The following is a 72,089-nucleotide window of genomic DNA, read 5'->3' as shown; positions in this document are numbered from 1 at the left end:
CACTATGAAGCCAACAAAGGCAGCCGTGACCCTGTGTACATTGTATATATAGTGACTGTGAGCTGTGATGTCATAATGCCCGACCATGACCTGTGATGTCATCATGGAATCTTGTGATGGAATCTTCAAGGAGTGGCTCTACACACATACATGCTGCCGAGCAATATGCTTTTTTGGCCGTCCTCTTTTATTTCCAAATACAACACAACCAGGATAAGGGAATGTTCACACGTTGCGTTTTTGCAGCATTTTTTTCCACACCAAAAACCAGGTTGTACTCAGGAAAAACACTGCATACAATCCACACTTATTTGCTGTGTTTTTGCAGTGTTTATACTTGTGTTTTTGTTTTTTTCATTCATTTGAATGGGTGAAAAATGTTGCAAAACCCCTGAAAGAATTAACATCCTGCAAATTTAAAATAAAAAAAGGAAAAAAACGCAGCATGTGAATGAGACTTTAGAAATCTCATTCACTAAGCTGGTACTGTAAAACGCAGTGTTTTAGCAGCAGAAAAATAACCCTGAAAAAACTGCCACTTGTGAACATTACTCAAAGATATAATAGTCATATTATGGGAAATATTGTGTATATTTATTCCTCGCGTGTCTTTTTTTACCCAATAACATTTACCTCATTGGTTGCAGAGTTTACTATTAACAACTGTGACAAATATTGAAGAATTAATGATGTGACCCAAGTGATCAATCATTTACGTCATTAATGGTGATGGGCGAGCACTAAAATGCTCGGGTGCTCGATGCTCGGGTCGAGCACATTGGAACACTCGGCTGCTCGACCCGAGCAATGAGCCCAATGTAAGTCTATGGGAAACTCGAGCATTTTTCAGGCGGCTCCCCCCGGCGGTCTGCAGAGGGCCTAAAAATTGCCCAAATCGATGGGAACAGTGCTCAAATGACATGGGAACAGCATGGGGAAGACCCCTGGAAGCATTTCTGACTCCCAGGTCACTGCTGTCAACAACGTTGTCAGAAGTATTTACGCCACTTTTACGGACTCACAATAAAACATACAAAAACGAAACCAAAATGGATTTTCCTGGGAAGTATGTTAAGGAACATCCTTTCCAGGGTTATAACTTGTATATAAGGGAAAATAAATAACCAAAAACAAAAATACTCTTCCACACCTTGGGCTATGTTCACACGTAGCGTTTTTGATGCGTTTTTGCACTTTTGCATTGCTTTCAACCAACACAAATGCATTCACCAGGAAATGTCATTTTAACATTTTACAACCTTATCTGGCCATGTGTTGTGTGACACGTCATCAGACACATGCATACAGTGCTGAAAAGACATGGGAACAGCATGGAAGCATCTCTGACTCCCAGGTCACTGCCTAAAAGTGTGCCCATCATAAGAGATGCTTGGCGCATGCGAAGATGCCTCCCGCCATGGACCTGTCGTTACAGACTTGCAACAATCACCATCCACGTCCTTGTCCCTCCTCAGCGTTCAGTTCCTTGGAATGCAAGTGCAAGTATGCAGGCAGCCACCCACCTACCCACCGGCTGCAATACTATACTGACAAATTTTTGACAGCTTCTTGCACTTGAAATGTAGCCTTTTAGGCTCGTGGAGGCAGAAGCTTTTCATAACCTCATGTCGGCGGCGGCCGGGTGTCCATACTCTTTCCCCAGCCACCACTATATTTCCCGGTATCGCCCCTGCCTTCCACAAGCACGGGTCCCACAACATTACCCGTGCCCTCCCCAGTGCACTTACTGGGAAGGACCGCCTAACCACAAACACATGGACAGGTGAACGTGGCCAGGGACGGTACATAGCCAGTCCACAACTTTTTTTTGCTGACAGTTGTATTTAGCTCGGTGAAAGGACTGGCATAGAGGGAAACCGTATCTAACCTGGGTGTCATTTCTCCCAGGAAGTCCTGTAATTCAGCTTGTTGCAGAAGCAATGGCAGTCCGTCCAACATCAACTCGCACTTGTCGGTGGTGCTTTGACACACACACATCTTTCTTTTCGCATTTTATTTCTTGAATACAGAGTTGGACAATGGCCTGATCTGTAATGCTTTTTGAGAAATAACATGCATAAGCATGGCCGATCCACATTAAAAAAGCAGCCACAGAGTGTCCGGAAACCTTCCCCCACAATTTTATTAGCCAGGGCAGCTTTTCGGCAGGGTTGGACGGGCCCACCAGAGAACCGGAGACTACTCCGGCGGGCCCTGGCTTCTCCTTCTGGAGAGTTCATAGTGCCGAGGTGAGGCCATGATGATGATAGAGGCCACCATCTGCTTAGTTTTCTGTTACTTGGAATGCAAGTGCAAGTATGCAGCCATCCACCCACCCACAGGCCGCAACACTAAACTGCCACATTTCTGGGCAGCTGCTTGCACTTGAAATATGGCTTTTTAAGCTCGTGGAGGCGGAAGCTGTCCACAATCTTATGGCGGCGGCGACTGGGTATCTATACTCGGTCCCCAGCCGCCATTATTTTTTCCGGTATTGTCTCCTCCTTCCACAAGCATGGGTCCCACAACATTACCCGTGCCCTCCCCAGTGGAAGGACTGCCTAACCACAAACACGTGGACAGGTGAATGTGGCCAGACACGGTACGGAGCCAGTCCACAACTTTTTTTGCTGAGAGTTGTATTTAGCTCGGTGAAAAGACTGGCATAGAGGGGAACATCATACTGTGTGTGGGGGAATGTACTGTGGGGGCATCATACTGTGTGGGGGGAATGTACTGTGGGGACATCATACTGTGTGTGTGGGGGAATGTACTGTGGGGACTCCATACTGTGTGTTGGGGGGAAATGTACTGTGGGGACATCATACTGTGTGGGGGGAATGTACTGTGGGGGCATCATACTGTGTGTGAAGGAATGTACTGTGGGGGCATCATACTGTGTGTGGGGGAATTATACAGTGTGTTGGAGGAATGTACTGTGGGGGCATCATATTGTGTATGTGTGGGAATGTACTGTGGGGGCATCATACTGTGTGTGGGGAGGAATGTACTGTGGGGAATCATACTGTCTGTGTGGGGAATGTACTGTGGGGACATCATACTGTGTGTGGGTGAATGTACTGTGGGGACATCATATTGTGTGTGGGGGGAATGTACTGTGGGGGTATCATACTGTGTGTGGGGGAATGTACTGTGGGGACATCATACTGTGTGTGGGGGAAATGTACTGTGGGAGCATCATACTGTGTGTGTGGGGGAATGTACTGTGGGGACATCATACTTTGTGTGGGGGGGATGTACTGTTTGGACATCATACTGAGTGTGGGGGAATTTACTGTGGGGGCATCATACTGTGTGTGAGAATTTACTGTGGGGGCATCATACTGTGTGTGAGAATTTACTGTGGGGACATCATGCTGTGTAGGGGCATTATATTGTGTGTGAGGGGGAATATACTGTGGGGGCATCATACTGTGTGTGTGGGAATGTACTGTGGGGGCATCATACTGTGTGTGGGGAGGAATGTACTGTGGGGGCATCATACTGTGTGTGTGGGGGGAATGTACTGTGAGGGCATCATACTGTGTGTGTGTGGGGGGAATGTACTGTGGGGGCATCATACTGTGTGTGGAGGAATCTATTGTGGGGACATCATACTTTATGGGGAGGAATGTACTGTGGGGACATCATACTGTGTGTGTGAGGGAATGTACTGTGGGGGCATCATACTGTGTGTGGGGAGGAATGTACTGTGGGGCCATCATACTGTGTGTGGGGGGATGTACTGTGAGGACATCATACTGTGTGTGGAGGAATGTACTGTGGGGGCATCATACTGTGTGTGTGAGGGAATGTACTGTGGGGGCATCATACTGTGTGTGGGGAAGAATGTACTGTGGGGCCATCATACTGTGTGTGGGGGGATGTACTGTGAGGACATCATACTGTGTGTGGAGGAATGTACTGTGGGGGCATCATACTGTGTGTGTGAGGGAATGTACTGTGGGGGCATCATACTGTGTGTGGGGAGGAATGTACTGTGGGGCCATCATACTGTGTGTGGGGGGGGAAGTACTGTGAGGACATCATACTGTGTGTGGGGGGAATGTACTGTGGGGATATCATACTGTGTGTGGGGGGAATGTACTGTGGGGGCATCATACTGTGTGTGGGGGGAATGTGCTGTGGGGACATCATACTGTGTGTGGTGGAATGTACTGTGGGGACATCATACTTTGTCGGGGGAATGTACTGTGGGGGCATCATAATGTGTGTGTGAAGAGCTGTTTATCATCGTACAATGATTGAATAACGGGAGCAGATGATTTATAAAAAGCACTGAATTATATGGTGTGGATTTGCTGCTACTGTGTCACCCCAGGCCTGGATGCCACAAACTTGTAAGGCTGTGTCTGAGAGTCGGAGGGAGGTTCTCTGGTCATGGACCATTAGCATGCAGCACCTCCTGTCCCAGGCCAGTAGGGGGAGCAGGCTGCCCCTATAAAAGCTGGTACTGAGGGCAGGGTTAGGGAGACCAGGACCCACTTCTGAAGCATCCAGAAGGGTTCCCAGAAGAGAGGGACAGGTCAACGGCAGCTGAGGAGTCCAGGAGGCTAAGGAGGAACAGCAAGCCAGGGACAGAGGCGACGAGAGCTGGTCCTGGCTGAGAGAGAACAACATACCGGACACTGGGATCCGAGGCTGTCAGAATTGCAAGTCCTGCAGCAGATCATCTACTTGCGAGGGATTTTAGGTCCCTTGGCCTAAGAAACCTGGAAGGTCCGCCACACAGAGGGACCAGTACAGCACAGACAAGCTATAGGTACCTAGGGCCCGAGTCGCAAGCCATACAGGCGTAGTACACGGCCAGCTCAGGGACGTGGGCTATCATACCACTAAAGGGGGAGATAGTCAGCAAGGGCAGAGAGAGAACGGTAGGCCTACCCACTCACCCTGACCAGTGGAGCTCGCCCGAATGCCCTCAGACACCCAGGTCCATTCCTCCCTGTACTCCTGGTGGGTCTGTGATAAGATCTGCAGTAAAAGACCCTGGACTGCATTATTGGACTCTGTGTGATTACTGCTGCGCCTGCACCATCACCCCCAGCATCCTATTACACTGCCCTGAGGCTACACTCCTCCCGTGGGGAGTTGTACTATTCCCTGCTGCACCCCCAACACCAGCCTCAGCGGTCTGCCCCGCAGCGGCGGTCCTCCCTGACCGCAATCCACAGGTGGCGTAGTCGGACTTTCAAAACCTACAAATACACTGCCACAGCATTTGGTCTGACCACCCTGAGCCACGGGACCGGGTCGCCACTACTACTCCCAGCATTGCCCTGTTGTCTGGTTCCGAGAGCCCCACGGCCCAGGGGGCGAGTCACTACAAGTAAGGATAGACGATACAATAAGCTCTATCGTAATATGTAGCAGCGAGTCAGCGGAATGTATCAATTCTAATATTGAGCAGAATTGATTTCAGCCTGTTGATTTTTCCCTCCAGAACAGTGGAGGGCTCCTCGGGAAAATAAATTGGCCATCCCTGGTATAACGTAATACTAAAATCTCACAATTTATGAGAGAAAACTGTATTTTATAACGATGCTTCCGTACATAAATCAAGAGAACTTCTTTTCATCAGACGACCCCTTTATCACCTATCCAAGGTGATCGGTGGTGTCCAACAGCTTAGAGCGGCACTGATGGGCAGAATGCGCCACTTTTATCACTTTTGGAATTGGGCAGCGGTGCACATGCTCAGTCTGACCTCCATTCTTGCCCTTTGGGGCTGCAGAGCGCTCTGCTTTTTCCAACAGCTCCATTGAGAATGAATGGATCAGTGGTCGGGCATCCAACCAGACGCTCCATTTTGTAACAGGGATAGAAATACCGTAGATGAGGAGATGCACTTAACTGTTTGGCCGCAGCAAGAGTGCATCGAGTGCCTGTGCTTGGTTTGAACAGTCATTCTGTGCTGACAGAGTCCCTTTAAGGCCTCAAACCTATTAGATAATTGTCAGCCCTACATTGTTTCTGGGCAGACAGTTACACAAGATTATGTCCCATTTCATGAAGATTGGCCTTTTACACGCCTGTTTTAGTGAAGGATTAGCTGGAAAAACCTGCGGCGCTGTTAAGCCTCTCCCCAAGAAGCTCCGCAAGGCTTCAAAATTTTGCCGGTGCTGGTCAAGACTGGTGGACACATGGGAAAAGTCAAATTTTGGCAAAATTGAACAATCTGCATTGTGTGTAATATTTTATGATACAATAAATGATTAGAAAAATGCAAGTTTTATTAATGAGAAAAAAACTGAACTTTGCAGAATTTGTTGGCGACATAGAAATATGTAAAAAATATAAAAGTGTAAAAAAATTTTTAAAATTTTTAATGCTTACAATAAAAACTTGAGCAATTCCCCCAAAAATCATTAGAGCCATGAAATCAATACATATACAGATGAAACCAGAAGTTTCCATCCACTATATAAAGAGACACATCTGCATGTTTTTATCAATATCTGACATGAAATCAGAATAAATCTTTCCCCTTTTAGGTCAATTAGGATTACCATCATTTTTGATATTTTCCGAATGCCAGAATAATGAGAGAGAGAGAATGTTTTAAGGCATTTTTATTACTTACTGCAAAGTCTTAACATTATTCTAATCACTAATCAGTGTGTATATTTGTTCACGACACAATAGAATCCCATAATTTCTGCCTATTCACATCTTAGTATTATGTATGATCAGGTTAGAGTGTATGGCTGCTGAGCCCTAGCATTTATGGGCGCCTCCCCCTGACCTTGGCTGTTTCTGGCTCTTAGACCCTGCTGGCACGCACTGCCGTCATGTCCGTGACTGCACTGCCGGCTTGCGGGTCAAATGCCAGAAGCCGCAGAGTCACATGTATTGTGGCGGGCACAGAATGTCTCACGCCGTATACCAGCCAGAACACATACCGGAAAGTCAGGTGACACACTTTTTCTCTCCGGCTCGGTTCATGATTGGATTAGGCTCCCTATATAACATCTGGCGTTCCCCTCCCTGGCACGACCCCTGAGGAAGTGTTGATGAAACGCGCGTCGGGGTGGAGGGACGCGTGATTACCCTGCCTAGAAGCTGCCATTCTAACCAGGTATTTCTTTCTCATGATGTGTTGAGCTGTTTTGTCTATTTGTGGACAGTGCCACTATTACACTATAGTTATTCTATGGGACCGTACCCAGCCTCTTTTATGTACCCAGTCTCCCCTGATAGATATACTAACATTATTAACCGCTATATGCATTAGTTTCTTTGAGGCTGGAAACAATACGTTATCTTTATCTAAGCACTTTGCACTTTTTTGCTGGACAGTCGACTCTATATCATCATATGCACTACCGCTTTACATTTTATAGGCGTATCTCAAACTCATCAGTGATAGTCTAGTGACCGTTATAATAGCATATGCATTTCTTTCTTTCTATTTTTGCCACATGAGCGGTTATTCAGATTGAAATCTTTTGTAGTGCATTTGTATAGTCACATTATTTCAGTAATGGGGTAATATATGGTTATTACTCTTGCTGCGCAGATATAGGGTACAGCATTTGTTTGTCCCTCACATTTGAGGCCCCTGGTATTTTAATTATTGTTATTTTATGTTCTAATAAAATTATATTGTTAATATTATTTGAAGTGTTCATGTTTTTGTTTATCCTACCAGGGTTCTGGTTATAGCAGAATCAATTTTTGATATATATAAAGTCAAAAGTTTACATACATTTCATTAGTATTTGGTACCATCACCCTTAAACTGAATGACTTGGGTCAAACTTTTGGGATATCCTTCCACAAACTTCTCACAATAGTTGGTCGGAATTTGGACCCATTCCTCCTGGCAAAACTGGGGTGACAGATCCAGGTTTGTAGGTCGCCTTGCTCGCAGCAAGAGTGCCCATAAATTTTCAATAGGATTGCAATCAGAGCTTTGTGATAGCCACGCCAAAACATTGACTTTGTTATTCTTAAGCCACTTTGTTCCCATTTTGTCAATATGCTTCGGGTCATTGTCCATTTGGAATACCCATTTCCGCCCAAGCTTTAACTTCCTGGCTGATGTCTTGAGATGTTGCTTCAGTATTGCCACATAATCTTCTTTTCTCATGGTGTCATCTATTTTGTGAAGTGAACCAGTCCCTCCTACAGCAAATCAACCCCAGATCATGATGCTGCCACCCCCATGTTTCACAGTTGGGATGGTGTTCTTAGGCTTCCAAGCTTCTCCCTTTTTCCTCCAAACGTAGCGATGGTCATTATGCCAAAAAAGTTCAATTTTAGTTTCATCAGACCACAGACATGTCTCCAAAAATTAAGGTCTTTGTTCCTGTGTGCATTTGCAAACATTAATTTGGCTTTTTTATGTTTCTTTTGGAGTAATGGCTTCTTCCTGGCAGAGTGGCCTTTCAGCCCATGTTGATACAGTACTCGTTTCACTGTGGTTATTGACACAATCTTACCATCTTCCGCCATCATCTTCACAAGGTCTCTTGCTTTTGTCCTTGGGTTGATATGCACGTGTCGGACCAAAGCACGTTCATCTCTGGGACACCGAACCCGTCTCCTTCCTGAGCGATAAGATGGCAGTACATTCCCATCTTGTTTATACTTGCGTATAATTGTTTGTACAGATGAACGAGGCACCGTCAGGTATCTTGAAATTGTATCTAAGGATGAGCCAGACTTGTGCAAGTCCACAATTCTCTTCCTGATATCTTCGCTAATTTCTTTAGAGTTTCCCATGATACTACAGAAAAAAAAACTATTAGAAGCTTCCAAACACATTACATCATCATATGGGCAGTCCAGAATTGTTTAAAGGCATAGTAATCTTAGTGTGTGTAAACTTTTGACTTTGCAGTAAGTAATAAAAATGACTTAAACATTCTCTCTCTCTCATTATTCTGGCATTTGGCAAATTTTAAAAATTATGGTAATCCTAATTGACCTGAAACGGGAAAGGTTTATTCTGATTTCATGTCAGATATTGAGAAAAACATGCAGATGTGTCTTTTTATATAGTGTATGGAAACTTCTGGTTTCAACTGTATGTGTGTGTGTGTATGTATATATGTATATATTACACATACAGTTATGGCTGAAAGTGTTCACTCCCTTGAAATTGTTTCAGAAAATGAAGTATTTCTCCCAATTATTGCTGTTACACATGTTTTGCTATACACACTTTATTTTCTTTGTGTGTATTGCAACAACACAAAAAAGCAGAAAAAAAGGCAAATTGGACATAATTTCACACACAGCCCCAAAAATGGTCTGAACAAAATTGTTGGCACCCTCAACTTTAATATTTGGTTGCTCACCCTTTGGAATAAAATAACTGCAATCAATCGCTTCCTATAACCATCAACAAGCTTCTTACACCTCTCAGCTGGAATTTTGACCACTCTTCTTTTGTAAACTGCTCCATGTCTCTCATAGTTGCTGCTACTTCATACCTCTCCAGCGCTATGTTTCCATCCATTTCTGCGGGCTTCTTGAAGTATGTTTGGGGTCATTCTCCTGGAAGAACCATGACCTAGGACGCAAACCCAGCTTTCTGACACTGGGCACTACATTGCGACCCAAAATCCGTTGGTAATATTTTTCAACAATTTTGGTTCTCAAGTACTCAGACAGTTCTCTTCTCTTTCTGTACTCCATGCTTAGTGTGGCACACACAGACACAATGCAAAGATTGAGTCAACTTCTCCACTTTTTATCTGGTTTCAGGTGTGATTTTCATATTGCCCACACCTGTTACTTGCCACAGGTTAGTTTGAATGAGCATCACATGCTTGAAACAAAGTTGTTCACCCACAATTTTGGAAAGGTGCTATCAATTTTGTCCGGCCCATTTTTGGGGTTTTGTATGAAATGATGTCCAATTTGCCTTTTTTCCTTTTGTTTGTTTTTTTCTTTTGTTCCAATACACACAAAGAATATTAAACATGTGTATAACAAAACATGTGTAATTGCAATAATTTTCTGGGAGAAATACTTCATTTTCTGGAACAATTTTAAGATTGCCAACACTTTCGGCCGTGGCCATATATAGTAGCTGAGTACAGGTGGCTGCTGGGGCCCCTGATACCATTACTATGTGGCCCTTACACCTGATATACAGTGGTGGCCAAAAGTATTGGCACCCCTGCAATTCTGTCAGATAATACTCAGTTTCTTCCTGAAAATGATTGCAATCACAAATTCTTTGGTATTATTATCTTCATTTAATTTTCTTGCAAAGAAAAAACACAAAAGAGAATGAAACAAAAATCAAATCAATGATCATTTCACACAAAACTCCAAAAATGGGCCAGACAAAAGTATTGGCACCTTCAGCCTAATACTTGGCTGCACAACCTTTAGCCAAAATAACTGCGAACAACCGCTTCCGGTAACCATCAATGAGTTTCTTACAATGCTCTGCTGGAATTGTAGACCATTCTTCTTTGGCAAACTGCTCCAGGTCCCTGATATTTGAAGGGTGCCTTCTCCAAACTGCAATTTTGAGATCTCTGCACAGATGTTCCATGGGATTCAGGTCTGGACTCATTGCTGGCCACCTTAGAAGTCTCCAGTGCTTTCTCTCAAACCATTTTATAGTGCTTTTGGAAGTGTGTTTTGGGTCATTGTCCTGCTGGAAGACCCATGACCTATGAGGGAGACCCAGGTTTCTCACACTGGGCCCTACATTATGCTGCAAACTTTGTTGGTAGTCTTCAGACTTCATAATGCCATGCATACGGTCAAGCAGTCCAGTGCCAGAGGCAGCAAAGCAACCCCAAAACATCAGGGAACTTCCGCCATGTTTGACTGTAGGGACCATGTTCTTTTCTTTGAATGCCTCTTTTTTTTCCTGTACACTCTATGTTGATGCTTTTTCCCAAAAACCTCTACTTTTGTCTCATCTGACCAGAGAACATTCTTCCAAAACGTTTTAGGCTTTCTCAGGTAAGTTTTGGCAAACTCCAGCCTGGCTTTTTTATGTCTCGGGGTAAGAAGTGGGGTCTTCCTGGGTATCCTACCATACAGTCCCTTTTCATTCAGACGCCGACGGATAGTACGGGTTGACACTGTTGTACCCTCGGACTGCAGGGCAGCTTGAACTTGTTTGGATGTTAGTCGAGGTTCTTTATCCACCATCCGCACAATCTTGCGTTGAAATCTCTTGTCAATTTTTCTTTTCCGTCCACATCTAGATAGGTTAGCCACAGTGCCATGGGCTTTAAACTTCTTGATGACACTGCGCACGGAAGACACAGGAACATTCAGGTCTTTGGGGATGGACTTGTAGCCTTGAGATTGCTCATGCTTCCTCACAATTTGGTTTCTCAAGTCCTCAGACAGCTCTTTTGTCTTCTTTCTTTTCTCCATGCTCAATGTGGTACACACAAGGACACAGGACAGAGGCTGAGTCAACTTTACTCTGTTAGAACCCTCCTGTTAGTTTTTGCTATCTTGTGTTTTGCGGTCACGTGACTAGCTGCCTATATATTCCAGCTCCGCCCTTCTGGCTTTGCTGGACTTCAGTGTTTTTTGCCTGTCTCTCTAGCCAGGTGCTTCGGTGCCTATCTCTGTCTAGTTTGCTTGGTCCTCTGGACCTCTAGTACTTTTTGTTCAGTTTGTATTTTTGCTCTGCAACAACTTCTGTTAGGAGGTGTCCATTTTTTGTCCCAGTCCTTAGTTCTTTTAGGGACCCCTCCCTTTATTCTATAGGTCTCTGTTCAGACTAGCCGAGGACGAAGGCGGGTCTGTTCACAAGGAACAGGCTGCCCGCTACATCGTAGGGATTCAGCTTAGTCTTACTGTAGGGACAGCTTTTCCCTTTCTTTCCTTAGTTTATGTTGCAGATCATAACATAATCCATGTTAACTGGCTGCAAGTGTGATTTAGTTATTGCCAATTGTATCCAATTTGGCTTTAGGACAATTCTTTTTGTGTTTTTTCATTGAAGACAAATTAAATGAAGATAATAAGACCAAAGAATTTGTGATTGCAATCATTTTCAGGAAGAAACTGAGTATTATCTGACAGAATTGCAGGGGTGCCAATACTTTTGGCCACCACTGTATAGGAGCTGAGTACAGGCAGCTGCCGGGGCCCCTGATACCATTACTATGTGGCCCTTACACCTGATATATAGGAGCTGAGTACAGGCGGCTGCTGGGGCCCCTGATACCATTACTATGTGGCCCTTACACCTGATATATAGGAGCTGAGTACAGGCGGCTGCTGGGCCCTTGATACCATTACTATGTGGCCCTTACCCCTGATATATAGGAGCTGAGTACAGACGGCTGCTGGGGCCCCTGATACCATTACTATGTGGCCCTTACCCCTGATATATAGGGGCTGAGTACAGGCGGCTGCTGGGGCCCCTGATTCCATTACTATGTGGCCCTTATGACGCGCCCCTGGGCCTACTTGGTGTAGCGTTGCGCACGCGGGGACTACCCGGAGCCGGGCCTGTTGGGGGTAGTAGTCTCGTGGCGGTGACCCGGTCCGTGCCCAGGGAGTCAAACTGTGTGGCAGAGTTTAGCAGTAGATGGTACGGTGTTCGACTACGCCACCCGTTGAATGCGGCTATGAGGCCGCCGCTGCAGGGCAGACCGCTGAGGCCGGTGGTACGATTGTGCAGCGTAGATGGTATAACCCCCAACGGGAGGGGTATGGCCTCAGGGCAGCCGACGTGGATGATGGGGGTAGCAGGAACCACTCAGAGACGATGCGGTGTAGTTCAGGGTCTTTACTGGTGATAAAGATAGACCCTCCCGGAGTACTGGCTAGCGATCGGGGCCTGGTCAGTCTTTGAGCAGATGGGATTTCCCCTGGCTAGGCGGAGTTGTAGGCCTCCCCAACTAATTGTACTCTTCTGGCTACCTTGCTAGAGGCGGGTAAAAGTAGCCCACGTCCCTGAGTGTACCGTGTGGTGCTCACCCGTATGGCCGGTGACTCGGGGCCTTCTAGTGGCTTCCGCTCCACGACGGCGGTGCTGGTCCCACGCGTGTGACCGTGCCTTCGGGTTTCTTGGCCAGAGGACCTGAAATCCCCTGCCGGTCGGTTTCTGCTGCTGGGTAAGGATTAGTCCCCACAGCCTCGGACTCCGGGTCCGGTGGTAACTCTTCAATCATGGCGAGCTCTTCAGCTGCCAGCCCCTGATTCCTTGTAGCACTGCTCCCACTGAGCTCCTGATCTTTCTTTCCTATAGCTGCTCCTCTTCTTAACTAACTAACCCTGCCTCAGCCCCAGTTTTATATAGGGGAAGTTCTTCCCCTCCCAGGACTGGGCAGGAGGTGTGGCATGCACAGGATTCCTGACCAAGAGACCTCCCACCTGCTCTCAGACATAATATTGCTATTACTGTGGAAATCAGACCCCTGGGGTGCCACACTTACACCTGATATATAAGGGCTGAGTACAGGCGGCTGCTGGGCCCTTGATACTGACGCGCCCCCTGGGCCAGTGTTGTTGGGGATACCCGGAGCCGGATCAGATGGGGGTTGTAGTCTCCGAGTGGCTGTGACCCGGTCCGTGCCCAGGGTGTCAAGCTCAGTGTGTGGCAGTCCTTATGATGTTACTAAAGTTCTTTATGTCGACTACGCCACCCGTTGAATTGCGGTCACTACGGCCGCCGCTGCAGCAGGGTCCGCTGAGGCTGATGGTGTTTGTGCAGCCCAGGTAGAATAACCCCCAACGGGAGGGGTATAGCCTCAGGGGGTCAGGTGCAGAGGATGGTGGTTGTGGAGGTGCAGTGAGGATGGAAATGAGAGTCAGAGTCGGGCTGTGCAGTTCAGGGTTTGTTTACTTACTGCTGTTCTTGAACCGGTCACTCCGGCCTTGAGTGACCACCCGAGCCGTGCTGCGTCCACCAGGTCCTGGACTCGGCCAACCCCCAAGTAGTTCTGGAGCGTGGTTCTGAGCTCCCTTTCTGTCCTGTCCTCGTCTCTGGCCTTCCCCACCAGGGATCCACCTATGTCCGGCTCCCTCGGGCCTCTTGGTGGTAAACCCTTGTCTCTGGGTTCCCTGACCCTATGCGTGGTCTGCCTTCCGGGTGGATATAGTGGGTGGCCGTGGCAGATTCTGCCCACGGCCTCCGGTTCCTGGCTAAGGTGTGCTGTAGCCTCTGCCAGCTTGGGATCCGGTACCCTGTTGCCAACTCTTCACCCTTTGATTTAGTTTGGGCTCTCAGAGTTCCTTCTTTCTCCCCCTCTGGGTCTTTCTTTCTCCTCTCTCACTCTTGGCCTTGGGGCTGCTCTGCTCCTCTGCTTTCCTCCACTGCTCTGCAAAAGACTGACAGACTGACCAGCCTTCTGCAAAAGACTCCTCTGCAAAGACCCTGATCTAAGATGGTGCCCACCTTATATACTCCCTCTATGTGTGAGCTCAGGTGACCAGCACCCAATGAGCTCCTAGCTCTACCCAGACTGCTCCCCCTATCTGCCCCTACACTACTGGGATGTTCCACCCCCCTCCCACTCCAGCCAGGAACGGACACTGTCGTACCTGCACATAAACTGGTGGGAGTACCGTCGGTCTGTTCCTCGGAAATGGGATGTGTGTAGTGCATGCAGCTAACCGAGCTCAGTTCCACACTCCATCCTTACCCGGGAGTGGAATATCACACCTCTGGCTGAGGTGCAATACCCCTGTAGCAGCCGAATCCTCAGGGTGCTACAATACCATTACTATGTGGCCCTTACACCTGATATATAGGAGCTGAGTACAGGCGGCTGCTGGGGCCCCTGATACCATTACTATGTGGCCCTTACCCCTGATATATAAGGGCTGAGTACAGGCGGCTGCTGGGGCCCCTGACACCATTACTATGTGGCCCTTACACCTGATATAAAAGGGCTGAGCACAGGCGGCTGCTGGGGGCCCTGATACCAGTACTATGTGGCCCTTACACCTGATATATAAGGGCTGAGTACAGGCGGCTGCTGGGGCACCTGATACCATTGCTATGTGGCCCTTACACCTGATATATAAGGGCTGAGTACAGGCGGCTGCTGGGGCCCCTGATACCATTGCTATGTGGCCCTTACACCTGATATATAAGGGCTGAGTACAGGCGGCTGCTGGGGCCCCTGATACCATTGCTATGTGGCCCTTACACCTGATATATAAGGGCTGAGTACAGGCGGCTGCTGGGGCCCCTGATACCATTACTGTGTGGCCCTTACACCTGATATATAAGGGCTGAGTACAGGCGGCTGCTGGGGCCCCTGATACCATTACTATGTGGCCCTTACACCTGATATATAGGAGCTGAGTACAGGCGGCTGCTGGGGCCCCTGATACCATTACTATGTGGCCCTTACACCTGATATATAGGAGCTGAGTACAGGCGGCTGCCGGGGCCCCTGATACCATTACACTGGTGCCTTGTTATTAGGTCAATTCCATTATAAAACATTGTATCCGTCATTGTTGAGCTCTGTTGGGACTGTGTATCCCGCCTGCATTGCATAATGGGGCCCCTGAATACTCTGCACATAAGGGCCCATAGCTCTAATTATGTTGTTTGCAATAGTCGCCCTCCTGCCACCCTGTAATATCGGGTCCCTGCCTGGTGTGGCCCCTATGACTTAATGTCCCCCTGTAAGTGCAGTACACCAGTTATCAGTCTACACGGCCAGGGTCCGGGACCCCTGTTGTTTTTGTACTGACTTTGTAATATATGCTCATTATCAGGGCGCCCTCTTCTCAGTCATCCATCTAATCATCCATCTGTCTCATCCATATTTGCCATATGGAGGTTTCCAGAAATAGGGCAGAACCTACTGGACTTCTGTGAAAGTTGACGAATCTGTTGAGCGCGGCTGAAGCCTCCTGGGAGCCGAGGTAAAATCAGTGGCCGTGGTAAAATTGTGGAGCGGTGGGGTCTGAAAAAGGAATCATGGCTATAAGGACAACGTTTGCACAAAGTGATTTCTTTCCTGCCCAACAGCCACTGTGTAAACCTGACAAAAATGCCCCCATCTATCCATCCATTCATCACTCTCATACTCTGTCTATGCAGGTATGTATCTCATCATTCTTCCTTACGGAGTTTCACATGGACCAGTCGGGACTTTGGTCCGAACTCCCCCACAAAACTGGATTCGGTAGTGTGCACTGACAAGGTCATAGGCTTAGTAGACTGCGCCTCCAGTAGGCGTACACACCTGATGCACGACAGAGGGCACATTCACTCTGTCTGGACCATTATAGTCTATGGCCACGTCAGATCATATGCCCGAATCCCGTTCAGGTAAAGGCTGCAGCAGGTGGCTGCTGCCTTCTGTGCCCCTCTCCTCCGCCACTGCCGTTCCCCCCAACACCCAGAGCCACAGTGTATGTATATATATATATATATATATATATACACTACTCAAAAAAATAAAGGGAACACTTAAACAACAGAATATAACTCCAAGTAAATCAAACTTCTGTGAAATCAAACTGTCCACTTAGGAAGCAACACTGATTGACGATCAATTTCACATGCTGCTGTGCAAATGGAATAGACAATAGATGGAAATTATTGGCAATTATCAAAACACTCTCAATAAAGGAGTGGTTCTGCAGGTTGGGACCACAGACCACATCTCAGTACCAATGCTTTCTGGCTGATGTTTTGGTCACTTTTGAATGTTGGTTGTGCTTTCACACTAGTGGTAGCTTGAGATGGACTCTACAACCCACAGAAGTTGCTCAGGTAGTGCAGCTCATCCAGGATGGCACATCAATGCGAGCTGTGGAAAGAAGGTTTGCTGTGTCTGTCAGCGTAGTGTCCAGAGGCTGGAGGCGCTACCAGGAGACAGGCCAGTACACCAGGAGACGTGGAGGAAGCCGTAGGAGGGCAACAACCCAGCAGCAGGACCGCTACCTCCGCCTTTGTGCAAGGAGGAACAGGAGGAGCACTGCCAGAGCCCTGCAAAATGACCTCCAGCTGACCACAAATGTGGATGTGTCTGCACAAACGGTTAGAAACCCACTCCATAACGGTGGTATGAGGGCCCGACGTCCACAGATGGGGGTTGTGCTCACAGCCCAACACCGTGCAGGACGCTTTGCATTTGCCACAGAACACCAGGATTGGCAAAGTCGCCACTGGCGCCCTGTGCTCTTCACAGATGAAAGCCGGTTCACACTGAGCACATGTGACAGACGTGACAGAGTCTGGAGACGCCGTGGAGAGCGATCTGCTGCCTGCAACATCCTTCAGCATGACCGGTTTGGCAGTGGGTCAGTAATGGTGTGGGGTGGCATTTCTTTGGAGGGCCGCACAGCCCTCCACGTGCTCGCCAGAGGTAGCCTGACTGCCATTAGGTACCGAGATGAGATCCTCAGACCCCTTGTGAGACCATGTGCTGGTGCGGTTGGCCCTGGGTTCCTCCTAATGCAGGACAATGCCAGACCTCATGTGGCTGGAGTGTGTCAGCAGTTCCTGCAAGATGAAGGCATTGAGGTTATGGACTGGCCCGCCCGTACCCCAGACCTGAATCCGATTGAGCACATCTGGGATATCATGTCTCGCTCCATCCACCAACGTCACGTTGCACCACAGACTGTCCAGGAGTTGGCGGATGCTTTAGTCCAGGTCTGGGAGGAGATCCCACAGGAGACCATCCGCAACCTCATCAGGAGCATGCCCAGGCATTGTAGGGAGGTCATACAGGCACGTGGAGGCCACGCACAATACTGAGCCTCATTTTGACTTGTTTTAAGGACATTACATCAAAGTTGAATGAGCCTGTAGTGTGTTTTTCCACTTTAATTTTGGGGGTGACTCCAAATCCAGGCCTCCATTGGTTAATAAATGTGATTTCCATTGATGATTTTTGTGTGATTTTGTTTTCAGCACATTCAGCTTTGTACAGAACACAGTATTCAATGAGAATATTTCATTCATTCAGATCTAGGATGTGTTATTTCAGTGTTCCCTTTATTTTTTTGAGCAGTGTATATATAAATATACCAGGATGGGGGATATTAACAGAATTGGGGGACATTACCCCTATAACAGTGTAAGCAGCAGACCCCCTCCCCCTTAACAGGGCATAATGACCACATTTTTTGCTTACATTTTTTTTCTATTTTCCTCCTCTAAAACCTAGGTACGTCTTATGGTCCGGTGCGTCTTATAGTCCGAAAAATACGGTATATGCATTCAGCATATATATACTACTAGCTATTGAACCCGTTCTACGCCCGGGTGGCGAGCATTTTTATTGGTATATGGTCTCCCATGCTGGTATGTGCTGCCCCCCTCCTTGTATTTGTGCTGCCCCCATCCTGTCCCCACCATCCAATCCTGGTATGCGTGGTACCCCTCACCCCCAATCCTGGTATGCGTGGCACCCCTCACCCCCAATCCTGGTATGCGTGGCACCCCTCACCCCCAATCCTGGTATACGTGGCACCCCTCATCACTATCCTGGTATGTGTGGCACCCCTCATCCCTATCCTGGTATGTATGGTACCCCTCATCCCTATCCTGGTATGTATGGTACCCCTCATCACTATCCTGGTGTGTATGGTATCCCTCATCCTGGTATGCATGGTACCCCATCCCTCATCCCGGTATGCATGGCACTCCATCCCTCATCCCCAATCCCGGTATGCGTGGCACCCCTCATCCCCAATCCCGGAATGTGTGGCACCCCTCATCCCCAATCCCGGCATGCGTGGCACCCCTCATCCCCAATCCCGGCATGCGTGGCACCCCTCATCCCCAATCCTGGCATGCGTGGCATCCCTCATCCCCAATCCCGGCATGCGTGGCACCCCTCATCCTCAATCCTTGTATGTGTGGCACCCCTCATCCCCAATCCCGGTATGCGTGGCACCCCTCATCCCCAATCCCGGTATGCATGGTCCCCTCACCCCCCAATCCTGGTATGCGTGTTACCCCTCACCACCCAATCCTGGTATGCGTGGCACCCCTCACCCCCGCAATCCTGGTATGCGTGGCACCCCTCACCCCCCAAATCCTGGTATGCGTGATACCCCTCACCGCCCAATCCTGGTATGTGTGGCACTCCTCACCCCCCAATCCTGGTATGTGTGGCACCCCTCACCGCCCAATGCTGGTATGCATGGTACCCCTCACCCCCAATCGTGGTATGTGTGTTATCCCTCACCCCCCAATCCTGGTATGCGTGGTACCCCTCACCCCACAATCCTGGTATGTGTGGTACCCCTCACCCCCAATCTTGGTATGTGTGTTACCCCTCACCCCCAATCTTGGTATGTGTGTTACCCCTCACCCCCAATCCTGGTATGTGTGGTACGCCTCACCCCCAATCCTGGTATGTGTGGTACCCCTCACCCCCCAATCCTGGTATGTGTGGTACCCCTCACCCCCCAGTCCTGAAATATGCATGGTACCCCTCACCCCCCAGTCCTGATATATGCATGGTCCCCTCACCCCACAATCCTGTTATGTGTGGCCCCCTCATCCCTTTCACACTGTACACACATACACAAAAAAAAACCAGTTATACTCACCTTTCTTCTCTGTACTCCAGCGCTGCTGCGTCCTCTTCTGCCAGAGGCCGGGGGAGGAGTGCGGCGCTGGAGCACCGCACTGTCCGGCGCCATTTTGCTGAAGACACACTGTAAATGTGTCTTCAGTAAAATGACGCCGGATAGCGCAATGCGCATGCGTCGATCTGACGCCTTCACTCCGCCCCCGGTCTCCAGCGAAGAGAGGCGCCGCAGCAACGCTCCTCCCGGTCAGGTAAGTATGTAAGTATGGCGCCGGAGATCGCGGTATGCGTTCAGTGTCTACGCATCCCGCGATCTCCGGCGCCATACACCTCCTCTTACCTGTAACGGCTGGATGCCTGCTTCTCTCTGGAGCCAGGCTGCGCATCACGCATGCGCAGTTTATCGAATCTTCAGACAAAGACACGCATGCCGCCTTATATATACTATGGTAGATCGGCCCACTCAGTTGCACACAGAAGTAGCCACCGGAGCGCCGTCTCCTTAAGTCTCTCACTGGTTTATTTGTAGATGCTGCATAAGCCAGTGAGGAGTTAGCAAAAATAAATACGTGCTTTCTGACCTAAGGAAAAACAAAACATAACATACAGCCGTGTTGCTGTGGGGATCTGCCCGCTCAGGAGAACAACCATCCACTAGTTCAGCTTTTCCTTCTCAGGACACAAAGCGCTGGAGTTCCTCTCTACAGCCCTACTGAACACTCAATGCCTTAGAAGGCCGACTATATACATCCTAGTCCCCACCCTGGGGTGGAGATATGGTGAATGACCTCCCAACCCGTTCTATGGTCGTTCACAAAAACCCAGCCCTTAAAATGGCCGATTAATCCCTCTCAACACATAGTGTGCTGGTGTAAAACTTATGGGCTTCAAATCACTGAAGCTAATAGCCTCAGTGAAACATACCTCCCCTCCAGCACTTTGCCAGTGACTTTGTCACCATGTATATATAATCAGCATACTGTATATATATTATAAGCATACTCTATATATCCTTTTAAAAGCAGAAGTGTTAATAAATTATTTTTATCAGTTAACAAAATGCAGAGTAAAGTTTGATGGATGAACCAAGATCACAGTAATAATAATTGTATTTTTTTTTTATTAATATTAGGATAGAAGGGAGGGACAAAACCAGGAACAGAATCAGTAGGCAAACTCATAGTCAGGAGGACAGCCGGGGTCAGATACCAGGTGATCAGTAACCGCCACGTCTGCGAGCAGTATGAATACCGCGGAGCCTGGTGACAGAGGTGATACTGAGATTGTCCGGGCAAAGATGTAACAGTCAGAAGGCCACCGGTAGATGGTGAAGGTCCTTCTGTACAGCTCCAGCAGTGATGGTGGATCTGCTGGACTTCAGGGCGCTGGATGCGGAGGCTTACCGTCTTTTAGATGTCTCTAGGGGAACGGTGACAACACGCAAATACGCGAGCAGCCCTGGATAATCCACGCCGGCAGGATGATAAGATCCGGCGGAAGATGGAACCTATGAGAAGAGAAGGAAATATAATGTAAGTGATGGGACTCCATATGACATGATACTACTGTGCGGTCACTGTGGCCGGACGGCAGAGGAATCTCATCACACAGAGGTCAGGGATCATCGTCAGCCATCATACATGTGACAATCCCATCTCCGACAGATGACATCTGCTCCACATGAATTATTCTCACTGACGACATCACACAACATGGAGATGACTCTCACACTTACCTCGTCTCTTTTTCCCCTTTTTCCCATTTTCTGATTTTTCGTTGTCAGCTGGAAATTCTGATCAGAAAGAAGAAAAAACAACAACTCACTAAAGACATATTGTTATGGGGTCTGCATTGTATCGCTCCTGTATATAGTACATAGATTGTTCTAGTCCTGTCCCCTATAGTCCTGACAATCTGGTATTACACAATAGGGCAGAATAAGTCCTATATACCGGACATGACCTCATATGAGGGGCATTAGATGTGTCACTAATATGGAGCAGTGAACGCCCTGTGTGCCGCCATATGGTGCATCCCTAATGAGCGATATTCTACTATAGGAGACGATATCTCATTATGATGGCGGAGGTTACTGGATGCAACAATGTATCACAGAATCCATGATAATACTGTACAAAATTACAGAAATGGAGACACAGTATGGGCCATGGGCAAAGTAATTGGGTTCCTTGAAACATGGATAACATAGGAGACCCATTAAAGAAAACCATGTGGAAATATTTCACCCTTGATGACAACATTCACATTGTTTGTGCTATAGACATGTACATACCTGACAATGGGGACGAGGACGGCAAGCTGGTTATAGCATCGTCTCTAGCAGATTCAGGAAAAGATCCTTTCTGCCTGTTAGGAAGAAGAAAAACATGTAAATCACAAGTAAATTCAGTATAAAAGGGATTGTCTCACTAGAAGAACCCCAACTATAAGGCTTAATAGGACATATGAAAGTCATAGTGGGGAAGTCTCCTGCTCAAAACTACCTTCTATGGAAACAACTAGCAACAATGGCCGGCATGTAATACTACATATCTCCTGCAGTGTGGGCAAAACTAACAATGCCTGACCGGCAGCAATTATGGGTTGTTATCTCCAGCGGATTCTGAAGCCAATAGCCAATGACCGCTGATCATGGGGCGGTGGATGCTGCATTCAATATTATGGTATTTATGTCCTATATTTGGTATTGTGCACATATATTAGCTTGGAGCTCCCAATAATGACCCCATAATCTACTCACATTTCTGAGATGTTTCTGCTGGATGCCGGGGTACACTCTGGAGGAAACTTGATAGCGGTGGTACAGAGCTAAAAAAGGACAAAAATAAGATATGAAATTCAATTTTTTACTTTTAGAGGTCTTTTTATGTATTCTGGATTTATTGATCACTTACTTTAGAAAGCCTTTTAGAGAATGTTGCAAAATTTTGGAAGAAAAGGCTCTCATTATCCTCACTTGTGTCCTCCTCCTCTGAGACAATAGGCTTGTTTGTATCAGCGTGATGTACAAGACATAGGTAATGAAGTGTTATTAGCGGTTGTCAGTATAACACAGTCACCATTTATCACTACTATTAATGGGAACCGATTGTCACATATTATTGAAGACGAGACAAACAGCCGCTTAGTCTAGATGACGTCTTCTACTTACTGATAAATAAGCTGGTGTCCTCATCTGAAACAAGCCGAGGAATGTACTCCGGCTTCTGACTTAGAAGGTTTTCAAATTCTAAGTCACTCAAGAATGGATAACTCTTGATCTCAAATGCTCCTCCTGGAAAAAGAAAAACAAAAGTGATGCGGACATTGTTAGAGGCTGCTCCATATCTGAACAGTATATCTTAATCTTAAGTAATGACAAAACCGAAGGAAACAAACTGAAAGTTATATTATGGAGAACTAGAAATAGGCAAGCAGATAGAGAAGTGCTGATCCTCATGGACAGGAGCGAAGAGTCCTCGTTGTAAAAAGTGAATATTAATACTAATAAAGTATATCAGTTACCTGTCCCAAGTCTTTGTGCAGGATTTGTTCTGAGCAGGTCATTAATAAGGTCCTGAGCATCGGGGGGAGGAGCGCGATCCCAATCCCAAATTATGTCTCCTGTTATATAGAAAATTACAGAAAATAAAACCTCTGTTTTGGACTGTAAGATAAAGTAGAGGAAATAACTAAATTCATGTAGCCAGTCAAAGCAATGATCGGATTATTCTACTTACCAGTGACAATATTTTTATAGAGCTCAGATAGGGAATCCCCATGAAATGGTACATATCCCACCAGAAACTCATGCAGGATGATTCCCATTGACCACCAGTCGGCAGGTCTTCCATAGCCTTTCTTCAGAATGATTTCTGGGGCCATGTAAAGCGGGGTGCCACAGTCCTGGAAACCAACAGAAGGTAGAAATGAGAATCGATGAAATTATTATTATGACAAGTTCTCGACATAAAAACTCAATGACAGAAGATAAAATATCAGTTGAAAAGTTCTCTAGAAATGAAGAACGTAGAGAAGAGACAATAGTGTGATGAGATTTGTAAAGAACCATCTAAGTTCCTGTAAGTGATGCCAACCTCATGGTCCTGGAACTCTCTGGCGATGTCCTCCAATGATTCCTTGTGGGTGTTGGTTTCTGGTATCATGACACCAACTTTTGAAATCCCAAAATCGGCGACTTTAATGTGTCCAGCCGGTGTAATCAGGAGGCTGTGAAAGAGAAGATGGTTTTAGGCTCACGGGCTGTGTGGTAATAAATGATAACTTTCCCCCCTTTATTAAACTATAGGGGCAATTACTTCTCTGGCTTCAGGTCTCTATGCAACACACCATAGCTGTGCAGGTATTCCACAGCAAGTATCGCTTCTGCAAAGTACAGGCGGGCCAAGGGGACAGATAAAGGACCCCTGGTGCTTAGGAGGGTCCCACAGTCTCCACCTATAGAAGAAAGGAAATATGAGCGGTGAGGGGTTTATACAGCAGATCACCACGATGGATCATGAGAAGTGAGCGGAGACATTGGGGCAGGAGAGAATATATACAGATATAATGTATAGAGCACAGAATATTAGTCTGAGGTCATGGTGAGATGTCGTCCATGTCACTAATAAAGTGATGTCTCATCTCGTCTACAGCTGGCGATACTGACGTGCTCAGTGCGGACATACAGGGAGATCACACACATCAATGACTTTCCATAATATCTATAGTAAATGCTGTGCGGGGATGTAACCGTCCACGGGGACAAGTCCTAATGATATGAGCGCTGATAAGATGTCAGCAGACATGGGCTGAATATAATACATGTACATGTCCTACCTCCTACATACTCCATGACCATACACAGGTCAGATCTAGTAGGGAAGGAGCAGAGCATGGAGGCCACAAAGGGACAGTCAGCGAATGTCAGGATGTCCCTCTCCAGATAGGCCCCTTCCACATGTTTTGGAGTATCCAGGTCCCGCTTGGCAATTTTCTTCATAGCGAAGATATTCTGTGAGTCTTTATGGTGAACTAAGTGGACAGACCTGGAGAGAAGAAGAAACCATGGTTTATAGTGAATCCTTATTAACAGTCCTTCTATAGAAGTCATTATATGATCTTCTGTACTAATGTTTAATACCAGAAGTCCGACCATTACTGGAAATCCACATCTAGAAATACATTAAATAATACTACATAGATCATCTATGGGAGGGTCTACACAATACCACGTCTGCCGGACCCTCACTCAGGTCACATTATCACCTGTGGGAAATCTGCACAATGCCACGTCTGCCAGACCCTCACCCAGGTCACATTGTCACCTATGGATGTCTGCACAATGCTACGTCTGCCATACCCTCACCCAGGTCACATTATCACCTATGGGAAGTCTGCACAATTGCACGTCTGCCAGACCCTCACCCAGGTCACATTATTACCTGTGGGAAGTCTGCACAATGCCACGTCTGCCGGACCCTCACTCAGGTCACATTATCACCTGTGGGAGGTCTGCACAATGCCACATCTTCCACACCCTCACCCAGGTCACATTGTCACCTATGGATGTCTGCACAATGCTACGTCTGCCATACCCTCACCCAGGTCACATTATCACCTATGGGAAGTCTGCACAATGCCACGTCTGCCGAACCCTCACCCAGGTCACATTATCACCTTTCACCTCAGATCATGTTCCTATAATAACACTGAATGGCAGAGCGCAGAGGATGAAGCATTGTCATAGGGAACCCTGAGAAATGTGGCTTATGCCAACTGAAATCTCACCCAAAAGATCCGCTGCTGATCAGCTTAGATGTTTCGTAGTCGCTCATACGCGGCTTTCTCGCCGGGATCAATGATTCCATCAAGTCCTAGAAAAGAAGAAGAAGAAGAAATGATATTAAGATCTAGAAGCTGCTGGAGAAAATCTCCAGATGCAGAAACGTCTCCTCCTATATTATGTCCCAGCTGATGTCACTGATCCGATAGGTGAGCAGAAACCTGCTGACGGATTCCCTATAATATAAACGCTATTATCTAATGCAATAGTGTCATCTCCTCTAATAATAGAGGCGTCCCCTGGTTATATGGGGGATAATACTGGACGGGTCATTCACACCCCGTGATCTGGTGATACACAGACATCTACCTCTATAATACTTACACCGGCAGGTTCTTGGATCTCCGGGATCTCTAAGATTACACTGTCAGGATCCAACAGCTCAGTTGTTTCTAAAATAGTGATAAAATGATGAAGAAATAAAATGTATTAGAGGATATTAATCCTACACACATAATACAACAATATAATGGAGAAATGACTATTCTGTATGGAGGACTATGTGGGGCCCATTATTCTGTATGTAGGACTATGTGGGGCCCATTATTCTGTATGGAGGACTATGTGGGGCCTATTATTCTCTATGGAGGACTTTGTGGGGCCCATAATACTTTATGGAGGACTATGTGGGCCCATAATACTGTATGGAAGACTATGTGGGGTCTATTATTCTCTATGAAGGACTATGTGGGGCCCTTTATACTCTACGGTGGACTATGTGGGGCCCATTATTCTCTATGGAGGACTATGTGGGGCCCATTATTCTGTATGGAGGACTATGTGGGGCCCATTATTCTGTATGGAGGATTATGTGGGGTCAATTATCCTGTATGGAGGACTATGTGGGGCCATTATACTGTGTGGAGGACTGTGTGGGGTCATTATTCTGTATGGAGCACTATATGGGGCCATTATTCCGTAAGGAGGACTATGTGGGGCCATTATTCTTTATGGAGGACTATGTGGGGCCATTATATTGTATGGAGGACTATGTTGGGCCATTATTCTGTATGGAGGACTCTGTGGGGCCCATTATACTGTACGGTGGAATATGTGGGGTCCATTATTCTGTATGGAGGACTATGTGGGGCCCATTATTCCGTATGGAGGACTATGTGGGGCCCATTATACTGTAAGGAGTACTTTGTGGTGCCCATTATACTGTGTGCCGGACTATGTGGGGCCCATTATTCTGTATGAAGGGCTATCTGGGGCACATTATTCTGTATGGATGACTTTGTGGGACCCATTATTCTTTATGGAGGACTATCTGGGGCCCATTATTCTGTATGGAGGACTTTGTGGGGCCCATTATTCTGTTTGGAGGACTTTGTGGGGCCCATTATTCTGTATGGAGGACTATGTGGGGCATTATTCTGTATGGAGGACTATGTGGGGCCCATTATTCTGTATGGAGGACTATGTGGGCCCATTATTCTGTATGGAGGACTATGTGGGGCCCATTATTCTGTATGGAGGACTATGTGGGGCCCATTATTCTGCATGGAGCACTATGTGGGGCCCATTATTCTGCATGGAGGAATATGTGGGGCCATTATACTGTATGGAGGACTATGTGGGACCCATTATTCATTATGGAGGACTTTGTGGGACCCAGTATACTGGTTGGCTCGTGACTTTTTCCAAGTTTTTCATTTTGGCTCTCTGTATGTTTGAGTGGAAAGAGTAAATGTGAATTGATCCCCTGTTCTCTTTAATATCCGGATATTTCCTGTAGAAGGTTGTGTGATCGGCTCACCTGTAGTCAGATCGCTGCTCGGCCCCGGCTGACTCGTATTAGGGTCAGGGGTTTCTGGGGTCACATTTTGCTCGTCTTCGGTGTCGCCTTCTGGTGTCTCCTGATTGATAGAATATATAGAATTAACACGAGGAACCTTCCACTAAATCACCAAATCCACAAATCAGGAAGGACTGAACCTGCTTTTACAGATACACCAACTGTAACTATACAGATCAGACGCCATCATGAGGACTTTTCTCAGATAAAATGGATTAAGATGAGGTAACATTGCAAAAACATTAATATGGATAATAGAGGGAGACAGAGGCGGAAATACAGACTTCCCACCACTGAGCTGTGACTACATCAGCAGAATACAGACTGCCATCAGCAGAGACAGGCGGCCATATTACCTCCTGTGCTTGCCAGGAGCTGACAGGGAGGCCGATAAGATCTAACACCAGATCTTCTGATATCTGGCTGGTGATCTGGAGAAGATCAGAAAACAAGGACGTGTGATAGAGAAGATGATGGATCCTTACCGGGCGTTCCGATGAGCGGGCCGGACCTTCCAGTACACACAGGACTTTTTCGGCCAGTTCTTTAACAAAAGACAAATCTCCATATTGAGATCTTTTTTCAGCCTAAAAAGAAGAAAAGGAACACAAATGAAAAATCTCGAGATGAGAAAGATCACAATGGAGGCGGCCATTGTATCTGACATCTGCTCCTCTCTGCAGATACATTGACTACATATCTGGGGTCTTGTCCTGTCTTATATTGGAAGAAAGAAGAAGCTTCTATCCCACCGTTATTATCCATTATTGTGGAGAAGATTTGTGCGGAGCGTCCACCATTTACCTGCTGTGGAATGTCCTAATGTTCCATAGCGAGAAACTGCAAGTGCTCAGTCACTATGGAGCCAACAACGGCAGCCATGACCCTGTGTAGATTGTACACAGTGACTGTGAGCTCTGATGTCATAATGGCCGACCATCACTAGTGATGTCATCATGGAATCTTGTGATGGAATCTTATAGAGGCGGCTCTGCACAAATACATGCTGCCAAGCAATATTTAAAGTGTGTGGGGGCTCATGCTGTATATAGGGGGCTATGTGAGGGCTCAGCTATTTATAGCGGGCTATGTGGGGGCTCATACTGTATATAGAGGGCTATGTGAGGGCTCAGCTATTTATAGCGGGCTATGTGAGGGCTCATACTGTATATAGAGGGCTTTGTGAGGGCTCAGCTATTTATAGCGGGCTATGTGAGGGCTCATACTGTATATAGAGGGCTATGTGAGAACTAGGCTGTATATAGTGAGCTATGTGAGGGCTCATACTCTAAATAGGATTCTGTTTGTGAGCTCATACTGTACATTGGGGCTATGTATAGGCTCTTACTGTATATAGGGGGACTGTGTGTGGGCTTTTACTGTATATAGGGGCTGTGCGTGGGCTCTAACTGTATGTAGAGGGCTGTGTGCGGGCTCATACAGTATATAAAAGGCTGTGCTTGGGCTTATACAATATTTAAGGGGATGTCAATTCACTTAATTCTGCTCAATAATAAGTGATACAGTTAATAATATAAAATATAATTCATATGTTAATATTGAGCAGAATTAATTTCAGCCTATTGATTCGGCCTACACAACAGTCACATTTCTCATGTGGCCCCTCAGTAATATTACTTTCCCACCCCTGCTCTATTATGTATAGCGCTCTGTTATGTGTAGTGCACCTGAGCACCTGCATGTTAATCGCGTGACTTATCACATGATCTATCAAAGGCAATCTTGTGACATGTCATGTGATACATCGGGTGCTGGGAGCCCACGGCTCCTAAACTGCCCAGGGCCCTGGCTACTCTTAATACGTTCCTGCTTCTATCCCACCATTATTAACCATTATTGAGAAGTTTTATGCGGAGCGTCCGCCACTTACCTGCTGTAGTAATGTCCTGATGTTCTGAGGTAAATCCGTCAGATACTCTGAGGTGAGATGACCTCGGTGGTATTTGGTCAGGCAGTCTCTTACGAGCTCCATCACCAGCCGGTGAGTGAAGCTGAGGACGCCATCGGGTGGTAGAAGCACAATCTCAGGGCGATTGGTGGTAAGAATCTCCCATAGAGCTTCTACTTGAAGATTGTCCAAAAGTAATTCAGCCATAGAAGCTGCAAGTGCGATCAGTCACTATATATAATAGCGAGAAACTGCAAGTGCGCTCAGTCACTATGGGATAGCGAGAAACTGCAAGTGCGATCAGTCACTATAGAATAGCGAGAAACTGCAAGTGCTCTCAGTCACTATGAAGCCAACAAAGGCAGCCGCGACCCTGTGTACATTGTATATATAGTGACTGTGAGCCGTGATGTCATAATGGCCAACCATGACCTGTGATGTCATCATGGAATCTTGTGATGGAATCTTCAAGGGGTGGCTCTGCATAAATACATGCTGACTAACAATATGCTGTTTTGGCCGTCCTCTTTTATTTACAATTACAACACAACCAGGATAAGGGAATGTTCACACGTTTCATTTTTGCAGCATTTTTTTCTGCATCAAAAACCAGGTTGTACACAAGAAAAACACTGCTTATAATCCACACTTATTTGCTGTCTTTTTGCAGTGTTCATACTTGTGGGTTTTTGTTTATTCATTTGAATGGGTGAAAAATGCTGCAAAACCCCTGAAAGAATTAACATACTGCAAATTTTTAAGAAAACGCAAGAAAAAAATCGCAGCATGTGAATGAGACTTTAAAAATGTCATTCACCAAGCCGGTACTGTAAAAATCATGTGAAAAAACGCTACTTGTGAACAGTCCCCAAAGATATTACTCAGTGATATTATGGGAAATATTGTGTATATTTATTCCTCACGTGTCTTTTTTTTTACCATAGAACATTTAATTTACCTCATTGGTTGCAGAGATTATGACTAACAAATGTGACAAATATTGAAGAATTAATGATAAGTGACCCAAGTGATCAATCATTTACGTCATTAATGGTGATGGGCGAGCACTAAAATGCTCGGGTGCTCGATGCTCGGGTCGAGCACATTGGAATACTCGGCTGCTCGACCCGAGCAATGAGCCCAATGTAAGTCTATGGGAAACTCGAGCATTTTTCAGGCGGCTCCCCCCGGCGGTCTGCAGAGGGCCTAAAAATTGCCCAAATCGATGGGAACAGTGCTCAAATGACATGGGAACAGCATGGGGAAGACCCCTGGAAGCATTTCTGACTCCCAGGTCACTGCTGTCAACAACGTTGTCAAAAGTATTTACGCCACTTTTACGGACTCACAATAAAACATACAAAAACGAAACCAAAATGGATTTTCCTGGGAAGTATGTTAAGGAACATCCTTTCCAGGGTTATGACTTGTATATAAGGGAAAATAAATAACCAAAAACAAAAATACTCCTCCACACCTTGGGCTATGTTCACACGTAGCGTTTTTGATGCGTTTTTGCACTTTTGCATTGCTTTCAACCAACACAAATGCATTCACCAGGAAATGTCATTTTAACATTTTACAACCTTATCTGGCCATGTGGTGTGTGACACGTCATCAGACACATGCATACAGTGCTGAAAAGACATGGGAACAGCATGGAAGCATCTCTGACTCCCAGGTCACTGCCTAAAAGTGTGCCCATCATAAGAGATGCTTGGCGCATGCGAAGATGCCTCCCGCCATGGACCTGTCGTTACAGACTTGCAACAATCACCGTCCACGTCCTTGTCCCTCCTCAGCGTTCAGTTCCTTGGAATGCAAGTGCAAGTATGCAGGCAGCCACCCACCTACCCACCGGCTGCAATACTATACTGACAAATTTTTGACAGCTACTTGCACTTGAAATGTAGCCTTTTAGGCTCGTGGAGGCGGAAGCTTTTCATAACCTCATGTCGGCGGCGGCCGGGTGTCCATACTCTTTCCCCAGCCACCACTATATTTCCCGGTATCGCCTCTGCCTTCCACAAGCACGGGTCCCACAACATTACCCGTGCCCTCCCCAGTGCACTTACTGGGAAGGACCGCCTAACCACAAACACATGGACAGGTGAACGTGGCCAGGGACGGTACATAGCCAGTCCACAACTTTTATTTGCCGACAGTTGTATTTAGCTCGGTGAAAGGACTGGCATAGAGGGAAACCGTATCTACCCTGGGTGTCATTTCTCCCAGGAAGTCCTGTAATTCAGCTTGTTGCAGAAGCAATGGCAGTCCGTCCAACATCAACTCGCACTTGTCGGTGGTGCTTTGACACACACACATCTTTCTTTTCGCATTTTATTTCTTGAATACAGAGTTGGACAATGGCCTGATCTGTAATGCTTTTTGAGAAATAACATGCATAAGCATGGCCGATCCACATTAAAAAAGCAGTCACAGAATGTCCGGAAACCTTCCCCCACAATTTTATTAGCCAGGGCAGCTTTTCGGCAGGGTTGGACGGGCCCACCAGAGAACCGGAGACTACTCCGGCGGGCCCTGGCTTCTCCTTCTGGAGAGTTCATAGTGCCGAGGTGAGGCCATGATGATGATAGAGGCCACCATCTGCTTAGTTTTCTGTTACTTGAAATGCAAGTGCAAGTATGCAGCCATCCACCCACCCACAGGCCGCAACACTAAACTGCCAGATTTCTGGGCAGCTGCTTGCACTTGAAATATGGCTTTTTAAGCTCGTGGAGTCGGAAGCTGTCCACAATCTTATGGCGGCGGCGACTGGGTATCTATACTCGGTCCCCAGCCGCCATTATTTTTTCCGGTATTGTCGCCGCCTTCCACAAGCATGGGTCCCACAACATTACCCGTGCCCTCCCCAGTGGAAGGACTGCCTAACCACAAACACGTGGACAGGTGAATGTGGCCAGAGACGGTACGGAGCCAGTCCACAACTTTTTTTGCTGAGAGTTGTATTTAGCTCGGTGAAAAGACTGGCATAGAGGGGAACATCATACTGTGTGTGGGGGAATGTACTGTGGGGGCATCATACTGTGTGGGGGGAATGTACTGTGGGGACATCATACTGTGTGTGTGGGGGAATGTACTGTGGGGACACCATACTGTGTGTGGGGGGGAAATGTACTGTGGGGACATCATACTGTGTGGGGGGAATGTACTGTGGGGGCATCATACTGTGTGTGAAGGAATGTACTGTGGGGGCATCATACTGTGTGTGGGGGAATTATACAGTGTGTTGGGGGAATGTACTGTGGGGGCATCATACTGTGTATGTGTGGGAATGTACTGTGGGGGCATCATACTGTGTGTGGGGAGGAATGTACTGTGGGGAATCATACTGTCTGTGGGGGGAATGTACTGTGGGGACATCATACTGTGTGTGGGGGAATGTACTGTGGGGACATCATATTGTGTGTGGGGGGAATGTACTGTGGGGGTATCATACTGTGTGTGGGGGAATGTACTGTGGGGACATCATACTGTGTGTGGGGGAAATGTACTGTGGGAGCATCATACTGTGTGTGGGGGGGAATGTACTGTGGGGACATCATACTGTGTGTGGAGAATGTCCTGTGGGGACATCATACTTTGTGTGGGGGGATGTACTGTTTGGACATCATACTGAGTGTGGGGGAATTTACTGTGGGTTCATCATACTGTGTGTGAGAATTTACTGTGGGGACATCATGCTGTGTAGGGGCATTATAATGTGTGTGAGGGGGAATATACTGTGGGGGCATCATACTGAGTGTGTGGGGGGAATGTACTGTGGGGACATCATACTGTGTGTGGAGGAATCTATTGTGGGGATGTGGCACCCCAGGGGTCTGGTTTTCCACAGTAATGTAATGTTATGTCTGAGAGCAGGTGAGAGGTCCTTTGGTCAGGGATCCTGTGCATGCCACACCTCCTGCCCAGTCTTGGGAGGGGAAGAACTTCCCCTGTATAAACCCGGGGCTGAGGCAGGGTGAGTCAGACAAGGAGAGTGGAGACAAGAAGCAGCATAGGAAACAGCAGAGTTACAAGGAGTCAGGGGCTGGCAGCTGCAGAGCTCGCCCTGACTAAGAAGATTCTTTACCGGACCCGGAGTCCGAGGCTGTGGGGACTAACTCCTACCCAGCAGCAGAATCCGTCAGGCAGGGGATTTCAGGTCCTCTGGCCCAGAAGCCCGAAGGCACGGTCACACGCGTGGGACCAGCACCGCCATCGTGGAGCGGAAGCCATTAGAAGGCCCCGAGTCACCGGCCATACGGGTGAGCACCACACGGTACACTCAGGGACGTGGGCTACTTACATCAGCTTCTAGCAAGGTAGCCAGAAGAGTACAGTCAGTTTGGGAGGCCTACAACTACGCCTGGCCAGGGGAGATCCCATCTGCTCAAAGACTGACCAGGCCCCGTTTGCTAGCAAGTACTCCGGGAGGGTCTGTCGTTGTTACCAGTAAAGACCCTGAACTACACCGTACCGTCTCTGAGTGGTTCCTGCTACCCCCATCATCCACGTCGGCTGCCCTGAGGCCATACCCCTCCCGTTGGGGGTTATACTATCACGCTGCACAATCCTACCACCGGCCTCAGCGGTCTGCCCTGCAGCAGCAGCTTCCTGGCTGCACTCAACGGGTGGCGTAGTCATCAACTATTTACTACTAATAGACTGCCGTCTAGTTTGACTCCCTGGGCACGGACCGGGTCACCGCCACGAGACTACAACCCTCCACTGATCCGGCTCCGGGTAGGCTCCCGCGTGCGCAACGCAGCGCGACACAGGCCCAGGGGCGCGTCAACTTTGGCGTAGTCGGCAGGATTTCGTGCCCGCAACCACCGGGTACTGCGTGCCTGAAAAGCAAAGACTGTTCAAACTTACCAGTGGTGAAGGTTTCCCGCCATCCGGCGCCATCTTCTACCTTCTTCCCGCCATCCGCGAAGTTTTCCCGCCATCCGGCGCCATCTTCGACCTTCTTCCCGCCATCCGTGGAGTTTTCCCGCCATTGGACGCCATCTTGAGGACGCCGCGCGGGAAGAAGAGGGGCGTGGACTCCGAAAGCGCGCGAGAACTGAAGCCCCGCCTCACGTCCGGACGTTGCGTAAGGTCCTGGAAGGAGCCCAGCAGACGCCGACGTCACAGGAGCGCGACGGAAGGTCCTCAACCCTGACGATCCACTGCGGAGCCGCGGCCTACGGAAGAGGATCATCGCAAGGTAGGCCACGGTCCACTAGGGGGGAGGAAGATGTCGGATACGGAGGAGAGCTTCACTGCCTCAACCCCCGCCAGCGCTACCGCTGCTGCAGTTATGCCCTTCACCATGCCCTATATCCCGGGAGCAGCTTGGCTACCCCAGTACTCAGGGGAGTCACATACCCTGCATGACTTTAGAGAAAAGCTGGATAGCCTCTTCCAGGTGTACCCCCTCACAGAAGAGCAAAAAGTGAGCATCCTGGTGGCCCAACTAACCGGGGCAGCCAAAAGGGAAGTAAAATCCTGGCCACCTGGGAGGAAGACTGTCGCAGGGATACTAACCCGGCTGAAGGACACCTTTGATACCCGCACCTCAGCCGAGATTAAGCTTAGATTCTACGGGTGCAAGCAGCGAGCGCATGAGAGTATAAGGGACTATGCACTAAACCTACAAGAGGCCCTGAGGGCCATAAAGCAGACCGACCCTGATGGGGTGGGAAACGAGGACAGGCTATTGACTGAACAATTTATAGAGGGTTTATATTGCAATGCCCACCGAACCCAGTTGCGGGCAATGGCCTTACAGGATCCCCATCTGGACTTTGCACAGTTCAAGGATAGAGCTATCCGGGTGCTCCGAGAACCAGCACCGGGTGGCGTTGTTACCCACAGGCGCCCAGCTATCACTTACCACCAGGAGGCGGCGCCCTTGTCGGCAGGGCCTGTGGGAGCTGATGCGCAGGCTTTGGACAATGACCCGGCTCCAGACCTACACCATCAGGTCCAAGAGCTAGCTAAGAGCGTTGCTGCGCTAACCCGAACTGTGCAGTCTTTACAGGTTTCCACCCCAGGGAAGATCCAGCTGGCATCCGGACCGGAGGACATCCCGTGGCGTCGACCAAGGAGGACCCCACCGGCCAGAGGAAGACCCAGTGACCGATACAGCGAGGACGGACGACCCATCTGCCGCCGCTGCAATCAACCCGGACATATGGAAAGGTACTGTTCTTTAAACGGGCACAACCTGGGGTAGAGGGCCAACCCCCAGGAAAAAGGTCACCAGGCCCATCGAACTGGCGCGACAGATATGTGGGAGGACGTCCAGTCTTGCCTGTGGTACTGGATGGCATTCCCATGAGTGCCCTACTGGATACCGGGTCACAGGTCACCACCATCCCGTACGTGCTCTTCAAGCAGTACTGGAATGACTCGGATATTACCCGCTACCCTGACGACGACTTGAGTATCATCGCCAGCAATGGCCAGCCCGTGCCACAGATCGGATTTAAAGAGGTGACCCTCAAAATCGGTAGAGTCGAACTGGCCGCACAGGGACTGATCATTGTAGATATTGATAAACATGAGAGTCACCCAAAAATAACTCTAGGAACTAACGTAATTGAAAATTGTCTTGCAGAGGTGATTTTCCTTTTACAGCAGGTTGCCAAGAACGCCAGCTCCGGCGAGCAGCGGGTGCTCCAGAAAGAGATCCGGGCACTGATGCAACGGCAACAAGTGGAACTCTCCGGCGGTGAGATTGGTAGCGTAAGAATGTGTGACCCTTTTCCTATTGCCATGCCCCCAAAAAGTGAAATGATGATTTGGTGCCGGGCAGCTATTGGTCTGAGAGGTAGAGATTACCAGGCAATGGTAGAACCAGTTTACTCAGACAGTAGGCCCACCATTTTGACAGCACGGGGGGTGGTCAATGTACGCCATGGGAGGGTGCCCATTCGCATAATAAATATCGGGGAGAGGGAAGTGTACCTGCCCCGGTATGCCACGCTAGCCAAATTATATACCACTAATCAAAATTCTATACAATCTGTGGAACCCTTGCCTCCATCTCACCCGGAGGAAGGTAACGGCTCTAAGAAAGACATGGAGGACTGGTGTCAGCAACTACATTTGGGTACTGATTCCACTCCCTCACATCAGAAACAAGGAGTCTATCGGGTGGTTCAAGAGTATGAGAGAGTGTTTAGAAAACACCCGTTAGACTTCGGGCGAGTCAAGGGGGTAGAACACCGCATCCCCACGGGAGATCATCCTCCCATAAAAGAGAGGTATCGACCCGTACCCCCTGCACATTACCAACACGCCAAGGGGATGCTTAGAGACATGAAGGAGGCTGGGGTAATCCGGGATAGCTGTAGCCCCTGGGCAGCCCCACTAGTTTTAGTCAAAAAGAAAGACAACACCATGAGGATGTGTGTAGATTACCGGAAAATCAACCGTATCACACACAAGGATGCGTACCCCTTACCAAGGATAGAGGAGTCATTGGCTGCTTTAAGATCTGCTAACTTCTTCTCTACCTTGGATCTCACTAGCGGGTACTGGCAGGTTCCTGTAGCAGAGGCGGACCGGGAGAAGACCGCATTCACCACCCCGATGGGACTTAGCGAGTTCACCTGCATGCCGTTCGGACTCTGCAACGCCCCAGGAACCTTCCAACGATTAATGGAGTGCTGTCTGGGCCACAGAAACTTCGAGACGGTCCTGTTGTACCTGGACGATGTCATCGTATACTCCAAAACTTATGAGGACCACCTGAAACACCTGGCGGAGGTGTTCGAAGCTCTGGCGAGTTACGGCCTAAAGGTGAAACCCTCCAAGTGTCACCTCCTGAAACCAAAGGTGCAATACCTGGGACACGTGGTGAGCGCTGACGGAGTGGCTCCCGACCCCGATAAGATCACCGCAATTAAGGGATGGCCAAGCCCCTCCAGCGTAAAAGAAGTGCGGCAGTTCCTAGGGTTGGTAGGCTACTACCGAAGGTTTATTCCCGGTTTCACCAAAAAGGCAGCGCCTATGCAGGACCTCCTGATAGGCCAGTCCCGAAAGGCCAAGAACCAGAAGCCGCCCTTCAAATGGGAAGAGCTAGAAGAAGAGTCCTTCCGCCAGCTGAAGATGGCCCTCACGGGGGATGAAATCTTGGCGTACCCGGACTATAGCCAGCCCTTCATCCTCTACACCGACGCCAGTAACATCGGGCTAGGAGCCGTACTGTCCCAGATTCAGCAGGGGAGAGAACGAGTAATCTCCTATGCCAGCCGAAAACTGCGACCCACCGAAAGGAACCCCGAGAATTACAGCTCATTTAAGCTAGAGTTCCTGGCCGTGGTATGGGCAGTCACCGAGCGCTTTAGGCATTACCTCGCTTCTTCCCGGTTCACCGTATACACGGATAACAACCCGTTGACACACCTGGACACGGCAAGACTCGGTGCCCTGGAGCAGAGGTGGATGGCCCGTCTGTCCAACTACGAGTTCACAATCAAATACCGGGCAGGACGCTCCAATACTAACGCGGATGCCCTGTCCAGGATGCCCAACCTGCCGGACGAAGGAGAAGATCCGGAGGGACTGGAAGAAGTTGAACTCCCTGCGTTCCACCGTCATGGGACTATCCAGTATTCCCACCGGGTAAGGGGTAAGCAGGCTGCTACGTTGAACCCCTTACCCCACTACAACTGGGCGGAAACGCAAGACAGCGACCCTGCCGTCCGACTGGTGAAGGAGATGCTGACTCGGCCGGAGGCTCGCCTTGAACCAGACGCTCCGGAGGAAGCCAAACAGCTATGGGCGGAGAAGAGTCGACTATTCCTTTACAAGGGGAAGTTGTGCCGCAGAATGGTCAACTCCCGGACGCATGAACTACTCTGGCAAGTAGTGGTGCCACGAAGAGACGCAGCCATGGTGATGGAGGCATACCACGACGGAGCTGGACACTTCGGGTGGAAAAAGCTGGAGTTCCTGCTGCGCGAGCGGTTCCACTGGGTAGGCATGAGGGGAACCATCGAGAAGTGGTGCAGAGACTGTGGCCCGTGCAATCTGAGAAGGAAGGACCGGGCCAGCCAGAAGACTCCCCTGCAGTCCATCGTCACCCGGCAACCGTTGGAACTGGTAGCCTTGGATCATGTAAAACTGACCCCAAGCAGAAGTGGCTACGTCTACGCGTTAACCATCGTGGATCATTACTCCCGGTTCTTGGTTGTCGTCCCCGTCAAGGACTTAACGGCTCAAACAGCAGCTAGAGCCTTCCAGCAGCACTTCTGCCGTCCACACGGGTACCCGGACCAAGTGCTGACGGACCAGGGACCTGCCTTTGAAGCGGAGGTCTTCCAGGAATTCTGCAATCTGTATGGCTGCCGGAAGATAAGGACGACACCCTACCATCCGCAAACTAATGGACTTTGTGAAAAAATGAACCAGGTGGTAATGGATCTTCTAAAAACATTGCCCCTGGAAGAACGCAGTCTGTGGCCTGAGAAGTTGCCCGATCTGGTGGACCTATACAACCACATCCCGGTAGGTTCCACCAACTGTACCCCGGCTTACCTAATGAGGGCGAGACCTGGTAAGTTACCTGTTGACCTGGAAATGGGAGTCCTGACACCTGAGGACACTTCACCAGAAACAGACTGGGACACAGAGAGGCAGCAGCAGTACCGGAGAGTACAAGAGAGCGTGGAGCGAAGTCTCTGTCAGGCTAGGGAAAGACAAGAGAAGACTTACAACCAGTATGCTCCCGCTGTTCCCCTGGTACCCGGAGAGCAGGTCTTGAAGAGGAAAAGACGGCTCCACAAGTTGGATGACCAGTGGGAGAAGGACCCGTACACCGTACTGCCCTCAAGCCACGAGAACCCGAAGGTCTGTACCATCAGTAAAGATGGAGGGGAAACCACAGCCATTGTATCCCGGGACCACCTGAAGAAGTGTCCCGAACAACTGAGGAACCCTGAAGAGGAACAAGAAGACCATCGACCCGTGGGAGAAAGGGAAGATATGGTTAGTACCGTGCTCGGGGACTTCCCTCGGTCTTGGACTCAAGTCAATGGTGCAGTTGTGGTACCCGTACTCACCTTCCTCCAACCATCATCCCAAGAACCTACGGAGCAACGGGTAGAGCTGGAAGAACAGCCGGTCCAGGAGGCAGAAGACTCCACACGAGTAGAACAGGAGAATCAACCCTCTGCTTATAGTGAGCCTACCGTACCCCTAGTGAGACAAAGAGCCGGTAGACAGCTGCCCAGTTTACCCTTGACAGCTCCTCCACCCTGTAGTTCAGGGCCAGACAGTCAGCTCCGTAGGTCCACTAGGGCCACTAGAGGCCAGTTACCCGCACGCTGGAGAATTTGAAGTGTAAAAATAGTTTTATTTATGTTTATCTGTGTATTGTTGCTTGTGTATAATTTTGTGTTTCCAGTTGTTTTTAGGAAACCTTGGTGGATTTACCGGGAATCCTTGTATATAGTTGGAGCGTAACCCAGGATGGACTAGAGACTGTTAAGGACTCGGGGTAGGACAGACCCCTACCTGGTTACGTCTCCCTGTGTTGGTGAAATGGACACCTTTGCTTTTCTTCAAAGACTGCATCCGGTTGCGGACACGCCGTAACCATCTTATGTGTTTTTCTTATAGTATTGTTATTGTTATACTTTGTTATGTTTTTCTAAATGTGTTTAGTCCCGGAGTACTAAATTTCACTAGGGGGGAATGTGGCACCCCAGGGGTCTGGTTTTCCACAGTAATGTAATGTTATGTCTGAGAGCAGGTGGGAGGTCCTTTGGTCAGGGATCCTGTGCATGCCACACCTCCTGCCCAGTCTTGGGAGGGGAAGAACTTCCCCTGTATAAACCCGGGGCTGAGGCAGGGTGAGTCAGACAAGGAGAGTGGAGACAAGAAGCAGCATAGGAAACAGCAGAGTTACAAGGAGTCAGGGGCTGGCAGCTGCACAGCTCGCCCTGACTAAGAAGATTCTTTACCGGACCCGGAGTCCGAGGCTGTGGGGACTAACTCCTACCCAGCAGCAGAATCCGTCAGGCAGGGGATTTCAGGTCCTCTGGCCCAGAAGCCCGAAGGCACGGTCACACGCGTGGGACCAGCACCGCCATCGTGGAGCGGAAGCCATTAGAAGGCCCCGAGTCACCGGCCATACGGGTGAGCACCACACGGTACACTCAGGGACGTGGGCTACTTACATCAGCTTCTAGCAAGGTAGCCAGAAGAGTACAGTCAGTTTGGGAGGCCTACAACTACGCCTGGCCAGGGGAGATCCCATCTGCTCAAAGACTGACCAGGCCCCGTTTGCTAGCAAGTACTCCGGGAGGGTCTGTCGTTGTTACCAGTAAAGACCCTGAACTACACCGTACCGTCTCTGAGTGGTTCCTGCTACCCCCATCATCCACGTCGGCTGCCCTGAGGCCATACCCCTCCCGTTGGGGGTTATACTATCACGCTGCACAATCCTACCACCGGCCTCAGCGGTCTGCCCTGCAGCAGCAGCTTCCTGGCTGCACTCAACGGGTGGCGTAGTCATCAACTATTTACTACTAATAGACTGCCGTCTAGTTTGACTCCCTGGGCACGGACCGGGTCACCGCCACGAGACTACAACCCTCCACTGATCCGGCTCCGGGTAGGCTCCCGCGTGCGCAACGCAGCGCGACACAGGCCCAGGGGCGCGTCAGGGACATCATACTTTATGGGGAGGAATGTACTGTGGGGGCATCATACTGTGTGTGTGAGGGAATGTACTGTGGGGGCATCATACTGTGTGTGGGGAGGAATGTACTGTGGGGCCATCATACTGTGTGTGGGGGGATGTACTGTGGGGGCATCATACTGTGTGTGTGAGGGAATGTACTGTGGGGGCATCATACTGTGTGTGTGAGGGAATGTACTGTGGGGGCATCATACTGTGTGTGGGGAGGAATGTACTGTGGGGCCATCATACTGTGTGTGGGGGGGGGGATGTACTGTGAGGACATCATACTGTGTGTGGGGGGGAATGTACTGTGGGGACATCATACTGTGTGTGGTGGAATGTACTGTGTAGACATCATACTTTGTCGGGGGAATGTACTGTGGGGGCATCATAATGTGTGTGTGAAGAGCTGTTTATCATCGTACAATGATTGAATAACGGGAGCAGATGATTTATAAAAAGCACTGAATTATATGGTGTGGATTTGCTGCTACTGTGTCACCCCAGGCCTGGATGCCACAAACTTGTAAGGCTGTGTCTGAGAGCAGGAGGGAGGTACTCTGGTCATGGACCATTAGCATGCAGCACCTCCTGTCCCAGGCCAGTAGGGGGAGCAGGCTGCCCCTATAAAAGCTGGTACTGAGGGCAGGGTTAGGGAGACCAGGACCCACTTCTGAAGCATCCAGAAGGGTTCCCAGAAGAGAGGGACAGGTCAGCGGCAGCTGAGGAGTCCAGGAGGCTAAGGAGGAACAGCAAGCCAGGGACAGAGGCGACGAGAGCTGGTCCTGGCTGAGAGAGAACAACATACCGGACACTGGGATCCGAGGCTGTCAGAATTGCAAGTCCTGCAGCAGATCATCTACTTGCGAGGGATTTTAGGTCCCTTGGCCTAAGAAGCCTGGAAGCTCCGCCACACAGAGGGACCGGTACAGCACAGACAAGCTATAGGTACCTAGGGCCCGAGTCGCAAGCCATACAGGCGTAGTACACGGCCAGCTCAGGGACGTGGGCTATCATACCACTAAAGGGGGAGATAGTCAGCAAGGGCAGAGAGAGAACGGTAGGCCTACCCACTCACCCTGACCAGTGGAGCTCGCCCGAATGCCCTCAGACACCCAGGTCCATTCCTCCCTGTACTCCTGGTGGGTCTGTGATAAGATCTGCAGTAAAAGACCCTGGACTGCATTATTGGACTCTGTGTGATTACTGCTGCGCCTGCACCATCACCCCCAGCATCCTATTACACTGCCCTGAGGCTACACTCCTCCCATGGGGAGTTGTACTATTCCCTGCTGCACCCCCAACACCAGCCTCAGCGGTCTGCCCCGCAGCAGCGGTCCTCCCTGACCGCAATCCACAGGTGGCGTAGTCGGACTTTCAAAACCTACAAATACACTGCCACAGCATTTGGTCTGACCACCCTGAGCCACGGGACCGGGTCGCCACTACTACTCCCAGCATTGCCCTGTTGTCCGGTTCCGAGAGCCCCACGGCCCAGGGGGCGAGTCACTACAAGTAAGGATAGACGATACAATAAGCTCTATCGTAACATGTAGCAGCGAGTCAGCGGAATGTATCAATTCTAATATTGAGCAGAATTGATTTCAGCCTGTTGATTTTTCCCTCCAGAACAGTGGAGGGCTCCTCGGGAAAATAAATTGGCCATCCCTGGTATAACGTAATACTAAAATCTCACATTTTATGAGAGAAAACTGTATTTTATAACGATGCTTCCGTGCATCAATCGAGAGAACTTCTTTTCATCAGACGACCCCTTTATCACCTATCCAAGGTGATCGGTGGTGTCCAACAGCTTAGAGCGGCACTGATGGGCAGAATGCGGCACTTTTATCACTTTTGGAATTGGGCAGCGGTGCACATGCTCAGTCTGACCTCCATTCTTGCCCTTTGGGGCTGCAGAGCGCTCTGCTTTTTCCAACAGCTCCATTGAGAATGAATGGATCAGTGGTCGGGCATCCAACCAGACGCTCCATTTTGTAACAGGGATAGAAATAGATGAGAAGATGCACTTAACTGTTTGGCCGCAGCAAGAGTGCATCGAGTGCCTGTGCTTGGTTTGAACAGTCATTTTGTGCTGACAGAGTCCCTTTAAGGCCTCAAACCTATTAGATAATTGTCAGCCCTACATTGTTTCTGGGCAGACAGTTACACAAGATTATGTCCCATTTCATGAAGATTGGCCTTTTACACGCCTGTTTTAGTGAAGGATTAGCTGGAAAAACCTGCGGCGCTGTTAAGCCTCTCCCCAAGAAGCTCCGCAAGGCTTCAAAATTTTGCCGGTGCTGGTCAAGACTGGTGGACACATGGGAAAAGTCAAATTTTGGCAAAGTTGAACAATCTGCATTGTGTGTAATATTTTATGATACAATAAATGATTAGAAAAATGCAAGTTTTATTAATGAGAAAAAAACTGAACTTTGCAGAATTTGTTGGCGACATAGAAATATGTAAAAAATATAAAAGTGTAAAAATTTTTTTCCAATTTTTGATGCTTACATTAAAAACTTGAGCAATTCCCCCAAAAATCATTAGAGCCATGAAATCAATACATATACAGATGAAACCAGAAGTTTCCATCCACTATATAAAGAGACACATCTGCATGTTTTTATCAATATCTGACATGAAATCAGAATAAACCTTTCCCGTTTTAGGTCAATTAGGATTACCATCATTTTTGATATTTTCCAAATGCCAGAATAATGAGAGAGAGAGAATGTTTTAAGGCATTTTTATTACTTACTGCAAAGTCTTAACATTATTCTAATCCCCAATCAGTCTGCATATTTGTTCACTACACAATAGAATCCCATAATTTCTGCCTATTCACATCTTAGTATTATGTATGATCAGGTTAGAGTGTATGGCTGCTGAGCGCTAGCATTTATGGGCGCCTCCCCCTGACCTTGGCTGTTTCTGGCTCTTAGACCCTGCTGGCACGCATTGCCGTCATGTCCGTGACTGCACTGCCGGCTTGCGGGTGAAATGCCAGAAGCCGCAGAGTCACATGTATTGGGGCGGGCACAGAATGTCTCACGCCGTATACCAGCCAGAACACATACCGGAAAGTCAGGTGACACACTTTTTCTCTCCGGCTCGGTTCATGATTGGATTAGGCTCCCTATATAACATCTGGCGTTCCCCTCCCTGGCACGACCCCTGAGGAAGTGTTGATGAAACGCGCGTCGGGGTGGAGGGACGCGTGCTTACCCTGCCTAGAAGCTGCCATTCTAACCAGGTATTTCTTTCTCATGATGTGTTGAGCTGTTTTGTCTATTTGTGGACAGTGCCACTATTACACTATAGTTATTCTATGGGACCATACCCAGCCTCTTTTATGTACCCAGTCTCCCCTGATAGATATACTAACATTATTAACTGCTATATGCATTAGTTTCTTTGAGGCTGGAAACAATACGTTATATTTATCTAAGCACTTTGCACTTTTTTTCTGGACAGTCGACTCTATATCATCATATGCACTGCCGCTTTACATTTTATAGGCGTATCTCAAACTCATCAGTGATAGTCTAGTGACCGTTATAATAGCATATGCATTTCTTTCTTTCTATTTTTGCCACATGAGCGGTTATTCAGGTTGAAATGTTTTGCAATGCATTTGTATAGTCACATTATTTCAGTAATGGGGTAATATATGGTTATTACTCTTGCTGCGCAGATATCATAGAATCATAGAATCATAGAATGGTAGAGTTGGAAGGGACCTCCTGGGTCATCTGGTCCAACCCCCTGCTCAAAGCAGGATTCACTAGATCATCTCAGACAGATGTCTGTCCAGCCTCTGTTTGAAGACGTCCATTGAAGGGGAACTCACCACCTCTCGTGGCAGCCTGTTCCACTCATTAATCACCCTAACTGTCAAAAAGTTTTTTCTAATATCTAATCTGTGTCTCCTCCCATTTAGTTTCATCCCATTGCTTCTAGTCTTTCCTTGTGCAAATGAGAATAAAGATGATCCTTCTACAATGTGACAGCCCTTGACATATTTGTAGACAGCTATTAAGTCTCCTCTCAGTCTTCTTTTTTGCAAGCTAAACATTCCCAAATCCTGCAACCGTTCCTCATAGGACATGGTTTGCAGACCAGTCACCATTCTGGTCGCTCTTCTCTGAACTTGCTCCAGTTTGTCTATGTCTTTTTTAAAATGTGGTGCCCAAAACTGTACACAGTATTCCAGATGAGGTCTGACCAAAGAGGAGTAAAGACCGATAATGACTTCACGTGATCTAGACTGTATGCTTCTGTTAATACATCCCAGAATTGTATTTGCCTTTTTTGCTGCTGCATCACACTGTTGACTCATGTTCAGTCTATGATCTATTAGTATACCTAAGTCTTTTTCACATGTACTGTTGCTTAGCTCTATTCCTCCCATTCTGTATATGCTTTTTTCATTTTTATTGCCCAGATGTAGTACTTTGCATTTTTCCCTGTTAAAAACCATTCTGTTGGTTGCTGCCCACTGCTCCAGTTTATTTAAGTCTTTTTGAATCCTCTCTCTCTCTTCTCTAGTATTAGCTATCCCTCCTAGCTTTGTGTCATCAGCAAATTTAATCAGTTTACCCTCAATTCCTTCAGGAATAGGGTACAGCATTTGTTTGTCCCTCACATTTGAGGCTCCTGGTATTTTAATTATTGTTATTTTATGTTCTAATAAAATTATATTGTTAATATTATTTGAAGTGTTCATGTTTTTGTTTATCCTACCAGGGTTCTGGTTATAGCAGAATCAATTTTTGATATATATAAAGTCAAAAGTTTACATACATTTCACTAGTATTTGGTACCATCACCCTTAAACTGAATGACTTGGGTCAAACTTTTGGGATATCCTTCCACAAGCTTCTCACAATAGTTGGTCGGAATTTGGACCCATTCCTCCTGGCAAAACTGGTGTAACAGATCCAGGTTTGTAGGTCGCCTTGCTCGCAGCAAGAGTGCCCATAAATTTTCAATAGGATTGCAATCAGAGCTTTGTGATGGCCACGCCAAAACATTGACTTTGTTATTCTTAAGCCACTTTGTTCCCATTTTGTCAATATGTGACACCCCAGGGGTCTGGTTGCCACAGTGATAGAGATATTACGTCTGAGAGCAGGTGGGAGGTCTCTTGGTCAGGAATCCTATGCATGCCACACCTCCTGCCCAGTCCTGGGAGGGGAAGGACTTCCCCTATATAAACCTGGGGCTGAGGCAGGGTTGGGGAGTTCAGAGGGAGAGTTCAGCCAGGAGGGCTGACAGGGAGCTGTGGCTCCGGCTGGGCCCAGCTCCTGGGCCATGCCAGAAGTAGAGACAGAGAAGAGAAGCAGCTATGGGAAGATACAACAGGAGCTCTGTGGGAGCAGTGTTACAAGGAGTCAGGGGCTGGCAGCTGCAGAGCTCGCCCTGACTGAGAAGATTTCTTACCGGACCCGGAGTCCGAGGCTGTGGGGACTAACTCCTACCCAGCAGCAGAATCCGTCAGGCAGGGGATTTCAGGTCCTCTGGCCAAGAAACCCGAAGGCACGGTCACACGCATGGGACCAGCACCGCCGTCGTGGAGCGGAAGCTACTAGAAGGCCCCGAGTCACCGGCCATACGGGTGAGCACCACACGGTACACTCAGGGACGTGGGCTACTTATACCCGCCTCTAGCAAGGTAGCCAGAAGAGTACAGTTAGTTTGGGAGGCCTACAACTCCGCCTGGTCAGGGGAGTCCCATCTGCTCAAGGACTGACCAGGCCCCAATCGCTAGCCAGTACTCCGGGAGGGTCTATCTTTGTCTCCAGTAAAGACCCTGAACTACACCGTACCGTCTCCGAGTGGTTCCTGCTACCCCCATCATCCACGTCGGCTGCCCTGAGGCCATACCCCTCCCGTTGGGGGTTATACTATCACGCTGCACAATCCTACCACCGGCCTCAGCGGTCTGCCCTGCAGCAGCAGCTCCTTAGCTGTACTCAACGGGTGGCGTAGTCGTCCAACATCTACCGCTGATACAGCGCCACTTAGTCTGACTCCCTGGGCACGGACCGGGTCACCGCCACGAGACTACAACCCTCAACAGATCCGGCTCCGGGTAAGCTCCCGCGTGCGCAACGCTGCGCGACACCGGCCCAGGGGTGCGTCAACTTTTGGCGTAGTCGGCAGGATCTCGTGCCCGCAACCACCGGGTACTGCATGCCTGAAAAAGACTGTTCAAACTTACCAGTGGTGAAGATTCCCGCCATCCGGCGCCATCTTCTGTCTTCTTCCCGCCATCCGCGAAGTTTTCCCGCCATCCGGCGCCATCTTCTGCCTTCTTCCCGCCATCCGTGGAGTTTTCCCGCCGTTGGACGCCATCTTGAAGACGCCGCGCGGGAAGAAGAGGGGCGTGGACTCCGAAAGCGCGCGAGAACTGAAGCCCCGCCTCACGTCCGGACGTTGCGTAAGGTCCTGGAAGGAGCCCAGCAGACGCCGACGTCACAGGAGCGCGACGGAAGGTCCTCAACCCTGACGATCCACTGCGGAGCCGCGGCCTACGGAAGAGGATCATCGCAAGGTAGGCCACGGTCCACTAGGGGGGAGAAGGATGTCGGATACGGAGGAGAGCTTCACCGCTTCAACCCCCGCCAGCGCCACCGCTGTTGCGGTCATGCCTTTCACCATGCCCTATATCCCGGGGGCAGCCTGGCTACCCCAGTACTCAGGGGAGTCACATACCCTGCATGACTTTAGAGAAAAGCTGGATAGCCTCTTCCAGGTGTATCCCCTCACAGAGGAGCAAAACGTGAGCATCCTGGTGGCCCAATTAACCGGGGCAGCCCAAAGGGAGGTAAAGTCCTGGCCACCTGGGAGGAGGACTGTCGCAGAGATACTAACCCAGCTAACCGAGGAGGAGCTGCAGTACTACCAATACGAGGAAAGCCAAGAGGACCCGGACGGGTCTGAGGACTACCCTCAGGAGGGAGCACAAAGAGGACATAGCTACTGAAGGGAAGTAGCGTGAATAAAGAGCTGTAAATAGTTACCCGTAAGGGTACAAGGACTGCTGCTAATTAAAATATGGTCCCCGTTGGGATTAGTGAATTGTTCCCCATGTGCCCCTATCTTAAACCAGGCTGAGGACTGTGAGCAGCCATTCCTTATCCCCACTGGCCGAGGACTGAGAGCGGCCATATCCTGTAAATAATTATGTGTTTCTAGTAATTTATGGGAGTCTTTGGTGGATTTACCGGGAATCCTTTGTACATGGTTGGAGCATAACCCAGGAATGGACTAAAGACTGTTAAGGACTCGGGGCAGGACAGACCCCTACCTGGTTACGTCTCCCTGTTTTGGTGAAATGGACACCTTGCTTTTCTTCAAAAACTGCACCCGGTTGCGGACACGCCGTGACCATCTTTATGTGTTTTTCTTATTGTATTATTATTGTTTATACCTTGTTATGTTTTTCTAAAAATATGTTTAGTCCCGGAGTACTAAATTTCACTAGGGGGGAATGTGACACCCCAGGGGTCTGGTTGCCACAGTGATAGAGATATTACGTCTGAGAGCAGGTGGGAGGTCTCTTGGTCAGGAATCCTATGCATGCCACACCTCCTGCCCAGTCCTGGGAGGGGAAGGACTTCCCCTATATAAACCTGGGGCTGAGGCAGGGTTGGGGAGTTCAGAGGGAGAGTTCAGCCAGGAGGGCTGACAGGGAGCTGTGGCTCCGGCTGGGCCCAGCTCCTGGGCCATGCCAGAAGAAGAGACAGAGAAGAGAAGCAGCTATGGGAAGAAACAACAGGAGCTCTGTGGGAGCAGTGTTACAAGGAGTCAGGGGCTGGCAGCTGCAGAGCTCGCCCTGACTGAGAAGATTTCTTACCGGACCCGGAGTCCGAGGCTGTGGGGACTAACTCCTACCCAGCAGCAGAATCCGTCAGGCAGGGGATTTCAGGTCCTCTGGCCAAGAAACCCGAAGGCACGGTCACACGCATGGGACCAGCACCGCCGTCGTGGAGCGGAAGCTACTAGAAGGCCCCGAGTCACCGGCCATACGGGTGAGCACCACACGGTACACTCAGGGACGTGGGCTACTTATACCCGCCTCTAGCAAGGTAGCCAGAAGAGTACAGTTAGTTTGGGAGGCCTACAACTCCGCCTGGTCAGGGGAGATCCCATCTGCTCAAGGACTGACCAGGCCCCAATCGCTAGCCAGTACTCCGGGAGGGTCTATCTTTGTCTCCAGTAAAGACCCTGAACTACACCGTACCGTCTCCGAGTGGTTCCTGCTACCCCCATCATCCACGTCGGCTGCCCTGAGGCCATACCCCTCCCGTTGGGGGTTATACTATCACGCTGCACAATCCTACCACCGGCCTCAGCGGTCTGCCCTGCAGCAGCAGCTCCTTAGCTGTACTCAACGGGTGGCATAGTCGTCCAACATCTACCGCTGATACAGCGCCACTTAGTCTGACTCCCTGGGCACGGACCGGGTCACCGCCATGAGACTACAACCCTCAACAGATCCGGCTCCGGGTAAGCTCCCGCGTGCGCAACGCTGCGCGACACCGGCCCAGGGGTGCGTCAAATATGCTTCGGGTCATTGTCCATTTGGAATACCCATTTCCGCCCAAGCTTTAACTTCCTGGCTGATGTCTTGAGATGTTGCTTCAGTATTGCCACATAATCTTCTTTTCTCATGGTGTCATCTATTTAGTGAAGTGAACCAGTCCCTCCTGCAGCAAATCAACCCCAGATCATGATGCTGCCACCCCCATGTTTCACAGTTGGGATGGTGTTCTTTGGCTTCCAAGCTTCTCCCTTTTTCCTCCAAACGTAGCGATGGTCATTATGCCAAAAAAGTTCAATTTTAGTTTCATCAGACCACAGACATGTCTCCAAAAATTAAGGTCTTTGTTCCTGTGTGCATTTGCAAACATTAATTTGGCTTTTTTATGTTTCTTTTGGAGTAATGGCTTCTTCCTGGCAGAGTGGCCTTTCAGCCCATGTTAATACAGTACTCGTTTCACTGTGGTTATTGACACAATCTTACCAGCTTCCGCCATCATCTTCACAAGGTCTCTTGCTTTTGTCCTTGGGTTGATATGCACATGTCGGACCAAAGCACGTTCATCTCTGGGACACAGAACCCGTCTCCTTCCTGAGCGATAAGATGGCAGTACATTCCCATCTTGTTTGTACTTGCGTATAATTGTTTGTACAGATGAACGAGGCACCGTCAGGTATCTTGAAATTGTATCTAAGGATGAGTCAGACTTGTGCAAGTCCACAATTCTCTTCCTGATATCTTCGCTGATTTCTTTAGACTTTCCCATGATACTACAGAAATAAGCAGTGTGTTTCAGGTGTGCATTAAAATACATCTACACGTGTGTCTCTAATTAACTCAGATGTTGCCAAAAAAACTATTAGAAGCTTCCAAACACATTACATCATCATATGGGCAGTCCAGAATTGTTTAAAGGCATAGTAATCTTAGTGTGTGTAAACTTTTGACTTTGCAGTAAGTAATAAAAATGACTTAAACATTCTCTCTCTCTCTCATTATTCTGGCATTTGGCAAATTTTAAAAATTATGGTAATCCTAATTGACCTAAAACGGGAAAGGTTTATTCTGATTTCATGTCAGATATTGAGAAAAACATGCAGATGTGTCTTTTTATATAGTGTATGTAAACTTCTGGTTTCAACTGTGTGTGTGTGTGTATGTATATATGTATATATTACACATACAGTTATGGCCGAAAGTGTTCACTCCCTTGAAATTGTTTCAGAAAATGAAGTATTTCTCCCAATTATTGCAGTTACATCTGTTTTGCTATACACACTTTATTTTCTTTGTGTGTATTGCAACAACACAAAAAAAGCAGAAAAAAAGGCAAATTGGACATAATTTCACACACAGCCCCAAAAATGGTCTGAAGAAAATTGTTGGCACCCTCAACTTTAATATTTGGTTGCTCACCCTTTGGAATAAAATAACTGCAATCAATCGCTTCCTATAACCATCAACAAGCTTCTTACACCTCTCAGCTGGAATTTTGACCACTCTTCTTTTGTAAACTGCTCCATGTCTCTCATAGTTGCTGCTACTTCATACCTCTCCAGCGCTATGTTTCCATCCATTTCTGCGGGCTTCTTGAAGTATGTTTTGGGTCATTCTCCTGGAAGAACCATGACCTAGGACGCAAACCCAGCTTTCTGACACTGGGCACTACATTGCGACCCAAAATCCGTTGGTAATCTTCAGATTTCATGATGCCTTGCACACAGTCAAGGCACCCAGTGCATGAGGCAGCAAAACAACCACAAAACGTCTTTGAACTTACACCATATTTGACTGTAGGTAGTGTGTTCTTTTCTTTGTAGGCATTATTCCATTTTCCGTAAACAGTAGAATGATGTGCTTTACCAAAAAGCTCTGTCTTGGTCTCATCTGTCGAAAAGATGCGTTCCCAGAAGGATTTTGGCTTGCATACATTTTGGCACACTTCAGTGTAGCTTTTTATGTCTCTGTGTCAGCAGTGGGGTTCTCTTGGGTCTCCTGCCTTAGCGCTTATTTGCGCTAACACTGATGCACCCTGAGCTTGCAGGACAACTTTGAATTTCTTTGGAACTTGATTGGCACTGCTTATCCATCATCCGGACTATCCTGCTTTGCAACCTTTCATCAATTTTTCTCTTCCATCCACGTCCAGGGAGATTAGCTACAGTGCCATGACTTGTAAGCTTCTTAATTATGTTTCGCACCGTGGACAAAGGGACATCAAGATCTCTGGAGATGGAATTGTAACTTTGAGATTGTTGATATTTTTCAACAATTTTGGTTCTCAAGTACTCAGACAGTTCTCTTCTCTTTCTGTTCTCCATACTTAGTGTGGCACACACAGACACAATGCAAAGATTGAGTCAACTTCTCCACTTTTTATCTGGTTTCAGGTGTGATTTTCATATTGCTCACACCTGTTACTTGCCACAGGTTAGTTTGAATGAGCATCACATGCTTGAAACAAAGTTGTTCACCCACAATTTTGGAAAGGTGCTATCAATTTTGTCCTGCCCATTTTTGGGGTTTTGTATGAAATGATGTCCAATTTGCCTTTTTTCCTTTTGTTTGTTTTTTTCTTTTGTTCCAATACACACAAAGAATATTAAACATGTGTATAACAAAGCATGTGTAATTGCAATAATTTTCTGGGAGAAATACTTCACTTTCTGGAACAATTTCAAGATTGCCAACACTTTCGGCCGTGGCCATATATAGTAGCTGAGTACAGGCGGCTGCTGGGGCCCCTGATACCATTACTATGTGGCCCTTACACCTGATATACAGTGGTGGCCAAAAGTATTGGCACCCCTGCAATTCTGTCAGATAATACTCAGTTTCTTCCTGAAAATGATTGCAATCACAAATTCTTTGGTATTATTATCTTCATTTTATTTTCTTGCAAAGAAAATACACAAAAGAGAATGAAACAAAAATCAAATCAATGATCATTTCACACAAAACTCCAAAAATGGGCCAGACAAAAGTATTGGCACCCTCAGTCTAATACTTGGTTGCACAACCTTTAGCCAAAATAACTGCGAACAACCGCTTCCGGTAACCATCAATGAGTTTCTTACAATGCTCTGCTGGAATTGTAGACCATTCTTCTTTGGCAAACTGCTCCAGGTCCCTGATATTTGAAGGGTGCCTTCTCCAAACTGCCATTTTGAGATCTCTCCACAGGTGTTCTATGGGATTCAGGTCTGGACTCATTGCTGGCCACCTTAGAAGTCTCCAGTGCTTTCTCTAAAACCATTTTATAGTGCTTTTGGAAGTGTGTTTTGGGTCATTGTCCTGCTGGAAGACCCATGACCTCTGAGGGAGACCCAGGTTTCTCACACTGGGCCCTACATTATGCTGCAAACTTTGTTGGTAGTCTTCAGACTTCATAATGCCATGCACACGGTCAATCAGTCCAGTGCCAGAGGCAGCAAAGCAACCCCAAAACATCAGGGAACCTCCGCCATGTTTGACTGTAGGGACCGTGTTCTTTTCTTTGAATGCCTCTTTTTTTTCCCTGTACACTCTATGTTGATGCTTTTTCCCAAAAAGCTCTACTTTTGTCTCATCTGACAAAAGAACATTCTTCCAAAACGTTTTAGGCTTTCTCAGGTAAGTTTTGGCAAACTCCAGCCTGGCTTTTTTATGTCTCGGGGTAAGAAGTGGGGTCTTCCTGGGTATCCTACCATACAGTCCCTTTTCATTCAGACGCCGACGGATAGTACGGGTTGACACTGTTGTACCCTCGGACTGCAGGGCAGCTTGAACTTGTTTGGATGTTAGTCGAGGTTCTTTATCCACCATCCGCACAATCTTGCGTTGAAATCTCTTGTCAATTTTTCTTTTCCGTCCACATCTAGATAGGTTAGCCACAGTGCCATGGGCTTTACACTTCTTGATGACACTGCGCACGGAAGACACAGTAACATTCAGGTCTTTGGAGATGGACTTGTAGCCTTGAGATTGCTCATGCTTCCTCACAATTTGGTTTCTCAAGTCCTCAGACAGTTCTTTTGTCTTCTTTCTTTTCTCCATGCTCAATGTGGTACACACAAGGACACAGGACAGAGGCTGAGTCAACTTTAATCTGTTAGAACCCTCCTGTTAGTTTTTGCTATCTTGTGTTTTGCGGTCACGTGACTAGCTGCCTATATATTCCAGCTCCGCCCTTCTGGCTTTGCTGGACTTCAGTGTTTTTTGCCTGTCTCTCTAGCCAGGTGCTTCGGTGCCTATCTCTGTCTAGTTTGCTTGGTCCTCTGGACCTCTAGTACTTTTTGTTCAGTTTGTATTTTTGCTCTGCAACAACTTCTGTTTGTTAGAACCTTGCTGTTAGGTTTTTTTTTCCTTTGCTGGTCACATGACCTTGTTGGCCTATTTAGTCCTGCTCCGCCCTTCTGGCTTTGCTGGACTTCATTGTATATCTACTTTCTAGCTAGCCTGTGCTCTGTATCTAACTCTGTTAGTTTGCTTGGTCTACGGACCTCTATGTTCTATCTATTTTGTTTGTTCGTCTGTCTGCTACTATTTCTGTTAGGAGGTGTCCCATATTCCTCCCAGTCCTTAGTACTTGTAGGGATTCCCTCCCCACATCTATAGGTCTTCGTACAGACTAGATTAGGACTTTAGCAGGTCTGATCGCAGGATCAGGTTCCCTGTTACATCGTAGGGATTCAGCTGAGTCTCATAGTAGGGACAGATCTCCTCTCTTTCCTTAGCTTTGGTAGCAGAACATAACAGTAAGTCCAGCCAGCAAATTCTCTAAGGAAAGATTTTTCTGTTCCATCATGGTGTCGGTTCAGGATTTGGCTCATCGCCTGCAGGGACTCTCTCTGGAGGTGGCCGAGCTCCGTCAGCACGTGAGTAACTGTCCTGGAGCACATTTCTTGGAGCCTAAGGTATGTTTGCCGGATTTGTTTTTTGGTGAACACCGAGAATTTTTTTCATTTAAAAATGCTTGCTTATTGTATTTTCGTTTGAGACCTAAGTCCTCTGGGGATGAATCCCAGCGCGTAGGGTTCATAATGTCACTTTTGCGCAAAGAGCCTCAGGAGTGGGCTTTTTCTTTGCAACCTAGTGATTCATGCTTCAGATCAGTGGATAGTTTTTTTTCTGCTTTGGGACTATTATATGATGATCCTGACCGTGTCGCATCAGCTGAGACTGAGTTGAGACGTCTAAAACAAGGATCGGGTAATGTGGAAAAATATTGTACACATTTTCGTCGTTGGTCCACTCAAACAGGGTGGAACGATTCTGCTCTGAAAAGTCTATTTCTTGCTGGGCTCAGTGAAAGGGTTAAAGACCTGCTAATTGCTTATCCTACACCTGAAGATTTGCAACAGGCTATGCAATTAGCTATACGGGTGGATAGAAGACTGCGTGCTAGGGTTAATGAGAGCAAATCCTCTGCTATGTCAGTTTCTGGTTATGATAATGTGTGTACTAACAGTGGTGAACCGATGGAGATTGGATCGGTGGCACCTCGCTCTCAAGAAAAAGACCGTCGTTTTTCGCAAGGCTTGTGTTTCTACTGCGGAAAATCTGGTCATTTGATTAAAGGCTGTGAGCTTCGTATGAAGAAAGAAAAAAAAAAAGGTCAGTCACGCCCGTATTGCCTGTTTAAATTCCAAGGGTATATTTTTAGCTGCTTCCACGATTGCTCAGGAAAAATTAATGGAATTTCGGGTGTTTGTTGATTGCGGGTCTACACTGAACTTAATTGATGGGGGATTCGTGGAAAAACTCAATTTAAAACCTGAACCTTTGTCATCCCCCATTGCTGTGGTTTCTGTGGATGGCTCCCCTTTGAAGAATATTACTCTCAAGGTCAGTGAATTTCCTCTCACTATTAATGGTGTTCACCATGAGAAATTGGATTTGGTAGTGTTGAATAACTTGCCTTCTCCAGTAATATTGGGTTTGCCCTGGTTAAAATTTCACAATCCTGTACTGGATTGGTCTACCAGTGAAATTAAATCCTGGAGCCATAAATGTTATGACAAGTGTTGTAACGGGCGTATTGCAGCTTTGGATAGGGGAGAATTGCCTGTTCCTATTCAGGATTTTTGGAGAGTTTTTTCTGAGAAGGAATCGCAGGTTTTGCCTCCCCATAGAGACTATGATTGTTCTATTGAATTTGTCCCTGGAGCGACTCTTCCTAAGAGTCGTTTATTTAACCTTACTATTCCTGAGAGGAAGGCTTTGGAGGAATACATACAGACAAGCTTGGCCGCCGGTCACATTAGGCCCTCTAAGTCTCCTGTGGCGGTTGGATTTTTTTTTGTAAAAAAAAAGGACGGCGGTTTACGTCCTTGTCTGGATTTTCGTGAGATTAACAAAATTACGGTACGCAATCCTTACCCACTGCCATTGATTCCTGATCTGTTTAACCAGTTATTGGGGGCCAAGTGGTTCTCTAAAATTGACCTTAAGGGGGCATACAATCTGTTGCGCATGAAGGAGGGTGATGAATGGAAGACTGCTTTTAACACTCCTGTGGGTCATTTTGAGAATCTGGTTATGCCTTTTGGTCTCACTAATGCTCCTGCATTTTTTCAGAATCTGATTAATGACATCCTTAGACCTTTGATCGGTAAAAATGTGGTTGTGTATTTGGATGACATTTTGATTTATTCGCCAGATCTGGAGTCTCATTGGCGGAGCGTGCGTGAGGTATTACAGTTATTAATGGACAATTCGCTTTTTGCTAAGCTGGAGAAATGTGAGTTCGCTGTACAGAGAATTAGTTTTTTGGGCTACATTATCTCCAGCAAAGGTTTTGAGATGGATCCGGTTAAGGTTCAGGCTGTGCAGGAATGGCCTAGGCCTATTGGTTTGAAATCGATACAGAGGTTTTTGGGTTTCGCCAATTACTATAGAAAGTTCATAAAAAATTTTTCTAGTATTGTCAAACCTCTGACTGATCTCACCAGGAAAGGTGCTGATGCGGTTCAGTGGTCTTCTGAGGCCATTGAAGCTTTTGTGTATCTCAAGGAGAGGTTCACCTCTGCTCCCATCCTTATGCAGCCTGATGTTACTAGGCCGTTTTTGGTTGAGGTTGATGCTTCCTCTGTGGGGGTTGGCGCAGTGTTGTCTCAGGATAACGGGGATGGATTACATCCCTGTGCCTTTTTTTCAAAAAAAATTTCGGAGACTGAATTGAATTACGATATTGGTAATCGGGAATTATTGGCTATTAAACTCGCATTTGAACACTGGCGCCACTTCTTGGAAGGTGCGGAATTTCCCGTTCAGGTTCTTACGGATCATAAAAATCTGATATATCTTGATGCTGCCAAGCGCCTGAATGCCCGTCAGGCTAGGTGGGCACTGTTTTTCTCGCGGTTTAATTTCTCCGTTACTTACATCCCTGGTACTAAGAATGTTAAGGCGGATGCCTTGTCTCGCAGTTTTTCTCCCATAGTCGGTGCTGAGAAAGAGGAAAACATTTTACAAGAAGGTGTTGTGATAGCTGCTTTAGACTCCGTTTTGGAAGATGAGATTCTTAAAGCTCAGGAGAATGCCCCATCTAACACTCCTCATGGGAGGTTGTTTGTGCCTGAGACCTTTAGGAGAGATTTGTTTGTTGAGTGTCACGAATCTCGGTTGGCAGGTCATCCCGGAATCTCTGAGACCAAGAGACTGGTGGGTCGCAGTTTTTGGTGGCCTGGATGGCAGAAGGAAGTCATTAAGTGGGTGCGCCAATGTACTATATGTGCTAGATCTAAGTCCTCACATACTCCTGCTGCGGGGTTGCTTTGTCCTTTGGAGGTCCCCAGTGCTCCTTGGACACATTTGGCTATGGACTTTATAACTGACCTTCCCCCCTCTGAGGGTTTTACTGTCATCTGGGTGGTCGTGGACCGCTTTAGCAAGATGTGTCACTTGGTTCCCTTCGTCAAACTGCCCTGCTCTAAAACTCTCGCTAAGGCCTTTGTCAAGGAAATTGTCAGACTTCATGGCGTTCCTACTGACATTGTTTCTGATAGGGGTCCTCAGTTCGTGGCTCGTTTTTGGCGTGCCTTTTGTGACAGGTTGGGAATTCATTTGTCGTTTTCGTCCGGATATCATCCTGAATCTAATGGCCAGACAGAAAGGAAAAACCAGGATGTTGAGCAGTTCTTGCGTTGTTTTGTGGCAGACAATCAAGAGGGGTGGTCTGAGTTTCTGCCACTTGCCGAATTTGCTCTGAACAATCATACATCTTCTTCTGCTGGTTGTTCGCCTTTTTTTTGTTGTTCTGGGAGACATCCGTCGTTTGGGTCGTTCTCCAAGTTGGGATCTGCCGTGCCTGAGGAGGAGAATTTTTCCGGTGATTTGGAAAGAGTTTGGACGGATGTGCGTGGTAATCTTCAGGAGGCCAACAGAAAATCTAAAGACTACTTTGATAGGAAACGACAGGAGGTTTTGTTCGCTGTTGGTGACATGGTTTGGTTGTCCTCTAGGAATCTGCGGTTGAGGATTCCTTCTAAGAAATTGGGTCCCAAGTTTGTAGGGCCCTTTAAGGTGCTTCAGGTTGTCAACCAATCTGCTGTTAGGTTGGAGGTTCCTACCTCCTGGAGAATTAATCCGGTCTTTCATGTCTCTCTGTTAAAAAAAGCTGTTGTGTCGGATGGTGACGCCTCTGCCTCTGTTCCTCCGGTGGTGGAGGACGGGGAATATGAAATTTCTCGCATCCTTGACTCTAGACGGTATAGAGGTAGTTTGCAGTATCTTGTGGCCTGGAAAGGTTTCGGACCCGAGGATAACTCTTGGGTGAGGTCAGATGATGTTTCCGCGTCCAGACTTATCAGAGCGTTTCACAGGAGATTTCCTGATAAGCCTGGTCCTAGGGGATCCGGAGGATCCTCTTAGAAGGGGGGGTACTGTTAGAACCTTGCTGTTAGGTTTTTTTTTCCTTTGCTGGTCACATGACCTTGTTGGCCTATTTAGTCCTGCTCCGCCCTTCTGGCTTTGCTGGACTTCATTGTATATCTACTTTCTAGCTAGCCTGTGCTCTGTATCTAACTCTGTTAGTTTGCTTGGTCTACGGACCTCTATGTTCTATCTATTTTGTTTGTTCGTCTGTCTGCTACTATTTCTGTTAGGAGGTGTCCCATATTCCTCCCAGTCCTTAGTACTTGTAGGGATTCCCTCCCCACATCTATAGGTCTTCGTACAGACTAGATTAGGACTTTAGCAGGTCTGATCGCAGGATCAGGTTCCCTGTTACATCGTAGGGATTCAGCTGAGTCTCATAGTAGGGACAGATCTCCTCTCTTTCCTTAGCTTTGGTAGCAGAACATAACACTGTTAGGAGGATTCCATTTTTTGTCCCAGTCCTTAGCTCTTTTAGGGACCCCTCCCTTTATTCTATAGGTCTCTGTTCAGACTAGCCGAGGACGAAAGCGGGTCTGTTCACAAGGAACAGGCTGCCCGCTACATCGTAGGGATTCAGCTTAGTCTTACTGTAGGGACAGCTTTTCCCTTTCTTTCCTTAGTTTATGTTGCAGATCATAACATAATCCATGTTAACTGGCTGCAAGTGTGATTTAGTTATTGCCAATTGTATCCAATTTGGCTTTAGGACAATTCTTTTTGTGTTTTTTCATTGAAGACAAATTAAATGAAGATAATAAGACCAAAGAATTTGTGATTGCAATCATTTTCAGGAAGAAACTGAGTATTATCTGACAGAATTGCAGGGATGCCAATACTTTTGGCCACCACTGTATAGGAGCTGAGTACAGGCGGCTGCTGGGGCCCCTGATACCATTACTATGTGGCCCTTACACCTGATATATAAGGGCTGAGTACAGGCGGCTGCTGGGGCCCCTGATACCATTACTATGTGGCCCTTACACCTGATATATAGGAGCTGAGTACAGGCGGCTGCCGGGGCCCCTGATACCATTACTATGTGGCCCTTACACCTGATATATAGGAGCTGAGTACAGGCGGCTGCTGGGGCCCCTGATACCATTACTATGTGGCCCTTACACCTGATATATAGGAGCTGAGTACAGGCGGCTGCTGGGGCCCCTGATACCATTACTATGTGGCCCTTACACCTGATATATAGGAGCTGAGTACAGGCGGCTGCCGGGGCCCCTGATACCATTACTATGTGGCCCTTACACCTGATATATAGGAGCTGAGTACAGGCGGCTGCTGGGGCCCCTGATACCATTACTATGTGGCCCTTACACCTGATATATAGGAGCTGAGTACAGGCGGCTGCAGGGGCCCCTGATACCATTACACTGGTGCCTTGTTATTAGGTCAATTCCATTATAAAACATTGTATCCATCATTGTTGAGCTCTGCTGGGACTCTGTATCCCGCCTGCATTGCATAATGGGGCCCCTGAATACTCTGCACATAAGGGCCCATAGCTCTAATTATGTTGTTTGCAATAGTCGCCCTCCTGCCACCCTGTAATATCGGGTCCCTGCCTGGTGTGCCCCCTATGACTTAATGTCCCCCTGTACGACAGAGGGCACATTCACTCTGTCTGGACCATTATAGTCTATGGCCACGTCAGATCATATGCCCGAATCCCGTTCAGGTAAAGGCTGCAGCCACCGCAGCCATGCTGCCTTCAGTGCCCTGCTCCTCCGCCACTGCCATTCCCCCCACCACCCAGAGCCACAGTATATATATATATATATATATATATATATATATATATATATATACACTACTCAAAAAATAAAGGGAACCCTTAAACAACAGAATATAATTCCAAGTAAATCAAACTTCTGTGAAATCAAACTGTCCACTTAGGAAGCAACACTGATTGACGATCAATTTCACATGCTGTTGTGCAAATGGAATAGACAATAGATGGAAATTATTGGCAATTATCAAAACACTCTCAATAAAGGAGTGGTTCTGCAGGTGGGGACCACAGACAACATCTCAGTACCAATGCTTTCTGGCTGATGTTTTGGTCACTTTTGAATGTTGGTTGTGCTTTCACACTCGTGGTAGCTTGAGATGGACTCTACAACCCACAGAAGTTGCTCAGGTAGTGCAGCTCTTCCAGGATGGCACATCAATGCGAGCTGTGGAAAGAAGGTTTGCTGTGTCTGTCAGCGTAGTGTCCAGAGGCTGGAGGCACTACCAGGAGACAGGCCAGTACACCAGGAGACGTGGAGGGAGCCGTAGGAGGGCAACAACCCAGCAGCAGGACCGCTACCTCCGCCTTTGTGCAAGGAGGAACAGGAGGATCACTGCCAAAGCCCTGCAAAATGACCTCCAGCTGACCACAAATGTGGATGTGTCTGCAAAAACGGTTAGAAACCAACTCCATAAGGGTGGTATGAGGGCCCGACGTCCACAGATGGGGGTTGTACTCACAGCCCAACACCGTGCAGGACGCTTGGCATTTGCCACAGAACACCAGGATTGGCAAAGTGGCAACTGGCGCCCTGTGCTCTTCACAGATGAAAGCAGGTTCACACTGAGCACATGTGACAGACGTGACAGAGTCTGGAGACACCGTGGAGAACGATCTGCTGCCTGCAACATCCTTCAGCATGACCGGTTTGGCAGTAGGTGAGTAATGGTGTGGGGTGGCATTTCTTTGGAGGGCCGCACAGCCCTCCATGTGCTCGCCAGAGGTAGCCTGACTGCCATTAAGTACTGAGATGAGATCCTCAGACCCCTTGTGAGACCATATGCTGGTGCGGTTGGCCCTGGGTTCCTCCTAATGCAGGACAATGCCAGACCTCATGTGGCTGGAGTGTGTCAGCAGTTCCTGCAAGATGAAGGCATTGAAGTTATGGACTGGCCCGCCCGTTCCCCAGACCTGAATCCGATTGAGCACATCTGGGACATCATGTCTTGCTCCCTGGGACCCGTTCAAGATCCGGAAGGGAGCGAAACGGCCATCGTCCTCTCTCTCACTCCCCCGCACACCCTTAGGGGTCTCCATCCTATGCCGCCAGACAACATGTACTGTTAGTACTAATAAAGGACATCTTCGGAACTTTTGTTGAGTGCTACCTTTATTTTTGCTTCTGCATTACTAGACTGTTTACTTGGACATGCACCACCATGTATCCGGGAGTTTCATTTCATTGAATGAGAGGTGTATTTAAAGCAGAGGTGGTGCCGGATTTCTTCTCTTTTATTGCTCATTTGACATGTCTTGCTCCATGCACCAATGTCACGTTGCACCACAGACTGTCCAGGAGTTGGCGGATGCTTTAGTCCAGGTCTGGCAGGAGATCCCACAGGAGACCATCTGCAACCTCATCAGGAGCATGCCCAGGCGTTGTAGGGAGGTCATACAGGCACGTGGAGGCCACACACAATACTGAGCCTCATCAGGAGCATGCCCAGGCGTTGTAGGGAGGTCATACAAGCACGTGGAGGCCACACACAATACTCAGCCTCATCAGGAGCATGCCAAGGCGTTGTAGGGAGGTCATACAGGCACGTAGAGGCCACACACAATACTCAGCCTCATCAGGAGCATGCCCAGGCATTGTAGGGAGGTCATACAGGCACGTGGAGGCCACACACAATACTCAGCCTCATCAGGAGCATGCCCAGGCGTTGTAGGGTTGTCATACAGGCACGTGGAGGCCACACACAATACTCAGCATCATCAGGAGCATGCCCAGGCGTTGTAGGGAGGTCATACAGGCACGTGGAGGCCACACACAATACTCAGCCTCATCAGGAGCATGCCCAGGCGTTGTAGGGAGGTCATACAGGCACGTGGAGGCCACACACAATACTCAGCCTCATCAGGAGCATGCCCAGGCGTTGTAGGGAGGTCATACAGGCACGTGGAGGCCACACACAATACTGAGACTCATTTTGACTTTTTTTAAGGATATTACATCAAAGTTGGATCAGCCTGTAGTGTGTTTTTCCACTTTAATTTTGGGGGTGACTCCAAATCCAGGCCTCCATTGGTTAATAAATTTGATTTCCATTGATGATTTTTGTGTGATTTTGTTGTCAGAACAAAGTATTCAATGAGAATATTTCATTCATTCAGATCTAGGATGTGTTATTTGATTGTTCCCTTTATTTTTTTGAGCAGTGTATATATAAATATACCAGGATGGGGGATATTAACAGAATTGGGGGACATTACCCCTATAACAGTGTAAGCAGCAGACCCCCTCCCCCTTAACAGGGCATAATGACCACATTTTTTGCTTACATTTTTTTTCTATTTACCTACTCTAAAACCTAGGTACGTCTTATGGTCCGGTGCGTCTTATAGTCCGAAAAATTCGGTATATGCATTCAGTATATATATACTACTAGCTATTGAACCCGTTCTACGCCCGGGTGGACAGCATTTTTATTGGTATATGGTCTCCCATGCTGGTATGTGCTGCCCCCCTCCTTGTATTTGTGCTGTCCCCATCCTGTCCCCACCATCCAATCCTGGTATGCGTGGTACACCTCACCCCCAATCCTGGAATGCTTGACACCCCTCACCCCCAATCCTGGTATGCGTGGCACCCCTCACCCCCAATCCTGGTATGCGTGGCACCCCTCACGCCCTATCCTGGTATGCGTGGCACCCCTCATCCCCAATCCTGGTATACGTGGCACCCCTCATCCCTATCCTGGTATGCGTGGCACCCCTCATCCCTATCCTGGTATGTATGGTACCCTCATCACTATCCTGGTGTGTATGGTATCCCTCATCCTGGTATGCATGGTACGCCATCCCTCATCCCGGTATGCATGGCACTCCATCCCTCATCCCCAATCCCGGTATGCGTGGCACCCCTCATCCTCAATCCCGGCATGCGTGGCACCCCTCATCCCCAATCCCGGCATGCGTGGCACCCCTCATCCCCAATCCCGGCATGCGTGGCACCCCTCATCCCCAATCCCGGCATGAGTGGCACCCCTCATCCCAATCCTTGTATGTGTGGCACCCCTCATCCCCAATCCCGGTATGCGTGGCACCCCTCATCCCCAATCCCGGTATACATGGCACCCCTCATCCCCAATCCCGGTATGTGTGGCACCCCTCATCCCCAATCCCGGTATGCGTGGCACCCCTCATCCCTAATCCCGGTATGCGTGGCACCCCTCACCCCCAATCCCGGTATGCATGGCACCCCTCACCCCCCAATCCCGGTATGCGTGGCACCCCTCATCCCCAATCCCGGTATGCGTGGCACCCCTCATCCCCCAATACCAATATGCATGGCAACCCTCATCCCCAATCCCAGTATGCGTGGCACCCCTCATCCCCAATCCCGGTATGCATGGCACCCCTCATCCCCAATCCCGGTATGCGTGGCACCCCTCACCCTCAATCCTGGTATGCATGGTCCCCTCACCCCCCAATCCTGGTATGCGTGTTACCCCTCACCCCCCAATCCTGTTATGCGTGTTACCCCTCACCCCCCAATCCTGGTATGCGTGGCACCCCTCACTCCCCAATCCTGGTATGCGTGGCACCCCTAACCCCCCAAATCCTGGTATGCGTGGTACCCCTCACCGCCCAATCCTGGTATGTGTGGCACTCCTCACCCCCCAATCCTGGTATGTATGGCACCCCTCACCGCCCAATGTTGGTATGCGTGGTACCCCTCACCCCCAATCGTGGTATGTGTGTTACCCCTCACCCCCCAAATCCTAGTATGCGTGGTACACCTCACCCCACAATCCTGGTATGTGTGGTACCCCTCACCCCCAATCTTGGTATGCGTGGTACCCCTCACCCCCAATCCTGGTATGTGTGGTACCCCTCACCTCCCAATCCTGGTATATGTGGTACCCCTCACCCCCCAATCCTGATATATGCATGGTCCCCTCACCCCACAATCCTGTTATGTGTGGCCCCCTCATCCCTTTCACACTGTACACACATACACAAAAAAAAACAGTTATACTCACCTTTCTTCTCTGTACTCCAGCACTGCTGCGTCCTCTTCTGCCGGAGGCCGAGGGAGAAGTGCGGCGCTGGAGCACCGCGCTGTCCGGCGCCATTTTTCTGAAGACACACTGTAAATGTGTCTTCAGTAAAATGGCGCCGGATAGCGCAATGCGCATGCGTCGATCTGACGCCTTCACTCCGCCCCCGGTCTCCAGCGAAGAGAGGCGCCGCGACAACGCTCCTCCCGGTCAGGTAAGTATGTAAGTATGGCGCCGGAGATCGCGGTATGCGTTCAGTGTCTACGCATCCCGCGATCTCCGGCGCCATACACCTCCTCTTACCTGTAACGGCTGGATGCCTGCTTCTCTCTGGAGCCAGGCTGCGCATCACACATGCGCAGTCTATCGAAGCTTCAGACAGAGACACGCATGCCGCCTTATATATACTATGGTAGATCGGCCCACTCAGTTGCACACAGAAGTAGCCACCGGAGCACTGTCTCCTTAAGTCTCTCACTGGTTTATTTGAAGATGCTGCATAAGCCAGTGAAGAGTTAGCAAAAATAAATACGTGCTTTCTGACCTAAGGAAAAACAAAACATAACATACAGCCGTGTTGCTGTGGGGATCTGCCCGCTCAGGAGAACAACCATCCACTAGTTCAGCTTTTCCTTCTCAGGACACAAAGCGCTGGAGTTCCTCTCTACAGCCCTACTGAACACTGAATGCCTTAGAAGGCCGTCTATATATATCCTAGTCCTCACCCAGGGGTGGAGATATGATGAATGACCTCCCAACCCGTTCTATGGTCGTTCACAAAAACCCAGCCCTTAAAATGGCCGATTAATCCCTCTCAACACATAGTGTGCTGGTGTAAAACTTATGGGTTTCAAATCACTGAAGCTAATAGCCTCAGTGAAACATACCTCCCCTCCAGCACTTTGCCAGTGACTTTGTCACCATGTATATATAATCAGCATACTGTATATATATTATAAGCATACTGTATATATCCTTTTAAAAGCAGAAGTGTTAATAAATTATTTTTATCAGTTAACAAAATGCAGAGTAAAGTTTGATGGATGAACCAAGATCTCAGTAATAATAATTGTATTTTTTTTTTATTAATAATAGGATAGAAGGGAGGGACAAAACCAGGAACAGAATCAGTAGGCAAACTTATAATCAGGAAAACAGCCGGGGTCAGATACCAGGTGATCAGTAACCGCCACGTCTGCGAGCAGTATGAATACCGCGGAGCCTGGTGACAGAGGTGATACTGAGATTGTCCCGGCAGAGATGTAACAGTCAGAAGGCCACCGGTAGATGGTGAAGGTCCTTCTGTACAGCTCCAGCAGTGATGGTGGATCTGCTGGACTTCAGGGAGCTGGATGCGGAGGTTTACCGTCTTTTAGATGTCTCTAGGGGAACGGTGACAACACGCAAATACGCGAGCAGCCCTGGATAATCCACGCCGGCAGGATGATAAGATCCGGCGGAAGATGGAACCTATGAGAAGAGAAGGAAATATAATGTAAGTGATGGGACTCCATATGACATGATACTACTGTGCGGTCACTGTGGCCGGACGGCAGAGGAATCTCATCACACAGAGGTCAGGGATCATCGTCAGCCATCATACATGTGACAATCCCATCTCCGACAGATGACATCTGCTCCACATGAATTATTCTCACTGACGACATCACACAACATGGAGATGACTCTCACACTTACCTCGTCTCTTTTTCCCCTTTTTCCCATTTTCTGATTTTTCGTCATCAGCTGGAAATTCTGATCAGAAAAAAGAAAAAACAACAACTCACTAAAGACATATTGTTATGGGATCTGCTTTGTATCGCTCCTGTATATAGTATATAGATTGTTCTAGTCCTGTCCCCTATAGTCCTGACAATCTGGTATTACACAATAGGGCAGAATAAGTCCTATATACCGGACATGACCTAATATGAGGGGCATTAGATGTGTCACTAATATGGAGCAGTGAGCGCCCTGTGTGCCGCCATGTGGTGCATACCTAATGAGCGATATTCTACTATAGGAGACGATGTCTCATTATGATGACAGAGGTTACTGGATGCAACAATGTATCACAGAATCCATGATAATACTGTACAAAGTTACAGAAATGGAGACACAGTATGGGCCCATGGGCAAAGTAATTGGGATCCATGGAACATAGATAACATAGGAGACCTATTACAGAAAAACCATGTGGAAATATTTCACCGTTGATGATAACATTCACATTGTTTGTGCTATAGACATGTACATACCTGACAATGGGGATGAGGACGGCAAGCTGGTTATAGCATCGTCTCTAGCAGATTCAGGAGAAGATCCTTTCTGCCTGTTAGGAAGAAGAAAAACGTGTCAATCACAAGTAAATTCAGTATAAAAGGGATTGTCTCACTAGAAGAACCCCAACTATAAGGCCTAATAGGACATATGAAAGTCATAGTGGGGAAGTCTCCTGCTCAAAACTACCTTCTATGGAGCAGAGCGGAAAACAACTACCAATAATGGCCGGCATGTAATACTACATCTGTCCCACAATGTGGGCAATACTAACAATGCCTGACCGGCAGCAATTATGGGCTGTTATCTCCAGCGGATTCTGAAGCCAAAAGCGCAATGACCGCTGATCATGTGGCGGTGGATGCTGCATTCGATATGATGGTATTTATGTCCTATATTTGGTGTTGTGCACATATATTAGTCTGGAGCTCCCAGTAATGACTCCACAATCTACTTACATTTCTGAGATGTTTCTGCTGGATGCTGGGGTACACTCTGGAGGGGACTTGATAACGGTGGTACAGAGCTAAATAAGGACAAAAATAAGATATGAAATTCTATTTTTTACTTTTAGAGGTCTTTTTATGTATTCTGGATTTATTGATCACTTACTTTAGAAAGCCTTTTAGAGGATGTTGTAAAATTTTGGAAGAAAAGGCTCTCATTATCCTCACTTGTGTCCTCCTCCTCTGAGACAATAGGCTTGTCTGAATCAGCGTGATCTACAATACATAGGTAATGAAGTGTTATTAGTGGTTGTCAGTATAACACAGTCACCATTTATCACTACTATTAATGGGAACCGATTGTCACATATTATGGAAGATGAGACAAACAGCCGCTTAGTCTAGATGATGTCTTCTACTTACTGATAAATAAGCTGGTGTCCATATCTGACACCAGCCGAGGAATGTACTCTGGCTTCTGACTTAGAAGGTTTTCAAATTCTAAGTCACTCAGGAATGGATAACTCTTGATCTCAAATGCTCCTCCTGGAAAAAGAAAAACAAAAGTGATGCGGACATTGCTAGAGGCTGCTCCATATCTGAACAGTATATCTTAAGTAATGACAAAACCGAAGGAAACAAACTAAAAGTTATATTATGGAGAACTAGAAATAGGCAAGCAGATAGAGGAGTGCTGATCCTCATGGACAGGAGCGATGAGTCCTCGTTGTAAAAAGTGAATATTAATACTAATACAGTATATCAGTTACCTGTCCCAAGTCTTTGTGCAGGATTTGTTCTGAGCAGGTCATTAATGAGGTCCTGAGCATCGGGGGGAGGAGAGCGATCTCAATCCCAAATTATGTCTCCTGTTATATAGAAAATTACAGAAAATAAAACCTCTGTTTTGGACTGTAAGATAAAGTAGAGGAAATAAGTAAATTCATGTAACCAGTCAAAGCAATGATCGGATTATTCTACTTACCAGTGACAATATTTTTATAGAGCTCAGATAGGGAATCCCCATGAAATGGTACATATCCCACCAGAAACTCATGCAGGATGATCCCCATTGACCACCAGTCCGCAGGTCTTCCATAGCCTTTCTTCAGGATGATTTCTGGGGCCATGTAGAGCGGGGTGCCACAGTCCTGGAAACCAACAGAAGATAAAGATAAGAATCGATGAAATGATTATTATGACAAGTTCTCTACATAAAAAGCCAATGACAGAAGATAAAATATCAGTGGAAAAGTTCTCTAGAAATGAAGAACGTAGAGAAGAGACAATAGTGTGATGAGATTTGTAAAGAACCATCTAAGTTCCTGTAAGTGATGCCAACCTCATGGTCCTGGAACTCTCTGGCGATGTCCTCCAATGATTCCCTGTGGGTGTTGGTTTCTGGTATCATGACACCAACTTTTGAAATCCCAAAATCGGCGACTTTAATGTGTCCAGCCGGTGTAATCAGGAGGCTGTGAAAGAGAAGATGGTTTTAGTCTCACAGGCTGTGTGGTAATAAATAACTTCCCCCCTTTATTATACTACAGGGGGCACTTACTTCTCTGGTTTCAGGTCTCTATGCAACACACCATAGCTGTGCAGGTATTCCACAGCAAGTATCGCTTCTGCAAAATACAGACGGGCCAAGGGGACAGATAAAGGACCCCTGGTGCTTAGGAGGGTCCCACAGTCTCCACCTATAGAAGAAAGGAAATATGAGCGGTGAGGGGTTTATACAGCAGATCACCACGATGGATCATGAGAAGTGAGCGGAGACATTGGGGCAGGAGAGAATATATACAGATATAATGTATAGAGCACAGAATATTAGTCTGAGGTCATGGTGAGATGTCGTCCATGTCACTAATAGAGTGATGTCTCATCTCGTCTACAGCTGGCGATACTGACGTGCTCAGTGCGGACATACAGGGAGATCACACACATCAATGACTTTCCATAATATCTATAGTAAATGCTCTGCGGGGATGTAACCGTCCACGGGGACAAGTCCTAATGATATGAGCGGTGATAAGATGTCAGCAGACATGGGCTGAATATAATACATGTACATGTCCTACCTCCTACATACTCCATGACCATACACAGGTGAGATCTAGTAGGGAAGGAGCAGAGCATGGAGGCCACAAAGGGACAGTCAGCGAATGTCAGGATGTCCCTCTCCAGATAGGCCCCTTCCACATGTTTTGGAGTATCCAGGTCCCGCTTGGAAATTTTCTTCATAGCGAAGATCTTCTGTGAGTCTTTATGGTGAACTAAGTGGACGGACCTGGAGAGAAGAAGAAACCATGGTTTATAGTGAATCCTTATTAACAGTCCGTCTATAGAAGTCATTATATGATCTTCTGTTCTAATGTTTAATACCAGAAGTCCGACCATTACTGGAAATCCACATCTAGAAATACATGAAATAATACTACATAGACCATCTATGGGAGGGTCTGCACAATGCCACGTCTGCCAGACCCTCACCCAGGTCACATTATCATCTATGGGAAGTCTGCACAATGCCACGTCTGCCAGACCCTCACCCAGGTCACATTATTACCTGTGGGAAGTCTGCACAATGCCACGTCTGCCGGACACTCACTCAGGTCACATTATCACCTGTGGGAGGTCTGCACAATGCCAAGTCTGCCAGACCCTCACCCAGGTCACATTATCACCTGTGGGAGGTCTGCAAAATGCCACATCTTCCACACCCTCACCCAGGTCACATTGTCACCTATGGATGTCTGCACAATGCTACGCCTGCCATACCCTCACCTAGGTCACATTATCACCTATGGGAAGTCTGCACAATGCCACGTCTGCCGGACCCTCACCCAGGTCACATTATCACCTTTCACCTCAGATCATGTCCCTATGATAACACTGAATGGCAGAGCACAGAGGCTGAAGCATTGTCATAGGGAACCCTGAGAAATGTGGCTTATGCCAACTGAAATCTCACCCAAAAGATCCGCTGCTGATCAGCTTAGATGTTTCGTAGTCGCTCATACGCGGCTTTCTCGCCGGGATCAATGATTCCATCAAGTCCTAGAAAAGAAGAAGAAGAAGAAATGATATTAAGATCTAGAAGCTGCTGGAGAAAATCTCCAGATGCAGAAACGTCTCCTCCTATATTATGTCCCAGCTGATGTCACTGATCCGATAGGTGAGCAGAAACCTGCTGACGGATTCCCTATAATATAAACGCTATTATCTAATGCAATAGTGTCATCTCCTCTAATAATAGAGGCGTCCCCTGGTTATATGGGGGATAATACTGGACGGGTCATTCACACCCCGTGATCTGGTGATACACAGACATCTACCTCTATAATACTTACACCGGCAGGTTCTTGGATCTCCGGGATCTCTAAGATTACACTGTCAGGATCCAACAGCTCAGTTGTTTCTAAAATAGTGATAAAATGATGAAGAAATAAAATGTATTAGAGGATATTAATCCTACAGACATAATACAGCAATATAATGGAGAAATGACTATTCTGTTTGGAGGACTATGTGGGGCCCATTATACTGTATGGAGGGCTATGTGGGGCCATTATACTGTATGGAGGACTATGTGGTGCCCATTATTCTGTATGGAGGGCTATGTGGGGCCCCTTATTCTGTATGGAGGACTATGTGGGGCCCATTATTCTGTATGGAGGACTATGTGGGGCCATTATTCTGTATGGAGGACTATGTGGGGCCCATTATACTGTATGGAGGACTATGTGGGGCCCATTATTCTGTATGGAGGGCCATGTGGTGCCCATTATTCTGTATGGAGGGCTATGTGGGGCCCATTATACTGTATGGAGGACTATGTGGGGCCAATTATACTGTATAGAGGACTATGTGGGGCCCATTATTCTGAATGGAGGGCTATGTGGTGCCCATTATACTGTATGGAGGGCTATGTGGGGCCCATTATTCTGTATGGAGGACTATGTGGGGCCCATTATACTGTATGGAGGACTATGTGGGGCCCATTATTCTGTATGGAGGACTATGTGGGGCCATTATTCTGTATGGAGGACTATGTGGGGCCCATTATACTGTATTGAGGACTATGTGGGGCCCATTATTCTGTATGGAGGGCTATGTGGTGCCCATTATTCTGTATGGAGGGCTATGTGGGGCCCATTATACTGTATGGAGGACTATGTGGGGCCAATTATACTGTATAGAGGACTATGTGGGGCCCATTATTCTGAATGGAGGGCTATGTGGTGTTCATTATACTGTATGGAGGGCTATGTGGGGCCCATTATTCTGTATGGAGGACTATGTGGGGCCCATTATACTGTATGGAGGACTATGTGGGGCCCGTTATACTGTATAGAGGACTATGTGGGGCCCATTATTCTGAATGGAGGGCTATGTGGTGCCCATTATACTGTATGGAGGGCTATGTGGGGCCCATTATTCTGTATGGAGCACTATGTTGAGCCCATTATTCTGTATGGAGGGCTATGTGGTGCCCATAGTACTGTATGGAGGGCTATGTGGGGCCCATTATTCTGTATGAAGGACTATGTGGGGCCCATTATACTGTATTGAGGACTATGTGGGACCCATTATAATGCAAGGAGGACGGACTATGTGGTCCCATTATACTGTATGGAGGACTATGTGGGGCCCATTATACTGTATGGAAGACTATGTGGGGCCATTATACTGTATAGAAGACTATGTGGTCCCATTATACTGTATGGAGGACTATGTGGGGCCATTATACTGTATGGAGCACTATGTGGAGCCCATTATTCTGTATGGAGGACTATGTGGTGCCCATTATACTGTATAGAGGACTATGTGGGGCCCATTATTCTGTATGGAGGACTATGTGGGGCCCATTATTCCGTATGGAGGACTATGTGGGCCCATTATTCTTTATGGAGGACTATGTGGGGCCATTATTCTGCATGGAGGACTATGTGTTACCCATTATACTGTATGGAGGACTATGTGAGGCCTATTATTCTCTATGGAGGACTATGTGGGGCCCATAATACTTTATGGAGGACTATGTCGGCCCATAATATTGTATGGAGGACTATGTGGGGCCTATTATTCTCTATGAAGGACTATGTGGGGCCCTTTATACTGTATGGTGGACTATGTGGGGCCCATAATACTGTATGGAGGACTATGTGGAGCCCATTATTCTCTATGGAGGACTATGTGGGGCCCAT

The sequence above is a fragment of the Phyllobates terribilis genome, unplaced genomic scaffold, assembly GCF_046119375.1.
Source record: "Phyllobates terribilis strain yellow unplaced genomic scaffold, ASM4611937v1 Scaffold_19__1_contigs__length_20705806, whole genome shotgun sequence".
Classification (NCBI taxonomy): Eukaryota; Metazoa; Chordata; class Amphibia; order Anura; family Dendrobatidae; genus Phyllobates; species Phyllobates terribilis.
This window is presented reverse-complemented; position numbering follows the sequence as displayed.